We start from the raw sequence: 72,089 nt of genomic DNA on the forward strand, positions 1-72,089 counted from the left end.
TTTTTTGAGAGAAATTTCTCGAAGGCGTACTACAGGTCAACTTTGTACCTTCAGCAAAACAAGTGGTTGATGTTCTCACAAAACCATTTGCACCAAAATAGTTTGCTTCATTTCACATGCACTTCGAGTCTTGTCTTTATCTGAAGTTTGTAAAGTTTCAACACAAGACAGAAAATAAGGAGAATGTTAGAGTATTAGATCAGTAGAGCTATTGAGTTTGTTCAAGTTTTGTTAAGATTGTTAAGGTTTAGTTAAAACGGTTACTACCATCAGTTGGTTTTCTTTGCATAAAAATCCTTGTTGAATTCATCTGAGATAAGCTTTGTTTTCAACAATATTGCTTTCAATGTACATACTATTCTTGGTTCTTTTATTTTTATGATTCTTTGTTATAGCTTAACAATCTTGTCATTGGAAAAAAAATCCAAAATATAAAAAGTAAAAGTTAGATTTGCAAAAGGATAAGATACATTAGAAATTGAAAATTTAATTGATATTCATTTATTCCTCCATCATTTCTTTTCCTTCTCTATAATTCAAGTTTGGTGACAAAAATCCTCTTTCGCAATTTGTGATTTTTTTTATTTAGCATTTTCCCATTTTATATCAATGATTGAGATAATGAACGTCTATATATATATTTACAACAATAATATTAAACACATAAAATAAATTGCACAGAAATATTATATATGGTAGTTTTATTGATTTTATTTAATGTAATTAATATCAATATTATTTAAATAAAAATAAAGAAACATGTATTTACTAATCACAGTGATATAATCTAGCATTGTTAATATAATGGGAGGAATCTAAGAAATTCTTGTTCAACCAACATATTTTTGGGACACAAATGAAATTCAGAAATAGCATATAATAAATGCTTATTAAAAAAATTTATGAAATTCATATAAACATGGAACATGTCAACCAATAATTGAACTATAAAATTTAATAATTCTAGTATCTTTTATAAAACAAAACTTAAATAAATGAGATAGAATTACAAAATAATTGGAAAATTTCGGTTTAGAAAAATGGTTTTCAATCACAGTAGAAAATTAAAATTTTGAAAATCGAGTTGGTTTGTTATATTTATAGTAATAAACATTTTTCCGAAAAGTACAAGTGTATTGAGTGAGACAAATCTTAGACAGTCTTGACTTTTAACTAAACGACCTTCTCCACTATTCCCGTATCACGAACTGCTTCAAGTGCGGGCTTGAACAATCATGAACCAAACACAGCACAAAAAACAATTTATTACTTTCAATAAGAAAATAATTCTCTCTTAATAGAAACTAATAGAATTATAATTCTTAGAAAATATAATTTATTATAAATTATCACTTCTTTTTGACATAATAACAAAATATTCTAAACTTCTTGTTGTGAATAGCTCTACTAATTTCATATTTTAATAAAGAGAGATTAGAGAATCTTAGTTAAATTAGTAAAACATAAAAAATATTTACTTAATAGAAAACAATATTCTACTGTAAGTAGAATAGGGTGAGCGACACACCCTAGTAAATAATACTTGGGATGCCATATCTCTCTCTTATGATGAGAGGATTTGGGCTTCTTTTGTATTGGGTCCAAGTATATGTGATTCCTAAACTTTTAATCCATCACTTTTAATTTAATCCAACCCAATACATGCTTTCTATTTTAAAAAATAAATATTAATTAATTAATTAATTTTCTAATTAAATAATTTTTTCAACAAACTCTAATTTCATTAAAGTCATGACAACTTTATAGTAAAAAATCTATGAGAAAATATATTTAATTTACATATTCAACAGATACAATGACTAATTAATTTAATTCCATTTTCGAAATTTAATTATTTAATTAAATAATAAGTCAAAAAAATTAAATTAATTCTCAAGTCTTTTCTATACTTAGTGAGAACAAACATTTATTTGTGAATGCGACCCATTTCTCTAACTTAATCATTTCGTTCCATTTATATTCATTTTGTTCTACATACAATTCATTTATGGTTTCAACGAGCTAGAGGAGGGATAGATTGGATATATGTAATTAGGTTTCAAATAATATATAATTAATTTCCATCTTTTCTTCTATTAATTAAAAACTTATTTGTTCACTAGTTATTCCACTATAGTATCATGACTGAGCTCTCCCCAATTACATACCATTAAGAAAGCTACTTAATCAATGCTCGTCCAATGACCTTGTCATCAATATGTTACCCTTATAGGATATCCTTAATCTCTTTGGGATGAATTCACTTTCTTGATATGATCTTATTTTATCTTATGTTAACCATTACATCTTCCTTCATGAAAAGTTAATTAATATAAAATAGTAATTAAGTTATTTATCACAAACACAAAAGACTAGTGACTACGTTGACTTTTCATCTATAATGTAACACTAATGAGAGGATATCATTTACGCATTAGTTGGGTTATGAATTCCACTATTTAAAATCATGCTACATATTACAGAAGTCAAATACAGAATGCACCAACTTTCAGTTCCTCATATATTTGAACTCAAGTTTTTACTTACATAAAAGTATCATGCATACATAGTTCATCCTCCACTCAAGATAAAGGTATGACACACAGTGAATGTCCCAAGTGAATAAATCCATAAATGGATCTAGGATCTACTGTTAGTTTAATCTGTCATATCTGTGTCTCTATCTTCTGAGAGTTATCCACTCCGATGCTGACCGCCTCCGAACGTACCAATGTCAAGAGTAGAAATCCTGCACAATATATGTCAAATAGGTGGTATCTGTAAGTATACAGATCAGGTTGTAGTATAGTTACAACGAAGTAGGTAAGTACTCTGAGGATCGTATCCAAGGGAGGCTAGCACTAAATTAACCTTAACCTAAGCACAAATAGAGCTAATTAGTACTTTAAATAAATTATATTACGACTAAACATAAAGAAATATTTTTGGTATTTTTCTAAATAAAGAATAAAATAATATAAATGGAAAAACTTTGGGAAATTTTCTATGAAAATTGAATCAGATCTGAGCATGAGTGACTAACTCACTTCAGTAATCATAACTAACTCTTGCTTCGGGTTCTCTGTTCAATCAACTAGTTATTGCCCCAGCAGGATGTCTCGATCTTCCACTAGAATAACGAATCGGCAAGAACTATTAATCTCTTAACCTCACAGTCCAGATCAGTTTGGGGTTAAGGTGTTCACAGATAGGCCATACCAATTTTGGGTTAATTCCCACCTAGATGACTTCCTAGGGTCGTCAAGCCTAGGGTTTAAGTTCTTTCTCTCCTAAACAATTGATCCACTAAGAAAACCCTGCACAACAATCAATTAATCATACATCCACTCGCTAATCCCCCATAAGAGGATTAGCTCCTCATGAATCTAAAAAACATAATAAACTTGGTATAAAAGATTAACATTAAGAGTAAATCAAGAGACTAAAGTTTAAGAGAATCATAAATTGTAATTAATTGAAGCACGAAATCCATAAAAAATTGATTAAGTTCCACAAATCAAATCTCCAAAAAAATACAAAACTAAAAATAATCTAAAGCTTAAGAAAAGGGAAAAACTAAAAACTGAAACTATAAAGAAAATTGTACTGTATGAGAAGTTGTCCCTCACGAGTGTTAAATAAGCCTCTTTACAGATTTAAGGTTGTTGTCATCGTCAACCCTAGGTCAGCTGATGATCTCGTGTTTAATATTTGATTGTGTAGACCAAAATGGCCCTAACTCATAAGTATTTCTCATATAGGACCACTGTCGAGACACCTTAGTGCCTATGTCGCGACATCAAAGGCAGTATGCTCGTACTCAGGGTAGCTTCAGGGGTGTGTCGCGACATCCGTTGGTTGTGTCGTGACACTGAAGGCAGTCTTGGAATTCTTGCTCTCTACTCTATATGTTGCGATATCAAACTCCTCATGTTGCAACACAGAGACCAATATTGAGTTGCTACGCCTTTTAATAGTCTCTTGCACACTCATAAAATATATTAGCTCACCCTTAGGCCTCATTTGGCCCTTAAGGTCAATAAAGTACTCAAATTACACTTTTTATTAAATGTAAAAAAAACTAGGAAAACATAATTAAAACATAGTAAAAGTGCTTGTATTCAACTCCTCAAGTGCGAAAACTAGTTTAATCTACTACATCGATTTACGACAGATCAGATGCCCAAGACAAAGAGTCTCCCCAATCAGACTTAATAGATGACATATTAGTCTTTCAATCAATTTTTTCATTTCCAATTAGACTAAGGACATGATTGGGTTCATCTACTAATACAAGTTGTCTTTCCGTATTACGATTTGACCATGTAATACCACTTAGTAATAGCTAAACATTAGATAACCAGTGAGCCAATATTTGCTTTCATTTTGCTTTATGTGCAAAAACAACGAAGACAATATAAAAAAGGTATTATTGTAATTAATGAAATTATAAACCAATTTATTCAAAAAATAAAAATAGACAAAATGAATATACTACACGTAGGACACTAAATCTAACATTTACACCATAAGAGGAGCAAAATTTTATAGTGCTTAATAAATCAACTAATGATTTATCATTACCCATATTAATCTAAATAATAGGATCGCCAATCACATAGGTTGGGTTACCATCATTCTTGACATCTAAACTTGACATTAGTTCCATTTCCCTTGAAGTTTCATTTATTTTTTCCTAAAGGTTTAGTTCTTTTGGCATCATGTAATCGATTGATATAACTCCATATTTTTGCAGTTGCTTTATCACAAAATGTTTTAGATAATTATCTCTATTTTTACCATTGAAAGTTTTGTTCTTTGCAATGGGTATTGCTTATTGGTAATCACAACACATGAAAATAGAATATGTTATATTTGTAGCTAATAGAATACTTGTTAAAAAGTTTTTCAACCACTTAGCCTCATTGCCAATCAACTCTAAAGCAATACATTTTAATTCCATAATAAATTTTGGTATAATAGATTGTTTGGTTGATTTCCAAGAAATTGCACAACCACAAAAGTGAGTAAATAACCACTAGTGGCTTTTGTCTCGTATGAATCTAAAATCCAATTAACATAATTATATATTTCTATTACAATGGGAAATCCAATAAATAGAATATCATAATTCATGGTACCCCTCAAATAATTTATAATTCTAATTATAATATCCCAACGCTCTTGATTTGAGCTATGTGTGTATTTAGTCAATTAACATACAACATATGTTATATCAAGTCGAGTAAGACTCAAATTAAACAATAGAATCACATTTATTTTTCTTCAGTTGAGTACTAACATCATAAGAAGTACTCACTCATTTGACATCAAAGTATCCAAACTTCTTTAGAAATTTCTTTACATAATGTTCTTGTATATGCTATCACCTTTCCTTATGACTTTAACATCTAATATAATATTTGCTTCATCCATATCTTTCATGTCAAATTTAAAAGCAAGAAAACTTTTTGTCTCAGGTACTGACTTAGAACTAATACTAAAAATAAGAATATCATCAACATACAAACAAATGATCACACAATTAAAATCGATAAGTTTTGTATATACATATTTATCTACTTTAATATAAGAGAAATAACCATTTACCAATATTTAATAACACGCTTTACTGGACTTGAAACAACATAACCTTCAAGTTGTTCCATAAAAATTTTCTTCTAAATTGCCATTTAAAAAAGTTACTTTTAATCATTTGATGCGTAAAAAACTTGTGTGTAGAAGCCAAAGCAACTAAAATCTAAATTGAAGAAATTCTTTTTATAGGAGAAAAAGTATTAAAATAGTATGTGTTTTGTTTTTGAGTAAAACACATTGAAACTAGTCTAGTTTTATATTTTCCAATGGAACCATCATGTTTAAATTTCTTTTAAAAACCCATTTGCAATTGATAGTTTTTTATGTATAAGATAAACCAAATAATTTTGAAGTGTTATTATGTAAAATAGAATCAAGTTCTACTTTAATGACTTCTTTAAATGGTTATTTTGATTTAGCATAAGTTAATTTCCAAAATTTCACATGCTAATCAAATGGTTGTAACTTATATTTAGCAGAAGTTTGATATGGCTAAAATGGTTGTAAAAATAATGAGAGAATAAATTGATTGTCATGAATTTAAATTTAGCAGAAGGTATTGGTTTGATTGTTTTGTTGTAATTGTTTGACTGTAATTTGCATTTCTATAATTGTTTTATCTTGTTGCTTAGGTGTCAATTTGTTTTGTGTTCAATTGTTTCCAATGTTATAAACTGGAAATGAACTGATTGTCAAATATGTCATGTTGTTTAGTGTTCAATTTTCTGCAAATGGTCTATAAGACTAGCTTAATTACAACTGCAAATTGGTGTTCATTGAATGAAAATGGAAATGAATTAAATATGCTAAATTTAATATGATCGACATTACATGTTGGAAAATGAAAATGAAAATGCAGCTGGAGCCTGCATAGCTTGATTTCCAAAAATTTTAACATGCATATTGCAGAAGTAAAAAAAACAAATTGATTACTGTCAATTGAAACTTTGCTTGATAATTGAAATTTTCAGAATTGCTTAGGTCTGACTAACTTTATTTTGCATATTGTTTTTATATTTATAATTCCATAAAGTTTTCTTAACATTTCTATAACAGCCTGATTTTGGGACTAGTTGAAACAATGGTTTCAGAACCGTTAACCCGAGATCAGAGAAATTATTTTTAATATTTTTTTATGTGTGATGGCATGTTTATAAAGGTGCATAAAAATTTTGGTGGTTTAATTTTAGCGTTTGTGAGCTTAATTGCGAAAAAAGACTAAATCGCATAAATTGCAAAAGTCCAATTTTGATAGCTAAATGTGTCAAATAGATAGAGAACCTAAATTTGGGGTCTTTAAAGGGCAATTAAACCCTTTAAAGAGGCATGGCTGACCATAGGAGACAAAGGTGGTCAACAAGTCAAAGTTTGGTGGGTTTGGTGACTAGATTGACTAAAATAAAATAAAACAAAGAGAGAATTATATCATATTTTCTCTCATCTTCTTCACACCAAAAATATCAGCCATAAGAGGGGTTTTGAAGCTTGAAAAGTTTCAGCCACTTAGTCTCTCTACAAGTAAGTGATCTTGATGGTTTTTCTTGATGATTTTTGTACATTTAGAACCCTTGTAGCATGAGCTTTCAAATAAGGAGACTATTTTGCAAAATGATTAAAATTCTAGGGTTTTACCATGAGAGTGTTCATGTTGTTTTCTAAAATTTTATGGAAGCATATGAGTTATGGTTGTGTAATAAAAGACTTTTGTGAAGTATTTTTCATGGAAACCCTAACTAGGGACCATTTTGCATGAGTGGGATGTTACATTTAATGGTATCAAAGCTATGGTTTAGTTGGTTCTAAGACTAACCTAGTGTGAGTATGAGTCTAGCTGTACATGCCATAATTGTACATTGGTAGTATGACGACTCCTGACGAGATCAATTGTGTTTTTATTTATGTAGTAAATGTATTCTAACGTAGTTATGACGGATGATGCGGAGAGTAATGCGATGGCTCCCACTGAAGGGACCGCGCCAGTAGATAGTGGACCCGTGACACTGAGTCAGGGAAGAGGAGCTAGAGAATCTTACCTCCACATGATGGACGCATGGTATTCGAAGTTCATTCGTGCGAATCTGAATACTCCACCTCCCCCACCTCCTCCAATTCCTCAGTATGCCCTAGTAGCTCTGCAATGAATGGATATGGTTAGGATGGAGAAACCCCTAGTAGATAAAATACGAAAGCAAAGGGCTGAGGAATTCTGGGCGAATATTGATGATGACCCAGAGAGAGTAGAGTTTTGGCTAGAAAACACCATTAGAGTATTTGATGAGCTATCATACATGCCTGAGGAGTGTGTGAAGTGTGCAGTGTCACTCCTACGAGACTCGGCCTACCAATGGTGGAATACTCTCGTGTTCATTACACCAAGAGAGAGGATAACTTGGGAATTATTCCTGGAAGAGTTCCGGAAGAAGTACATTAGTTAGAGGTTTATAGACCAAAAAATGAAAGAATTTTTGGAGCTGAAGCAAGGCCGTAGGACAGTAACGTAGTACGAACGTGAGTTTGTGAGACTTAGTAAATACGCATGGGAGTGCGTATCTACAGAAGCTATCATGTGCAAGAGGTTTGAAGATGGTTTGAACGAAGATATCCGTCTATTAGTTGGTATCTTAGAATTGAGAGAATTTGTGGTGCTCGTGGAGAGAGCATGTAAGGCCAAAGAATTGGCCAAAGAGAAGAGAAAAGTTGACATCGAGTCCCAAGACTCAAGGAAAAGACAGATGGAGAAATCACAGCAGACCTCATTTAAGAGATCGAGAGAGTTTTCTACCCAATCAAATGCATCAATAGGTTTCTCAAGCAAGAGCAAGAACAAGCAACATATGACGTCTAAAGCTCAAACCACTTCTATCGCTAGTGTTGGTAGTACTTGGCCAAATAGGCTAGAGTGTTCACAATGTGGTAGGCGTCATTTCAGCGAGTGCCAAGGAAATGAGAGAGGTTTCTTTAAACGTGGATCACTAGACCACTTCATCCGAAATTGTCCCGAATTGGATGAGAAAGAGAAAAAGAAAGATGCGAGGGCATGTAGTATTCCTTCGAGGGGTTGACCACAGAAGAACTCGGATGGTGGGTCTAGCAGTAGAGGTACTCCTAGAGATTCAACTGTGAGGTCTAAGGGCCGAGCGCCTGCAAGGACTTATGCCATTTGCGCTCGCGAAGAGGTATCTGCACCAGATGTGATTACGGGTACTTTTTCTTTTTCATGATATTTCTGTTGTTTCTTTAACTAATCTAGGGTTTACCCATTCTTATTTCTGCATGAAATTGGTACCCAATATGAATATGTTAGTTGAACCTACTGAATTTGTAGTAAAAGTGTCTAACCCGTTAGGTAGGCATGTATTAGTTGACCAAGTACGTAGAAATTGTCTCTTGACAATTAAGGGTCATAGTTTTTCGGCTAACCTCATGTTGTTGATGTTTGATGAATTCTATGTAATCCTTGGACTGGACTGGTTAACTTCTCATAGTGTTGTCGTGGACTATGGAAGGAAATCTATTGAATTGAAATGTGAAGACGAGAATGTTCTTCGGGTTGAACCAGATGAATCAGATGACTCACCTGTAGTAATATCGTCCATGACTGCAGAAAGATATCTGAGAAAAGGGTATTAGTCCTACCTTGCATTTGTGTTGAATACCCATGTGTATCCGGAAGAGTTGCATGGATTGCCTCCAACTAGAGAAGTTCAGTTTGGTATAGAGTTGGTCCCTGGTACAACACTTATCTCGATCGCTCTGTATAGGATAGCTCTGACTGAATTAAAAGAGTTGAATGTACAATTGCAAGAACTAACTGATAAGGGTTTTGGAGGATTGATTTTTTCCCCGTGGGGTGCCCTAGTGCTATTTGTAAAGAAAAAAGATAGGTCGATGAGATTGTGCATAGATTACCGATAGCTCAACAAAGTGACTGTGAAGAACAAGTATCCCTTACGAATAATCAATGATCTGTTCGATCAGTTGAAGGGAGCCACCGTGTTTTCTAAGATAGATTTAAAGTCAGACTACTACCTGTTACGGGTTAAGGAGTAAGATGTATCGAAAACTACTTTTCAGACAAGGTACGACCATTATGAGTTCCTCGTCATGCCCTTTGGTTTAATGAATGCCCCTACAGTATTTATAGTTTTAATGAACCGCATTTTATGGCCTTATTTGGATAAGTTCATCATCGTTTTTATCGACAACATATTGATTTATTCGCGTGATGAGAGTGAACATGCGAAGCATCTGAGAACGGTTTTATAAACCTTGAGAGATAAGCAGTTATACGCCAAGTTTATTAAGAGTGAATTTTGGCTTAAAGAGGTGGGATTCCTAGGAAAAATTGTGCCAGGTGATGGGATTAGAGTTGACCAAAGCAAGATCTCTGCCATTGTTGAGTGGAAACCGCCAAGGAATGTGTTAGAGGCTTGAAGCTTTTTGTGTTTAGTTGGCTATTACAGAAGATTTGTGAATGGATTCTCCATGATAGCTATTCTGATAAAAAGGTTGTTACAAAAGGAAGTCAATTTCGAATAGAAGGAGAAGTGCCAACAGAGTTTTGAGAAACTAAAGGCTTTATTGACTGAAGCCCCAGTTTTAGTGCAACCAGAATTGGAAAAAGAGTTTGTGGTGTATAGTGATGCATCCTTGATTGGGTTAGGGTGCATGCTCATGCAAGAAGGCAAGTTAATAGTTTTTGCCTCGAGATAGCTAACGCCACACAAGAAGAATTACCCAACCCACGATTTGGAGCTAGCAGCCATCGTGTTCACATTAAAAATTTTGAGACACCATTTGTATGGCAAGAGATGTAGAATGTTTATCGACCATAAAAGTCTCAAGTATTTAATAACTCAGAAGGAGTTGAATCTACAGCAACTAAGGTGGCTAGAGTTGATAAATGATTACGAGTTAGTGATTGACTACCACCAGGGGAAGGCGAATGTAGTTGCGGACGCTCTGAGTAGAAAATCATTGTTCGCCTTAAAGGCTATGAATGCTCAGTTGAGCGTGACTATGATGGTTCGATTCTAGCCGAGATGAGAGCTAGACCTACGTTCTTTCAATTGATTTGTGAGGCTCAAAAAGGTGATAGGGACTTGCAAGCTAAAATGGCTTAGTATGAGACGGGAAATGAATCAGAGTTTAGTATTGGTACCAATGGTTGTATGATGTATCGAGACAGAGTTTGTGTACCCAACGATAATGAGCTTATTCATAGGATTTTGCGAGAGGCACATAGTGGTTGCTTGTTGATTCATCCAAGTAGTGTAAAAATGTATAACGATTTGAGAAAAATGTACTGGTGGTCGGGGATGAAAAGAGACATTTTCGATTTTGTTTCTAAGTGTCTAATTTGTCACAAGTGAAAGCCGAACACCAAGTACCTTCGGGTTTACTTCAACCTTTCATGGTCCCCGAACAAAAATGGGATCAGATTACTATAGACTTTGTGACGGGTTTGTCGGTAACCCCGAGGAAGAAAGATGCCGTGTGGATTGTGGTTGATCGACTAATGAAGTCGGCTCACTTTATCCCAATACATATAGACTTCTCACTCGATAAGCTAGCCGACTTGTACATTTTCGAGATCATGAGACTTCATGGAGTGCCATTATCGATTATTTCGGATAGACATCCGAGGTTTACCTCACGGTTTTGGAGAAAGTTGCAAGAGGCAATGAGAACAAAACTAAATTTTAACACGACTTTTCACCTGCAAACCGACTGTTAATCAGAAAGAGTGATTCAAATCATAGAAGACATGTTGCGGTGTTGTGTTCTCGAGTTTCAAGGCAGTTGGGAAAGTATTTACCGCTGGTCGAAGTCGCTTATAACAACAGTTATCAATCAAGTCTGAAAATGGCACCTTATGAGGCTTTGTATGGGCATAGGTGTCGAACACCCTTGTATTGGACTGATCTAAGAGAGAATCATATACATGGGGTTGACTTAGTTAAAGAGACCGAGGAGAAAGTTAAGGTGATTCGTAACTGTTTTAAGGCCGCTTCAGATAGACAGAAATCCTACGCGAATTTGAAACGGAAAGAGATCGAGTTTCAAGTCGGGGATAAAGTATTTGTGAAAGTATCCCCATGGAAGTAGAATCTCTAATTTAGAAGGAAAGGCAAATTATGTCCACGGTTTATTAGACCTTATAAGATTAAAGAGAGAGTAAGGCCTATTGCCTACCAATTGGCTTTGCCCTCAGAGTTGGAAAAGATTCATGACATGTTTCAAGTGTCCATGTTACGTCGATATAGATCGCATCATTCGCATGTGATCGCACCAAATGAGGTTGATTAGCTCAGACATGACTTATGGAAAAGAGCCAGTTAAAATTTTAGCTCGGGAGGTCAAACAACTGTGGAATAAAAGTAGAGCAATTGTTAAAGTATCATGGCATAGACATGGAGTCGAACAAGCCACATGTGAACCCGAGGAGACCATGATAGATCAATACTCGAATCTATTCATTGGTAAGATTTTCTTGGACGAAAATCCCTAAGGGGAGAATTATAACAGCTCGATTTTGAGCCTAGTTGGAACAGTAGTTTCAGAACCACTAACCCGAGGTCGGAGAAATTATTTTTAATATTTTTTTATGTGTGAAGGCATGTTTATAAAGGTGCATGAAAAATTTGGTGGTTTAATTTTAGCGTTTGTGAGCTTAATTGCGAAAAAATAACTAAATCGCATAAATTGTAATAGCTAAGGGTGTCAAATAGGTAGAGAACCTAAATTAGGGGTCTTTAAAGGACAATTAGACCCTTTAAAGAGGCATGACCGACCATAGGAGACAAAGATGGTCAATAAGTCAAAGTTTGGTGGGTTTGGTAACTAGATTGACTAAAATAAAATAAAACAGAGAGAGAATTATATCATATTTTCTCTCATCTTCTTCCCACCAAAAATATCAGCCATAAGAGGGGTTTTGAAGCTTGAAAAGTTTCAGCCATTTAGTCTCTCTACAAGTAAGTGATCTTGATGGTTTTTCTTGATGATTTTTGTACTTTTAGAAATCTTGTAGCATGAGCTTTCAAATAAGGGAACTATTTTGCAAAATGGTTAAAACTATAGAGTTTTACCATGAGAGTGTTCATGTTTTTTTCTGAAATTTTATGGAAGAATATGAGTTATGGTTGTGTAATAAAAGACTTTGGTGAAGTAGTTTTCATGGAAACTCTAACTAGGGACCATTTTACATAAGTTAAAAATTTGATGATAAATGTGAGAAATAATGGAATTTTTGGGTTGTTATAGGAGTAAAAAGGGTTCAGTTAGGCATAAGATAAGAAGAGGTTCGATAAAAAAATCGATTTTTGGACCTATGGGTAAAATGGTTATTTTGCAAAAGTAAAGGGAAAAATGGTCATTTTGCCCAATTTTTAAATGGTTGAGTACCTAAATTAATAAAATGATTAAATGTGTTAATTTTCATCATTATAGATCAAGAATTACAAAATCCGGGCCTAAACTAGGAAAAAGCAAAGCAAGTTGACTAAGCCGAACTAGTCATCTACACTTTGTAATTTGAGGTAAGTTGTATGTAAATGATACAACTACATTGTTATTATATATGTTTGAATTGAGATAGCATAATTTTCTATTGTGGAAATGATTATGTATGATGAATATTGAGATAGTAGAACTTTTGTTTGAACCTGAGGAAATAAATTGAATATTCATGCCATGACATTCGGGTTATTTGTGAGCTAGTGTAAGACACGTCTGGGACATGCATCGACCACATTATGAGAGTCAGTGTAAGACCATGTCTGGGACATGTCATCGACATTGAGATGAGAGCTAATGTAAGACATGTTTGGGACATGCATCAGCCTCGAGATGTAAGCCAGTGTAAGACATGTCTGGGACATGCATTGGCTACGAGATGTGTCAGTGTAGGACCATGTCTGGGACATGGCATCGGCACGGATATGTGAGAGCTAATGTAAGACCATGTCTGGGACATGGCATTGGCTTCGATTTCGATATTCAGTGTAAGACCATGTTTGGGACATGGAATCGACTTGATAGATGAGCCAGTGTAAGAACATGTCTGGGACATGGCATCGGCATTATACCCTATGTTTGAGGCTTAGTGAATATCCGATAGTATTCCAAATGGTTTAATGGTGAGAGTTACATTTTAAGTTAAATGAGAAAAGTATAACCATGTTGTGAGTGATACAGGTACCTATTTAAAATGTATGAGATGTGAGCTCAACATATGTTATGTGAATTGTATTGGATAGTGATGAGTAAGTTGTGCTTATGCCTACTTTTGTACTATAAGAATGATGATGAATGGTAAAGTTGTTGTTATATTTATTTGCATGCAACGTACTAAGCTTTATGCTTACTCCCTCTCCTTTCCATTTTCTTATAGTGCCGCTTAATTAGCTCGAGGATCATCGAACGTCAGAGGCATCAATCACACTATCAACCGAAGCACTTGGTATAGTTGGTTTTAATATTTTGAATATGGCATGTATAGGGATTAGACATTTGAGATTTGTGTCAATGTTATTTTGGCCGAATATGTTGGTTTGAGATGAATCCCCTCATTTTGTATAAAGCCTTGGATAATAGCTAATGTTCATTATTAATATATGCAAATGATGATATTTTCATGGATGAGTAAATTGCATGAATGAGATAATGCCTTGTGTGGATGATTGGACCTTGTATTGTTGTGTGGATTTTCCATGTTAGATGTTATGTAGTTTAGTGCAAGTAAGAGTCGCAAAAAGCTTGGCAAATAGCCTTATTTTGTCCACATGGGTAGACACACGAGTGTGTGTCTAAACCGTGTGTCACACACGGTCAGCCCCATGGGCCTGTTGCTTGGCCGTGTGTCCCCTGTACGTAAAATTTGCAAGTCAGTATGCATGGTAGTAAACACATGGGTAGAGACACGACCATATGTCTCAACCGTGTGGAGGACATGGCCTCTGGCCACGGGCATGTACCTTGGCTGTGTGCCCTAAATTGGATGCTGACGTCAGAAACAGAATGTCAAGGTTCTTAGACACGGTCTAGGACATGGGCGTGTCCTGGCTGTGTAAGGGACACAGGCCATAGACATGGGTGTGTGCCAGGCCATGTGAAAACCCTTGTAGGTTCGAATTGAAAAATAGATCTACATGGGCATGGGACACCGGCATAGGACACTGGCATGTCCCTAGATGCTTAGGTCGTGTGTGTCATACAAGCCACCAACACGGCCATGTTATAATGACCATAAGGGCGAGTTGCCCTTCCACACGGGCTTGTGCCCTGTTTCAAGAGTTATTTTTCTAAAGTTAGTTAAAGGACTCGGGTTGGTCCCGAATGGTTTCCAATGGATGTTTGGGGCCTCGTAAGCCCATATTAAGGGGTTATACAAAGTTTGAAAAGTTCTGAATTTGACCTAGCCTTAATGACATCGATATAATTGCATGCATGTGATTAAGTGTGGTAACGCCTCGTATCCTGTCCAGGCGTAGGGCTCGGGTGTGGGGTGTTACAGTTTCAAACTTATTTATTCACAATTAACATTTGGAAAATCAACTTATAATGGCGCATTTTACTTTAATAGTAAAAAGTAAGAGGTGAAAAAGAATTGATCTTGCATTACAATTATGGTTACAAATGTGCATAGTTGCGAGTTGGTTTTTAGTTATGTTGGGTGTCGTCTCTAGCCTAAATACTTATAGACCAATGATTAGATCATATATTTTAGATTTTTACGCATAACGAGATTATTTGAAATAACTAGTACATTTTAGTGATAATACCTGTATTGAACAAGTTAGGATGGATAGAGTTGCTTTTTTTAAACTATGTGAGGTGTTACAAACTTTAAGTGAATTGAATTCGTCAAGAAACATGCTTGTTGATGAGCAAGTGACAATGTTCTTACATATCATTTCTCAACACCTTCAAAATTGAGTTATCAAGCATCACTTTAATAGGTCTAGAGAAACTGTTAGCAAATCATTTAATAATGTTTTAAATGTTGTTGTCACATCCCAAAAATTAACAAATCCAAAAAGATGAATAAAGCATGTATGTAAACTATTTGGAGAGCAGTGGTAACATAACTTGTCACACTGTTGGCCTGATGACTAGGTACAATATTGGCACATATTGGAATTAAAGCATCCGCCTATTAGTGGTCTCTAAGAAATTAACCGCAGAGTGTTTCCAAGTGAAGAAAGATTACGACTAAGAAAGTGCATGCCTATGTAGGAGCACGCCCCAGAGTTTTGTTTAAGCACTAAGAGCCTATCAAATATATGAGAAAGTATTAGGAAGCTTAATTTCCTTTAAGACCATGCCGAACGTCAGTCATTACCAAGATATAGTATACCTGATTTGTATGGATACTGTTCAAGTAAATATTGTATCGGGTTTCGTTGGGAGTTGTTGGAATTTTGTAACAATAGAAGCAGAGATCAGAGTAAAGAATAGGGTAGAAAGATGTACAAAAGATGGCTTGTACACTAAAATAAGCAAACTAATCGAACCATCACAGCATGGTTGGTCACTTCTCAACAAGAGTCAACATCAGATTTTTTTTACCTACCTTGGATTTGGTGAGGAAATTAAGGGGACCGAGAGTATATTTGTAGGAAGGGAATATTTTAGATAGTTTTTCTTCTTTCTTAATGTTCAGGTTCTTAGTTCTAACCTCAACACTTTATTCTTCTTCGATTGAACTAAGATCTCGTTTAATTAGTAGATAATTCAACTGTCACATTCCAAAAATCAAGGGTTAGCATAATCGGGTTTGTGAATAGAAAAAGAGTGGTCTCGCCGTGATTTTTAAAATAAATATTGTAAGGTTACTGCAATGATGAGTAATTGGCTTAATGGTTAAGACAGAAGAAAGAGACAGACTAATTGGCTTAGATACTTGAGTTTGAATCCCTTTCCTTACAAATTAATTAATTTGTGCTCCCACCCCTTAAATGTGTCATCCAACCTAGCGAAAACCTTTAAGTATATAAGTTATTTTTTTATTTTTTATTTTTTTTATTTTTTTAGCTTTTCTCAGTTATTTCCATACCTTAGCCGTTTCTCTCTTCTCCTTTCCCATTCTTTCCCAATTTTTTTCCCTTTCTTCCTCTTTTTTGTCTTCCCAAATAGTGAGATTTTCACCATTGTTTTGCCGTCCCCTTTCCTAAAGCCTTTACTTTTGTTTAACCAGCCACCTTTTTGGTTGTTTAACCTCTTAAACCAACCGCATTTTCTTCCCTAAAATCACCTTTAAGTTGCCACAATTAGCCTTTTTTGTTGTTCATTGTCACCCTCCCCTATATTTGTAGTAATGCCAGTAAGTCCTATTTTCTTTCTCTGTTGTCCTTTATGTACTGACTTTTTGTTGCTAATTTTATAGCCAATAAATAATCTTTCCATCCCTAAAAAAAATCTTTTTGGTTGTCCAAAGATCTCTCCTTGTGCCTCCCAAATCAACCTCTTTTTGTCATCGCTTGTGGTGTTACCGCCTCTTTGGAACACCATTGTTTTTGGACTGTCATTTCTTTTCAATTGCTAGCCCCTATAGTAGGAAGTTTCTTGAATTTTCATCTTTTAGGTCTGATTTAAACGTTCCTAATTGATTTGATAACAAAAGAGTTTGTTCGACGACTCAGATATGGTTAACGGGTAGAGTAAAGTGCAGATCTATATGAGATCTTGCACAGTTCCAATTTTGTTAGAAGTTGCTGCTTTGGCCTAATGTTCTAAGGCATTAATGTGGATGTTGGTTACTGAATTTTAAGTGTTAATCATGACGTAGGTGCTAGTTTGAACATCACGGATCAACAGTGAAGTCAGATTTTGTTCGCGCCCTTATTTCGCATCAAATCAGTGTAAGTTGTTTAATCGAATTAAATCTAAAAAGTAATGGCATAAAATTTATTTGGCTGAACCTTTAGGGGTGTTTTAAGGCTGGTTTTAAAAATATTTAATGTGTTAGATCTAGCCATTTGGTATTAGGCACGTTTAAGGTGTTAGATTAGAAACACAGACTCTTACGAATTAGTGTTGCGAAGTGTGTAATAAGGTGTGAGTCTCTTCCTTTATTTTAAATGTTCTAAAATTTTCATAAAATGTGTTTAAATGGAAAATTTTCTTGTTGGTTAGCAAGGTACATATCCTAAAATATTGACCGAGTGTTTAAGCCCTTTATTGGGATTGCTTGTATGCAAAATTGTTGTTTATGATTGTCTGTTGGATGCCACGGTTATGGATTAATGAATGCTGGTTGTGACATGTTTTGAAATGATAATATATTGTGAATATTTGTTAATGGATGCTTGTGTAATGTTCGACATGCTAAGTCATTGTTCAATTGTATACTCATAAGACTTGATTGTGTTTTATGTCACATACTAGTGAGATTGTTAAATGTGTTGATTAACTATATGAAAATTTGATATTGAGTATGTTATTGAAAACATGTATGAATGCCAATGTTATCGTTAAATGAAATTTTGCAAGGTATACACTGACATTGAATATTGATATGCATGTTTAGCATGCCTTTGAAATGAATATGTTAACCGTAAGCTTGTAAAACGTGTCATTCTAGTGAAACTAAATTAAAAGTGTGATTTTCCTTAATGATTGTATGCATGAGGTGGGTTATTGTGGTTGATGGAGGAGTTTCATAAAGTATCAATGATAATTAAAGTCTGCAATGTTATTTTTAATGCATTACATTGGGAGTATCGAGGAGATTTTCAATTCTATCAAATTATCGGTAGCTTTTATCTACAACCAATTTGTGTATTCGCAACCTACTGATAGCATATTAACCTGCAATCTGTTATTGGCAGTTTATCATAATTATATTGGCATTTTATTTGCTTTGCCGTTACTGGTGGCTTGTCCACAATACGGGCAGCTTGTCTGCATATATTTGTAGTTTATCTACATTACTGTACTAGTGGTTTATCCACATCGAGCTTTGGATCATATTGTTTGTAGTTTAGTAGACAAGTTTTGGGGAACTCGTGGTGTGTAATGGATGGTTGGTATGAACTTTTGCATTGCATCATTTACATCACCCCATGCTCATACATCATTTGACATCGATTTGATAGTGGCTATGTAATGATATCAAATTCCAATGATGGCTCTATGTTCTTCTATTAATGTTAATATGCTTCATTGTATTTGATACTTAGTCTGTTAAATAATCGCTCGACTCATACTGAGCTTTAATAAGCTCACTCCATTAGTCTAAAACTTTTCAGGTAATTCACGACACTAGGATCGGACTCTACATACGGAGCACCACCTCGGACATCGGATTATTTTCAAATAAATTACTTTTAAAAAAATTTCTATTGGTTTGGTTATGTAATTTTTAATGTCTTCGGTCTATGGCTTAGTTATTTTTTATTTTGGGGTTTTGTGCATGCATGGATCATTGAAGCTTAATAATCTGTAATTGCATGTTATTTGACTTAAGTAAAATGGACATTGTTCATTAATTTTGTGTTGTGTTACAAATAAACCGTTTTTGAAAAATAAATAAATAAGGCAACTAAATTTCCAAAATGACATGAATAATGGTTTTCTGCTGCATTTTAAAGATTCAATTTTAGTAAATCAAAATGTCAAATCAATTAGTCTTCTAAAATATGGCAACGGTAATAAAATCGACTCTATGTAACGATGGCCTAATTAAATGAATGTTTTAATGTTATTTAATTTCAAAAGTGATGACTTTCTTAAGTTAAAAAATTTAGGATTTTTTGTGAGATAACCCAATAAATAGATGTTTCATCTAACTTGGATCACCAATAATGATTTTCTTCAAAATTAGGTGTGTTAAGCATTTTCAAAGGTTAAATGGTCTACTTCGCCTTTTCAATGGCTAATGTAACCTTCTCACTCTAGGCATAACGTGTAGGCCGGGTTAGGGAAGTTACATTAACCTTCTAATAAGTTTTACTAATTTGCACATTACGATTATAGAAGGGAAGGTTATTACAAGAAGACCCTGTATAGGGGTCGCATATAGTTGAAACTTAGTCAAATGTCTACAATAAGGATTCTAATGGAAATCTTATAGTCTTTTAAGCAGTTGCTGCTATTGGATAGGGAAAGACAATCGAAACAAAAGTCTAGATCGAAGTAAAGGTAGGTCTCTAGTAAGTCTCTAGACCTAACTTTTTCACACTATATTATAATGATTCTTTGTATGGTCAATTCGTATATCTTCTTGAGAAATTTTTGGGTGTATATATAGTTATATGTTCTTTATGAAGCATTCGCATGTATGATTTGAAGTGTATGATGTGCTGCTTGTATATGACAACGTGTAGTAAGCATGCATGGGAAGTCATGTGTTAGGAAGTATGATTTTGTTAAGATTATAAGTGAAATCTATGTAGATGTGTCCATTTTGTTATTTGAGTCATGCACGACAATGAATGATTGGCATTAAGGGAGTTTGGATGGAGTATGGGAAAAATATATGAAACGTTAATGGACCCTGCTGCAGTACTTGCTGACATTTGTCAGGACAGTAAACACGAAGGCCAGTGAGGAAATTATTTGGAAAAACCATGGCCATGGCACATTCTAGAAATGACGAATGAGCCACATTTGTATTATAAGGTTACTGCGTGTCCTTGGGGCAATGATGGTGATGATGATGAGTTTAGGCAAATCCATATCACCAAAGACTAACAAATTACTTAGGAAGTCTTTATGGCTAATCTTGTGAAAAGTGTTTGTGGCGTATTATATGGGAAGCTTTTGTGGCATTGTAATGCCCCGAATTTGGGCCTAGAAGGAATAAGCCTAGAGCATGGGAACAGCTAAGAGACTGCACGTAAATATTTAGTTGTGCAAGAAAATGGCATAAAGGCATGCTAGCTTTAGTGGTTAAATGTCCTGAGAAGTGTTGGAAAAGTCCTGGGTTCAAACCTGGGCTTTAGCAAAAATTTTAATTTTAAGTGAATAGGGTCCTTGGTTCTAAATAGTATGCTTCTTATATTAAATTAGGTGATATATGATACAAAGAGAGTTGTGGTGTTGTGGTAGTGGCGTGTTGTGTTTCTAAGGAGTTTGGAGGTTCAAGTTACTCTTTGCACAAAGGAGTATTTATTTTACTTGTTTGCTACATGAGAAGTGGAGTTTGACTAGAACTCTGCAGGTTGGAATTTGAATGGGTCACGGAGAAAATCAAAGAAGATTTCGTGGAGAAAATTGTGGAGGGATAAAGGGAGAGACATTTGGAGAAAATTAAGGAGTTAAGTGAGAAGGGGAGTGTGTGCCGAATTTGGTCTCTAGCTTTGAGGAAATTCGGCTTTGTGAAAACTATAGGGGCTGTGCACGTTTTGGGGTTCTAGGTTTTTCTCTTCATTTTCGATTTTGTTAATAGCCTTGGTTGTCTTCTGCTAATATACTGATTACTACTAGGGACTTTGGTTTTTGGCTTCTGCTTTGCTTTATTTTTCTTCTTTTGGTTTTTGGTTTTTCTCTTCATTTCTCTTTTCTCTTCTTGGTGAGGTAGCCGAACACCCTTATCTTTTCTTTCCTTTCCAGTCGCTCCTCTTATCATCTCCTCTCCCACCATATTATTTTTCTTCTAAATTTTTGCCCCTAGCCGATTGTTCTTTCCCCATTCTTCTTTTCCCTCTTTTCTTCCCTTTTTATTTGGAATACTGATGGTACTCAGCCTTCTTTTCTCTCCCTATTCTTGATTGATTGCTTCCATAAGTTGCTATTGGTTTATTAATTCGTTTTCGGCGAAAGTTCCTGTAATATCCTGATTTTGGGCCTAGTCGGAATAGCGGTTTCGTGACCACAAAATTCGAGATAGAAATAATTATTTTATAATTATTTTAAGGTCTGTGATATGATTGCATGATTGTGTGAAAATTTCGTGAAGAAATTTTATGCATAAAGTGCTTAAATTGAAATTAGGGACTAAATAGAATAATTTGCAAAACTTGCATTCTAGAAGTTTCTAGTATGAAATTGGTTTGAAATATTAATTAGGAGGTATTAAATAGAATTTTACCAATTTCTAAGTCTATGGACAAAAATTGGACATGGATGGAATTTTTGGAAAGTTTAGTAGTAAGGGCATTTTGGTCATTTAGGGGTAAAATGAATTAAAATACAAAATTAAAAGCCAATTTTGCTCATCTTCAACCCCATGGCCGAATATAGCAAGGAGAAACCATGGCTAGGGTTTTTCAAGCTTCCAAGCTCGATTGTAAGTCCGTTCTAGCCTCGTTTTTAATGATTTTTACGTTTTTGGAGTCCCGGTAGCTCGATTAAGCTTATGCTAGCAATAATTCAACCTAGGGTTCATATTTGGAAAAATACCCATAGGTGAAATTTTTGTATTTTGGTGTTTTATGATAGAATATGAGGTTTTAAATTATGTTAGACAACTTGTACTACTCGGTTTTAAGTGAAAACGAGCAAAAGGGCTTAATTGGTAAAAATACCTAATAGTCATAAGTACATGTTAGAGTGAGAATTTGATGTTACCATAGAAGGGAAAAATGATCAGCATGTCATAAAACATAAGAAAATACGCTGAAGATTAATTTACGAGCTTTGGGGCAAAAGTGTAAATATCTGAAAGTTTAGGGGCAAAACTATAATTTTTCTAAAATATGAGTTTGGGTCAATTTGAATAATGTGAGTCCTAATTAGACTATATTTTAAATGATAGAGCAAGGAAAACTAAAATTCAGGCTAAAATGGGGAAAATACCAAGTTGTGGACGAAATGGTAAAAGTAGCCATTTTCGCATACGAGGTAAGTTCATGTGTAAATAATATAGTATAATTGTTATTTTTAAGTTATTGATGTTAATTATATGATATGCTGATTTTTATCATGAAATATATGCTTTGTGATTATTTTCGAATAAAATGCAAATTATGTGAATTATTTGTTAAATATAAAATGCTACCGAGTATTGGTTTTGGTATTTTACGGAAGATGGCATGGAGATGTGTTCGAGGAAAATCCCGTTTGAACCTTAGGAATAGATTAGGATACAAGTGACATGTAACTAGGATATTTGGGCATCCGAACTCGTTGAGTTGAGTCCGAGTTCGAGAGATGTAACTAGGCATCCGAGCTCGTTGAGTTGAGTCCGAGTTCACTTATGGATGCGAACGCCCGAGCTCGTTGAGTTGAGGCCGAGTTCACTTATGGGCGGGTTACATGGTAGCTTGGCTACATATGTGGCACTTATGTGCAAACTTTCCATGTATCCGAATTATATTCCGATGTGTTCAACGGGTAAAATTCTACTCAAATGGAGGAATACTCGAGATGAAAGGGACGTATTGGTAAGTGTTGTGAAATGAATACTTTGAACAGGTATGTACTTAACCCTCGGGTTGAAAACTCGATATAACAACAATATGGTAAGATGATAAATGAAAATGTGATATGAATGTCTCGGTGATGATTATGCAAATGATGTTTTATGTTTGCGTATATAGTTGTGTTACTTGCTATTTGCATGTGAGCTTACTAAGCATTTATGCTTACTCCCTCCTTTTCATTCCTTGTAGTTTTGACAAGTCAGCTCGGAAATCGGGAACGGTCGGAGGCTCGCTCACACTATCCGTATACCATCTTGGCATAATGGCTTGTATATTTTGAGTATGGCATATATAGCATTATAATCATTTTGTATATATGGTCTTATGATATGGTTATTGAGTGGTATGGAAATGCTTGGTAATGATTAGCCATTGGAATGGCTAATCATGATCATATTTGGTGTTATGTATGTCAAATTACTAGCTAATCCATGGAAACCATGAAATAGGTAAAATTTACCATAAAATAGATTCAGACAGCAGTAGTGACGTGAATTTGAAAAATCACTAAAAATAGTAGAAATGGAATTAAATAATGAATAAGTTATGTAATCGAAGCTTGATGACTCTATTTTCATATGGAAGAAGTGAAACAGGTATATGAGCTATGTTTTATGAGATGTTTAAATTTTTGTGAAACAGGCCCATAGCAATTTCTGGATCCCCTATTCTGACTTTGGAAATTCACTATAAATTTTACAAATATAATTAGAAGTCATGATTTATGTGTACAGATTCATTATTGAGTCTAGTTTTATTAGAGACAAACGGCATAGTCATTGAAGCTCTGTACAGGGAGATATCTGATTCGTAATAACAGAGGTCAGAGTAGTCAAACCCTAAAATAGGGGAGATTTTAACTAATAAACTGTACTAATTGGCCCAACCAAAAATTATATAAAAAAATTACTAGATAGATATATGAGTCTAGTTTCAGGAAAAATTTACGGAATTGGATTTTGAGTTTCAGAACTCGAGATATGATTTTTAAAGCGACTATGATGCAGTTAGCCAACTTGTCTGGAAATTTTAAAATGAATTGTATGAGCTGTTTAAGTAATGAATTAAGTCCGTTAACACCTCGTGTTCGACTCCGGCAACGGTCTCGGGTACGGGGCGTTACAGTTCCTAACTAGAACGGTAAGTGTTCATATTGGCTCTTCTCAATCAATCTGTTCTTTCTCATCCTCTTCCTTTAAACCGAATGCCTCAATTCTATTCATGATTGCCGAATGATAATCTTTTCCCTATGATATGTGGCTCGTTGGGTTGTCAGGTCCCTCGAGGAGTGGAGTAGTGCATGTGGCCTTGAAGCAACTTACCCCTTCCTCTTATTAATCGAATAAGGTAAGAATGCTACCTTACTGTTGGGTTAGGTCGAATATCCCTGTAGATTGTAATTTGATGTTGTGGATCTAAGCCACATCTGTGATCAATCCTATCTAACAAGATCTGTTGTTATGCAAGTATTCGACAAGGAGCGTTCGTTTGGTTCTAGCCAACGATATTAGGGTAATAGGTTGTATTACTGTCAATCAAGGTTAGTAGTAATTGAAAGTCTGGGGATTTAATGTTGTGAACCGTAATGATTGGAAGGCTAACAGTATGTTTTATTGGAATATAGGCTTTGAGCTCATGAGCGGTTCACTCGATTTCACAAACAGGTGTGTATTCACACACTAAATAGACTGAAGAACGGCAAAAGTCGAAAAGCTAAAAAGACAAAAGAATGGCTCGTTTGGCCACATGGGTGTGCAAACGCACATGTGGTAAACCAAGCCCACGAAACACAGGTATTCGACTGTAGAGGCTGCCATGAGCATTCTCATGGGTTTGGGCCGTTCTAGGCTACGATGGGCCGAAATGGGCCGTGTGGCCCAATGGGCTTGTGGGCTCCACACGGATAAATTCCACAATATATGGTAATTACTGGACTGGGTTGTGTAGGTCGCATGGCCGTGGTGATTTTTAGGCTCGATAGGCCACACGAGCGTGTGGGCCTACTTGGGCCGCATAATTGGCCTTGGGCCAATTTACACTGTTAGGACCATTAGGGTTACACGAGTCGCTCGAGGCGACTGTAGACCTTTTGATGGGTCGATAAGGGTACCTATACCCCAAAACTGGTAAAATGAACAAAATACCCCTAAAGGGTAAAATGACTATTTTACCCCTCGAGGGTAAATGACTGATTTGTGCTATGATATGACTATTCTTTCTGAGCATGACATTCTACATACACGTATGATTTATGACATGAAATTCTGCATGGGGTTGGATTTCTGTTAAGAAGGAAATGTACCGTTAATGATGGCTCTACCATATATACTGATACTGACAGCTTTGCTGCATTACTGTTTCTGGCAGCTTTGCTGCGATATTATTATTGGCAGCTTTGCTGCGATATTATTATTGGCAGCTTTGCTGCGATATTATTATTGGCAGCTTTGCTACGATAATGGTGTGTTGGCTGGGTGGGTCGACTTTGTCCTCACATGGTGTGCTGGTGGTACGGAGTGGTGTGTTGGCTGGATTGAGATGGGTTGCATTACTATACTGTTTAGTTACTGTATTAGGCTAAGGCCCACGCTGTACTGTTTCTGAATAGGGCTCAGTCCCAAACTGCCATTGTACACTGTATGTTGATCGACTGATAGGGGATTACACACTGAGTTTTCGTAAACTCACCCTTTCTTTTGACTGCGCAGGTAATCCCCAACGTTAGGCTGATCGGAGCTGTGAGAGACTTGGAGATGGCCACACTACTGCTCCTGTTTTCTTTTATTTGCCGTTCATTTTCTATTAGATTTCGTTTTGGGTTTTGAATTATATAACAAGTCCTCTCTAATTTTCTAGCTTTTATTTGGGGATTTTTTCTTATAATGATTTATATCTGTTAAAAGTAGAACACGGTTTTCCAAAACGATAACTGTTTCCAAAACACTACGTTTTCATAACACTTTTGAAATGCTTCTGTAACAAACAGAGTTTTAAAAGTAATGTCAATTTAAAATGAACTACGAATAGTTGGAATAATTTGAGTTCTAACAAAGAGGCTTTAAAGTTCCAAATAGGTTTTCATCTGCAAGAGCTAGTTTTCGAAAAGCACTCCAATGTGACACCGCCAGATTCGGCCATAACGTCTAGGCCGGATTTGGGGTGTTTCAGGCATATTATCTTGGAAGCCTTTATGGCTAATCTTGTGAAAAGCCTTTGTAGCGAAGTACCAGAAAAGTCCTTGTGGTTTATTGTATGGAAAAATTGTATGACAAATTTTGTAACGCCTACATGGCTATTGGTTAGACCACTCTTATCATGTAACCTAGGTATGTCTCGGGATTAGATTATGAGAGAGTTCTCATCATTGTATCCAACTAAGGAATTCACCTTAGTAATCCATTAAGAAGGTGTATTTGTCATAACTGGTGGCACAGTGGTGTAAGAGTCCGCCAAACCTAGGAATCCTCACGCTATGTATTAAGCTATATGGAATTATTTTAGGTGATCAAAACCTTACACTCATCCGAGTAAGTATGTTTGTCTGGGTTAAATGAAAGATTTGGTGTGAACTATTTTTGTTGATCACTAGAGTCAGTAAGGGAGTCAGTCAAAAAGGAGTAGCCATAGGAATATTACCTTAGGAAATGTATTCAACTACTATCTTCAAAGGGATAGTGAAATAGGATTCAAACTATGGGTTGAAGTAGTAATTCGCCAATTAGATGGATCATTTATAGGGTGTTCAAGTGTAGAGGCAAGCATATTGGTATCCACCAAGAATCAGAAATGTATTCTCGAAAGTCTGAAAGAAGGTCCAGAACTTTTAAGTCGAGGAATCCAACATCATCTTTTAAAGGTACAAGTAGTTGAGACTTAGTAAGTTCTATTGAATTTATGGATGTTTATTTGTAATACAGGTTATTGAGTGAACCAGTTTGCCAGAGGGGACCAAGCCAAGAATGCACCAATGTGGATGATCGCAAAGTCATGTTATGCATACAAAGGAACACTTTGTCACTTATGTTTTCTAATGGCAAGTAGAATTATACGCGACAACTGAGACTATTTTAATGAAGCTTTAAGTGATATTGTCGTACACTTATTAAGAATCAGTTGTAACTAAACAAACGTTAATCTACAAAACCTTTAATTTAAAATAAAATTAAATAGGAAAGTAGTACGTTCAGTAAAGTCTTCGTCTGTTTTAAAATTTTTGTTAAGTGTTTAAGTCTGGAAACATCCTAAATTTGGATCTAGTAAATTAGGTCTAGTATAGGGTGTTAGAACTGTCATGCACTTACAATATTTGTTATTTAAAAGACAAAACCAATTACAATTAATTCTACAGACCCAAGGTGGAAATGGTTCAAGGTATTAAAGTGGGTTCCAAAGATAGGTTGTACATAATTCACTTGATTTAGATTTAAATATAGTATCTTAACCCAAGATTTTTAAACTATTTCTGTAAAATTGCTTAGTTGCTTTAGATGAAACCTAGATCAATATTAGAGTTCCAAAAGTTGATAAACCTAGATATCGAATAGGAAAAGGTGACGTAGAAACAAATATGTTAGGTGTTTGTACACCTAATATGCAACTTGTTTATCTTCTTCCTAGTTGGGAAGGTTTCGTTGTTGATGGATGAGTTCTTCGTAATGTCATTAATAGGAGATATGGACTAAAAGTTTCTCATGGTAAACTGCAAAATTAAAGGATTTTAAATTAATTTTTAAGATAATACTTTTTTGGGAAATTTATTCATGATAAATAATTTTTTTTCTCTTTTATAGGTTGTTATTATCTAGTTGATGTTGGCTACACAAATTGTGAGGGCTTTCTTTCACCATTTAGAAGACAAAGATATCATTTGAATGAATGGTGCTAGGGTCACCAACCAAGTACTGTAAAAGAATTTTTCAATATGAAACATGTTTCAACGCACAATGTTATTGAAAGATACTTTGGGTTATTAAAACTTAGATGGAGAATCCTTAAGAGTCCATCATTTTATCCTGTGAGGATGTACAATAGAATCATTTTTGCATGTTGTTTTTCTATAATTTTATTCGAAACTATATGAGTCTCGATCCTATTAAATTAGAGTTCGGAGAAGGATTAACTAGTAATGTGATAAAGGACGATGACTTGAATATCGTAAATAATCATCCATTAGATGCATGGGCTACTTAGAGGATGGAAATAACCAATCAAATGTTCTATGAATGACAAGCATTTAGAAATTAGTTAGGTTTATTAAAACATAGTAAAAAGTTAAATTTTTTTTTTATTTCATGTATCTAGTCTATGAAACTTTGGTGTTGTTTGTATTGTCTTAATGTATTGTACTAGACTTGTTAAAATTACAACTTTAATTTATCTTCTTTTGATTCATCATGTGTTATAATTTTATAAAGTTTCTACCCTCTGGTTCATAATATGAAACCTAATTTTAATTTGTATTTTTTCTTAAGATAATTATGTAAGGCTTTTCACAATAAACTACAACTTCTTCCCAAAATTCTCGAATAACCTAAAAAAAATTTGTTCTAGAAGAAGATGTTATTTTGGTTGCTTGCATGGTCGACTTGCACAATGTTGGAACTTTTAGCACAGATATGAGATTCAAGGTCAGTTATTTAAATAAACTAGAAAGAATGTTAGAAAAAGTTTTACCTCATACAATGCTGAAGGTTGGACATAAGCTTGAACTGAGGATTAGGACATTGAAAAAGGAATGGGTAGTTGTTTACGACATGCTCAGAAGAAAAGACAATAGCGACTCTAGTTGGGACAAGCATATGCAGAGGATGTTGCTGAAGATGCTGTGTGGAACTCATATATAAGTGTAAGAATTATTTCTTGCCTTTATTATCTTGTTTTGACCAAACTTATATCAAATGCAGGTTCCTTCCTTTTTATAAGGTCATAAAGAAGCTAGTCAATTTAGACATCGTAGTTTCCCTTATTATGACCAACTTACTTCCATATACGCAAAAGATCGAGCCACTAGGAAAGATGCTCAAACAACTGTTGATATTATTAAAGAAATAGATGTTGAGGATGAAGCTGATGTTTCCTTGGATGAGATGGATATCTTGGCTACACAATTGCATCCGTCGAAGCCAAACTAAGATGATTCCACATTTTCAAAGAAGAAAAAATTATGATGTAAGTGAACAAATTTATTCTACTTCACTTATTGATGTTGCCACGTTATTAGAGGAAAACATAAGGACTATTGGCCCTGAATTAAATATAGGTGTTGCCTCAGAAGTGCTAATTCAAAAGAACTCACAAATGCTCATTCAAGAAAATGCCCAAAAATTATATCTGGCCTTAGAGGAAGTAGAAGGATTAACTAAAGATGAACGCTTTCTTGCACCGAGCAAAATTCCAAACTAACTAACGCAAATGCTTATTTTCTTAAGTCTACCTTCTTTTGTATGATTGGAATGAGTGTGAAGATTTATTTCTATACATTAAAAGTCATGAATGTGTTGGTAATGTTTTGGTAACTTTTTGTATATGTAATATTTGGATGGTATAATGACATGATAGAATGACACAGACTGTTGTAACTTTTTGATGTTGTAAAATTTAACATATAGATTATGATATATAAGCTAATGACATCAAGTAACTTTTTGTTAATGTATGAACTTTATGTTTGGATGTAAAATATAATTCTTAAGCTATTCATTACTTCTAATCTTTTGCTGTTTAGTTTAGAGGATAATTAAATTATTTGTTTCGCTAATGATATTCTAGCACATTAAATATGCATTGTAGTTTAAAATTAATAAAGTAGGCTATATATTATTTTTCTAATATTAGATATTATTATTTTTATTAATTCATATTTTAATAATAATTATATTAAGAATGTTATTAAATTATATATTTTTATTTTATTAAATTATATTTAATAATAATCCTATTAAAATTTAATAATAATAACAATAATCATCTATCTAAAAAAATTTTGCTAAGGATACTCTAGTCATTTTAGATTTTTTTATTCTATTAGAACATTTATTTCATTCAACCAAACACATGAATACTATTACAGTTCTATTCCATTTCATTCAACCAAACAATTAAATTACTGATTATAACTCTATTCCATTACATGAACCAAACGTAATATAAGTTCACGTGGGCATTAATACTGAATTCGTAACATTTATATCACTGTAACATCATTATGTACATATTGTCTACTATAACACATTTCATATCCTTTCAGTACTTCATACAAGTTTATAATTATCACATTTGCAATACTTTACAAATTAGTTCATAACTCACGTTTCGTACTAAATCGTAAAGAATTTCCAAGTATAATTAAACATTCACACAAATAATTCAGTTATATAAAAATTTAAATATGATTGTACCATATGAACTTACGTGTCAAAATTGGCAAACAATATGAATTGCAGAGACTAATAAAAAAATTTCTCTTTTTCTCGGTTATCCTCAACTCGATTCAAATCTTAATCTATAAGATAATCAATTTCAATTTATCACTCTCAAATACCGTATATCAACTAATTATATGCACGTGACATTTAAATATTCATTTTACAAAATTTTCTTAAAGTTTCACATTTTATTCAATTTAGTCCCTAAAATCGAAATTGCTATAACTTTCAATTTCGAGCCTCTATTTCAAAATCGATATCAATTTCATCCTTTTACAACCTTCTAATAATTTTATTTATAAAATTTTCACACTAGATTCAAAATTATTGCATTTTAGTCTTTAAGTTAAAAACTAACAATTTTCACTTTACAAATTAGTTCTTTTTCGTATCTAAGCTTCAAATCTAACAATTTAACACCAAAACTTCAAGCATTCATCAATGGCATATTTTATGAACTTTAACAAGTACGAAAATTAATACATGGGTTAGTTAAATCAAGCTCCCAAGATTTTAAAACATAAAAATTACAAAAAAAAGGAAACTAAATTAAAGCTTACCATTTTGTCTAAAAGAATAAAGCCCTAAGTTGTTTCCTCTATGTTTCTTTTCTCCTATTTCGAGTATAGGGAAAAAGAAAGAAATGAATTCTTTCTTTCCATTATCATCTTTGTTTTAATCTATTTTACATATAATAATTTAAATATAATTTAATTTTTTTTTAATTAAAAAAATTCATACCAAACCATCCACCAAGTACTAAAATGGTTTATTTTCTATTTTAGATCTTGTTTAAATCACTACTTCAGTCCTTTAACAATTAAAAAGTGTCTATAGCGATTAACTTTTATAAATTTTATGATTTAGTTCTTGTACCTTAATTTGTCACTAGTTCGACGAAATTACTTTTCCAAAATTCAATTCACCTATTTAATAACTTCGTCAATATGTAATAAAAATATTTATGGGCTTAGTTTACAGAAACGAAGTCCCGATTCTTCATTTTCTGAAACACTTACTTTAGGGTCACTACACTTGTACTTTAGTTAACTATTTATTTAAAAAATCGTCATATCAAAATTTAATATAATATCAAAAATAACTTGTAAATATTAATGAATAATATTTATGGACAAGATTTTGAAAATCACCATTTCCAACACTTTTGAAAATCGGATTGTTACATGAATGTGTATTCAACCATGCTTGGAATACAGTTTGAGCTAATATTTCAATTTTATCCGTTACATTATTATTTGATTCCTTTTCTCCAGCTTTATTCTTCCATTCAAACTTTCTCTTCTAAATAATATGAAATTGAAAACTAAACAAAAAGTACAAAATTGAAAAAGAAAAAAAAATTTAAAAACAAGAACACAACCAAATCCTTGAAATAAACAAAACCCAATTTTTCAAAGTTCAATATTTTTTTTCCTTTTTCTTGTTTCATGTTCCATTTTCTCTAGATCTTTACATCTCTTTTTTATTGCTTGGGTCTTAGAAATTCAAGAATTTTAGATCGTTTTAAATTTCTTCCATCAATTTCATTTCTCATATAAGTTATTTCTAAAGTTCTTTTCGCTTTTTTTTTCTTCTATTTTTAGATTTTTTTTAAATAAATGAGATAGTTTCATTTCTTAAAAAAATCTAGAACCTATCTCCATCTTAATCATTCTCTTTTGTGTCGATGAGCTTGTGGATATTTCAATGCTATTCAAATTTCCATTTTAATTTCTTAGGTCTCATCATTTTTTGATCTATAATCACTATGATGGTGGGTTACTTTGTTTTTATTTTATTTTTTGTGTGCATGTTTTTGTTTTGGATACTTAGGAATTGACTTTTTATTTTTTATTTTACATGTTACTTGATCATTTAGAGAAACTATATGAGAAATGCTCATTTTCTAATGCAACACACCATGGTCATACTTTTTCTAGAAGTAGAAGCCATAATAGGGAGACTAAATTGTACCCTTGTTGATTTTACTTTTGAAAAGGTTATAGTGTTAACTCATACATTGCTATCTAATAAGATTAGGTGCCATGATTGAGCTTTTAGATGATTTTGAAGTTTAACTTATGTTATGTTTACATGCCCAAACTTTTGAAGAGTGTAATCCATTAAGTTAACATTGAATTTGATTCAAAGTTTCTATTGATTATATAAATGTTCCTTTTGCATTTTCCAAAATTGTATTAATGTGTGGTGGTTTAATTAGAAACAAGATAGTGAACAATTGTCGCTTTGGGTATGTACATTTGGTAGATTTAAGATACATTGGTTAATTATCTTGGTTTCTTTGGCAAGCATTTGTAACACCATTGTATTAACTTATATGTTTGGTTATGTTATAGAATTCTTATTCTTTCATATCAAGTAATTCAACCCAAATGAATATTCCTGCGAGTAGGAACTAGAGTTTTAGAATAATAAAGACTTTAACAACCTTACAGAGTTGGTAACCAAAAAGGAAGCCGTTGATTCTATGTTAAAACAATAGAGACTGATATATAAGTTATAGTTTTTATTATTGCCAATTTCACAAGTTGCTGCAATAGTAAAATATTCTAGGTTGCATAAGCTGGATTTTGCTTTGAATTTGTATTATTTCTTGGGGTCCATGTATTTGTTGAGAATTTAGTGTATGTTAAGTTCAATTTTTGTGATTCGGGATTGATGAGGCCATGTAATGTTGAGGTTTTTTTTTTCTTTGGCTTCATTAATTAGATTATGTTTTTACTTTCAAAAAAAAAGAAGAAGAAGAAGAAGTAACTCCTATAAAATTTTGTTCTATATTCTTTGTTTCTTTGGTATTGGCATATGAAAATTAGCAAATTATTTTTATCAAACTTACGTTTTTATTTATTTGCTTGTAGTTGAAGCGATTAAATGGAATAGGTAATAATATGATGTTGGGTTGGTTTGCAAGTCAACAATGGGAATGGTTTTATTGCTTTGGAGAGTTAATTTAACTATTAGTTACTATTATTAGTCAGTGTGTTTATAAATTTATAGATTTGTTGATAGGTGTATAAGCATGACAAGTGATTGATTTTAGGGTTTGGGTTTTTTGTAATGTTTATGGTCTCATAATATGTCTTTAAAAGATATTAACCATTTTTTTATTATAATGGTTACTTATGTAAACTTATGGTAGTGGATTTTGATAATTATGGAGGTGTGTTTTCTTTTTCTAGATTATTTTAGATTAATGGGTCAATAGGAAAATGATGATTAAAATAAAAACCAGTAAGAATTTGAGTTGATTTAGATTTATTATCGTTATATCGTTAAGGAGAAAAACAATACAACAGGAATCAATCATTTTATTTATTTATTTTTAGATATTTTTATATTTAAAAATATATCAAATAATATATTAGTTTTTAATAATCTTAACATTTCTTTTAAAAAATTTAAAAGAACAAATCTATCCAGTACAGGAAAATAGAGTTTTAGCGGCATTTTTTTTTTTTTTTGCCTTTAGCGGCGCTTTCCCAGGCATCGCAAAAAACATCGCTATATATAACGCCGTTAAACTTGGCGGCGTTTTTTTGAAAAAAGCGCCGCTAAAAGTCCTAGTCTTTAGCGGCACTTTCTTAAAAAACGCCTCTAAAGACCAGGACTTTTCGCGGATAAAACGCCACTAAAGACCAAGACTTTTAGCGGCGCTTTTATAAAAAATGCGGCTAATTTGCCCAGTTTTGCAATATCTATTTTTGCACCTATATCCAACCCTCCTGCAAGAAATTCAACCAAAAACAGTAAATATACCATGAAATCCAACCAAAACCCGCAAATTTAAATAATACAAAATTATACGAAAAATATATTATATAAATTGTAAATGAATATTCAAAATATTCTTACAATAATGTTAAAAGTTACAAGAAAATAAATGTCTAAGATGAGGGATTTTGAAATTGCTGGAACATAGTCATCATAGACTGAAGCTGTAGCTGGAGTTCATTGTATTTTCTGTTCTGCTCTGCCTCCCTCGCTGCTGCCTCCGCCTCCCGCCCTGCTGCCTCCGCTCTAAGTTGAGAAATTTACTCATCTGTGCTAGCTTGTATCTGAACTATCTGATCTTTTAGCCTCTGAACTTCAACTTGACTTTGACTCCCGGAAGGCATGTATTGGTGCGAGGTGGATCCAAAATATTGGGTCGGGTTAACACCAGATCCTTGAAATCTAACCCGACCATACCTTTCAGGACCCAAAACTTCATTAATAATTATGTTATCAATATCCTCAAAATTAACAGAACTATCAATCGAAGCAGTTGCTTCATACTCTGCCTTCTTATCTTTTAGTTTCTCCTAATAAATCAGTTAAAGAGTTAGAAACGAAATATACAATAAAAAGGAATACAACATAACATTATTTAAATTAAACTAATAAAAACGACGAATTAAAACATTATAATTAAATATTATAAATATTTATAATGAATCAAATTTTATTAAGTAAATATACCATAATTTCTGCAGCCTCAGATGTCATCGGAGTTCCATCTTTTTTCCTGTGCGTAATGTCAAAAAGCTGAAGGCGTCCAACTTTTTGACCAGACGAGGCTTCCTACAATATAGTAGTAAATATTATTTAATAGTAAAAAGTCATTAATACTTGATAGAATTAATAAATCCATAGTACCGCGGCCTGAGCTACACAAGCAAAACTTCTCGATCCTGCCGTGTGCGTAAATTTTTGTTTTTGCCTGCTGCTTGTTCTAACTCGCTCACGGTCCTACTTAATGAAATTATTATTACGTATATAGTAAACACTATAAACCAAAAAATTTATAAAAGTTTGCAAGTACATAATACCTCTCCTTTCTTCGAATTCCAAAATCGAACCGCATCTTCCCATTGGTACCTCAGCATTCCCGGTGGGACATTTTGCAATTTTTCTTCGAGGCTTATGGGTTTTTTAAAATATTATTTTTTCAAAATGCTTTTATGGTCTCTCCATTTTTTACCCAATGCCTTCTTGATATAGGCATCAGAGACCTCTAAAGCAAACCTCTCCTAAAAAACACAAGTTTAGGGAGTAAATATAAATGAAACTTAAACCAAAGTATTATAAATTACATTAACGTTTTGTTACCTTAATATTAGAGAGAGCTTAATTTTTATTGCTATCAGGCATGTTATGCCATGATTCGTAGTTGATGGGCAACATATTGGCATTTCGTGCTATAATGTCCAAATAGCCTGCTAAAAGTCGAGCTTCTTGTCCAACAGGCTGACCATGGCTGTTTCTAGTTACTTTGACACGCTCGATAGAATTTAAGTTATATAAATCTGTTAGGAGCGTACGTCCTCGACCTTTGCGCGTCCGACCATTTTCAGCTGAAAAATAATATATTATTACTATATTGAAATTTAAAAATAAATCAGTAATAAAATTTAATACAATTTGTAAAATAAACTTAACATTACTTTGAAATTCCACAGACTCGTCAAGTGTCTCCGGCACGCTTGAAGATCCAACAACTGTCTGCTGTTCAGTACTTACTTCTTCCGAATTTGTAGTATTCTGTACAATATTTAGATCTCTTAATCTTCTTCTAGGCATTTTTCCTGCAACACATAAAATAGTTAAAATTTTAGTAAGAAATAACAACAATAGTAAATATAAAATAGTTAAATTATATAACATGACCAATGTTAAAATTATAACATTACATACAAATAAAAACTCATAAAATCTTACTACATCATAAATCGTAAATATCTTCGTCCACATCCTGACGAACCCATTGAAATTGTGTACTAGTACTAGGGGTATTTTCATTTAAGTTTTGTTCTGGAAAAGGCAAAGTTTCTGATCTTTCAACAATGTCATCTCTACTTCCATTCCCCATGTCAAATAAGGCTCTAGGGGTGTTTCAGAGTACAACGTACCAACCCTCATCAATTGGATCTTTTGAGTAAAAAACTTGTTTAACTTGAGAAGAAAATACATACGGCTCGTCTATCAAATGTTCTCCAGTGTGAATTAATCGAGAGAAATTCACCATTGTAAAACCAAAATGATCATTTTTAATTCCGCGAGCAGTATTAGCATCATCCCAATCACATCGAAATAAGACAACTTTCCATTTTCCATAGTAATCCAACTCAATAATGTCGGTTAGAAGTCCGTAATACTCCATATTTCCCTGACATGATTACTGTCCCTAGCACTAGCATAACTTGTAATTAAAGAATTAACAACTACTCTACAATTTTGAGTTCTCCTCAATCTCTCGCGATATTTGGTATGAAATCTGAATCCATTCATGATGAAGCCACTATATCTTTTTACTACTCGATTCGGACCTTGGAAAAGCCATTTAACTTCGTCATTAACGATATTCCCACTCCAAACCTATTGAATCAAAAGTAAATTGAGTAATTGTAAATGTTATGAGAAAACATTATTATTTGTCAATAAAATGTTGAGTTGCATACCGTTTGGCTTAACCATTCATGAAAAGATTCTGCGAATAACCTATTACTCTCGCGATGTTGTAATCTTCGTGAGTGTGAATGAAATCTTAAGACTTGTTTGTACTCACTATGTTAAAAACATGTTTAATTTGTTAAAAAATAAACAAATCAAAAAAAGATGAATATTTATCATATTCTAGAACTTACTTGCGTAATTGTTCAAGTGCATCGTGGTGGAAAAGAACATATCTATGTGCTTGTATCCAAGATCGGTCATCTAATTCTGCAATTTCAACTTTGCCGATTGGTTTTCCATAACTTTGAAATAAATAAATTTCGGCCAAGCTAGGATCATTGAGTCCGGCATTCCTACTTGGTCTATTCAATCTTGTTTCAACATCTTCTAAATATCTAGAACATAATGTCATACACTCCTCTGCCAAGTAGCCTTCAGCAATCGATCCTTCCGGATAACGCTTGTTACAGCAATAAGACTTCAATTTACTTAGGAACCTAAACACCATATACAACATTATCAAAACTGGTAACTATAGGTATAAAGGTGGAATGCCTTTGAAATAAATTAGCACCTTTCAATTGGATACATCCAACGATAAAAAACTGGCCCACCAATTATTGCTTCATGAGGGAGATGAATGACAAGGTGTACCATAATTGTGAAGAAGGAATGTGGAAAGATCTTCTCCAAATTGCATAATGTCAAAGCGGCTCGATCTTGTACTTTTTCAAGTTCTTCAACATTCAGAACTTTGCCACAAATTGCTTTCATTATATTGGACAGTTTAATAATACTGGACGTTACCTTCTTTGACATTCAGCACCGTAAAGCAACTGGAAGTAGATCTTACATCAAGATGTGATAGTCATGTGATTTTAATGAATATAGTCTTCGATCTTTAAGACTTACACATCGAGATATATTTGATGCATACGTATCCGGAACCTTTATGTCCTTCAACACCGTGCAGAACATTTCTTTCTCTTCCTTTGACATTGAAAAAATTGTAGGCGGCAACCAATATTTTCCATTAGGACGTACTTGGGGATGAAGATCACGCCTAATTCCCATGTGAACTAAATCAAGTCGAATCTGAAGATTATCTTTTGATTTACCATCGACGTTTAAAATTGTCTGGATGATGTTCTCGCAGACATTCTTTTCAATATGCATCACATCAAGATTGTGGCGTAATATGTGATGCTCCCAATAAGGCAACTAAAAAAAATACTTCTTTTCTTCCACAAGTCCTCCTCATTAGGGTCATCCTCCTCGTCAGATTCATCATCAGATTCATCCATCGATCGTCTATTTGTTTGCCTGTTAGATGGTTGATTCAGCTTCCTGTAACTGAAATCCATATCTTTTAACATGAATAAGATTTCAGATCCAATGGTCTGCTCAGGAGCTTCTTTCAACTCTTCAGTACCGTCAAATAAAGCCCTCTGAAATCTATAGCTATGATTTTCATCTAACCACCGACGATGCCCCATATAGCAGAACTTCTTCCCATTATATAACCACTGTGAACACGTTTGAGCAGCACAACAAGGACAAGCATAACGTCCTCTGGTACTTCAACCAGATAAATTCGCATATACCGGGAAATCATTAATTGTCCGCAGCAAAGCAGCACGTAGGTAAAAGTTCTCCTTTCTTAATACATCATACGTCTCAACACCCACCCATAATTGTTTTAACTCTTCAATAAGTGGCTGCAGATATATGTCAATATCATTTCCGGGGCCTTTCTCTCTGGGGATAATCATAGATAATATCAAAGAAGATTGCTTCATGTAGAGCCATGGAGGCAAATTATAAGGAACAAGGACCACAGGACAAGTAATGTACGAGGTGCTCATGATTTTAAAAGGATTAAATCCGTCAGATGCTAACCCGAGCCATACACTCCGAGGATCACTTGCAAAGCTTGGAAATTTATTGTCAAATGATTTCCATGCTAAAGAATCTGCAGGATGCCTTAATAATCCATCATCTGTTCGTTGATCATGATGCCACGTCATAAACTCGACTATCTTTGACGACATGAATAGCCTTTGAAGCCTTGGGATTAGCGGGAAATATTGCAAAATCTTGTTTGGCTTCCTTATTGACTGTGGCCCATATTCATCCTCATTAGCATCTTCTGCATCTCTATTCATCCAACGAGATTTACCGCAAACATGACAAGACTGTTGATTTCTCCGATCACCCCAATACAACATGCAACCATTTGGGCAACTATGAATTTTGTTGTACCCAAGGCCCAAATCTTTTATCACTTTCTTCATGTCTTTACATGATTGAGGGATTTTTGCAAACGGGAACATTTCTCTCAAAAGCTCTAACAGCATTGTCAAAGAGTTTCCGGTCCACCCTCCCAAACATTTTAAGTGGAAAAGGCGAATACAGAATGACATTTTCGAAAATTTTGATCCCTCATAAAGTTCTTCATTCATTTCACCAAGTAACGTGTAGAACTTCGCCGCTTCTTCATTCGGTTGTTCATTCGGTACACTTCTTCTCATTTCCATAAAAGTATTCCCACCGATATTATAATCATCAGATGCAACATAGTTTGGTGGAAATGATTGGAAACCTTCACTCCGCATATTAAATGCATCCCGCACATACCTTCCATGTCATCTTCTCTAACATACTGACGGTAACCACTATAAGGATAACCTGGATTAATTGTCGAAGAGGCTCCACTAGGTGTACACTCTCCATGGAAAATCCATTTTTTATACCCCCGAATGAAGCCATCAACAATTAGATGTTCGTAGACAACTTCACGATAATGCCAATAGATATTGCCACACTTCTTACACGGGCAAAGAATCATATTCTCTTGGCTTGAATTGTGAAATGCAAAATCTAAAAAGATTGCACTCCATTTTGATACTCGTTGCTTGCCCTTGAGAAATTCATCCAAGTCCTATCCATTTCGTAGTTGTTGAAGTCTAAAGTTGGCAATAAGTTACACGGGTAAGTTGTTTATTATGTAAGTCTTGATATGATATATATTTATGTTTTATGTAAGTTATGTAGCTTATATAAGTTATGAAATTTGAACTTTAAACTATATGCTTTTAAGGAAATTATTAGATTAAACTACATGTATTAGTTAAGTTATGTAAGTTGTTATGTACGTTATGTGAGTTATGTAATTTATTTAAGTAATGTGAGTTATGTAAGTTGTTATGTAAATTATGTAAGTTATATGAGTTATTTAATTTATTTAAGTAATGATCAATATTAATTCTATTTTGATAAAAATTAGTTATAACTTTTAAAGACATTTAAAATTATTAAATATTAAAATCAAACATTATTTATATAAAACAATTGTAATTTGAATATAATAATATCAAAAAGAATCGTAGTTTAATTTTTATATTATAATATATTTAAACAATGATCAATATTATTGTATTGATAAAATTATTTATAAGTGGCCCTTCAGTCGTTGAAATTTTTAAATCTTTTTTAAGGTCGATAGAATTATTTATAAGCTCCATAGAACTTTTTTTGAAATCTTTTTTTTATACAAATACCTTTAAAAATATTAAATATTAAAATCAAACATTATTAATATAAAAATAGTAATTTGAATATAATAATATCAAAAAAGAATCGTAGTTTAATTTTTATAAGTAAATTGGAAATAAATTAAGGTTATATAAATATTCAATAGTAAATGAGCTCAATAGAACTTTTTTTAAGTCTTTTTGAATTTTTTAAGATTCATCATACGTGGCGTTGTTACACCTAGGAAGGATCCATTATATCTTACAGCTCGATATAAGGCAACCCGTCAGGTTTCCAGCCTATATACTTTGAATCTTTAAAATATTTAAAATAAGGTTGGAGAGAAGGTCAACTATTGTTGTAATTTTAATGGACAAGCAAGCTACATGGTAATAAAATTAATTCATACTTATTCATACTTAAGTTGAATCACATAATAATTAAGTTGAACCAAATATAAAAACTTATTCATACTTATTCATACTTCAAATAATAATTAAGCTACAAGAATCAGGTCTGGTCCAATGTCTAAGTCCACACTCAACCACTTATTGGTTATCACTAAATTTATTTTAATAACAAAATAAAAATTACAAAGATGCAAACTTAGTTATATTAACAATTAATATAAGGTGAACATTAAGACCTAAAAGATTAAGACCATTACAAACTCATGTACCGGCTTTTACAGAAAGAGCAAGGAATCACTACAATATTTGTTCACATTTACCAATATTAAATGAAACTGGTTAATTCGGTTTTTTATACATAATCAACCTATTGATCAACATTCAGTAGTAATTGATCCATCGGCTTTGGTTTTAACCAATTTAATCAAATCCACTTGATTTTGGTCAAATTAATAATTTTCTTGTTTAAAATAAATTAAAATTGATAAGTCATATGTTCATTTTATATTATAAATATTTAAAACAAATTGAAAATAATATATAATAAGCGAAATCCCCGCTTTGATTATAAATTTTAATAAATAATAAGTAACCAACTTACTCATTTCGATTGAGCTTTGAACTCAACATCAACAAAACTTAATAGATTTCAATTGAATTTTTGCTCACATTAATAATAGCAATTTATAAACATTAAGGTAGGATTATCGAGTTAGTTATAATTTTAACATTAAGTTTATGTCTGTTGTATAGTTTATAGAGATTAATTTTTTTAATCGATGCTCACGAATTTCTCTTAACAATAGGGATAGGGATAAAAGCTTTAATTCTTTCATAAAGTTTATGTCTATTGTATAGTTTATAGTTTATAGACATTAAGTAATGCATTACATAAAAGGAAAAACATGTTGAAAGAAACATAAATGTTAGGGAAGACAATGTTTACCTTGATTGAATTGGAAATGTTTTCTTGAGGGTTTATTTGGAGATGCTTGGGATTGATCTCTAATAATGTCGAGAGACTTCCCTACTCATTGCATTTGAAGAATAGAAGTTTGTTTTTGGTCGACAAAACAATCAAATGAGTTCTAAAAATAAACAACATTTAATGATTGGTATAATATTAATTATATTTGCTAATAACAGGTGGGAATTAAGAAATAAAATGATAAAAAAAAAATAGAAGCCCTTTGTGCACAAAATAAACAAATACAATGAAATCAAGTCACCCTAATAAAGACCATTGTGAGGAGAAATAGGACCAAGCTCAATACCATTAAAAGAAACAAAATATTTAACCAAGGAAACCGAGAGCACCATCCAATCAGCCTAACCTTTATGGAACGCCATACGTTCAACAATGAACATAAACTTATGTATTTGTATTTGTAAACAGAGACTTAGAAATTAAAAGAAACAGAGACTTAGAAATTAAAGTTACCTGACCTTCTGTTTGCCAGTGAAGGAAAAAAAAACCACCACTCCCTATGAAAATAAATGAAAGTAACAGGATTATGCTTATATTTCTAACATGTATTGCTTGGAAAGCTGTATCTAAATATTTGCACTAGCCATAAGCTACAGAGGAAGAAAGACACCAAATTTGAAGTAAATTAGCAGCCAAGCAATAAACTTCATTTCATGTGTGTGTATATATATCTCCATTTGATTTTCATTTCTTTGTGAAGTTTGGCACAACTAGGCATTACTGAGATAATAATGAAAGGTGGAAAATGAATTAATAATGAACTTGTATACTTATAAAAGCTCTATATGCTCATATTATAATCAAGACGATAGAATTTCCTTTAATTTACTACAATGCTATTTACTACACATTGAAATCGACTGGGATCCTTGCATTAGATACTAACATCCGGTAACATGACCGAAGGTGAACCACAGACAAATGACAATCCCCAATTCTGAACCTCCGGACAGGGTATATTATCTACTTTAGAATTCCCTAACATCATTTCTACAAATTCCAGGCAATAAATATCATAAATTGCATCCTACATGGTGCTTGATTCACCTATATGTCAAGTACCAGACAACTAACAAGTTCAGCAGAGCCGAAATCTCTGGCGGCAATAACCTTCCAGTTAACTGTTTCTGATTCGGTAAGTGAATCAGGAACTCGGCTTAAGGAACCATCTGAAAAATAAGTCGAGCTTGACAGCGGAGGATTGAACTTATGCTGTGGCTCAGCTTGGAGAACAGCAATGTCATGATTGGGATCTTTCGTGATGACATGAAAGTAGCAGGATTAAAAAAAACGTAAGAAAGGTTTGAATATTACCTGGGGAGATCTGGAGAGTGAAGTGGAATCGAGGATTTGAGAGAGAAAGAGAGTTAAAAAAAGAAAGGAAGATTGATTGAGAAGAAACACCAAGCTCAGGCCTTGAATTGGTGAAATATGGAGGAAAGCAACTTAGGGTTTGATTTGGGGAAACTAAGGGTATAGGGAAAACTTTGTTTTGGGAAAAAATACTAAGTATCGGGGCTTACTTGGGGATAAAGAGTATGAAAATAAAAACGACGCCGTTTAACCTATTAAAACTCAAATATTTGCGGCATTTTTATTTAAAACGCCGGTATAGGTCAACTTTTAGTGGCGTTTTTTTTTTATTACAAACGCCACTATAGCTCATTTTTAATATTTTTTTTCATTTTTAACAAATATTTTTCTATGCTTTTTTATTTCAAATTTTCCTGCTGAGATTATCATTTTTTTTAAAATTTTTTATTTACCTTTGTAACTAAAATATTAAATTTTAACTTTTTAAGTTTTTAATTCCAAAATTAAACCCTAAAGCCTAAACCCTAAAACCCTAAACCCTAAATCCTAAGCCTTAGACCCTAAACCTTAAAACACTAAAAATAAAATCTTATTGCTTATCGGCTAAAACCCTAACCTTAAACCCTGATAGCATAACCCCTAAATCCTTGAACAGTGCTAAGACCCTAACCATAAACCATAAACCCCAAACCCTAAACCCCAAACACTAGACCCTAAACCCTAATTAACCCCTAAAGTATAAATCATAAACCATAACCCCTAACCCCAGCCTCTATCCCTTAAACCCTAAACCACAAAACATAATTCATAAACCATTGACCCTTAACCCCTAAACTCTTAACCCATATCCACATAACCCTTAAACTCTAAAACCCTAAACACTAAGATCTTAAACTTTAAACACTAAACCCCAAATAATAAACTTTAAAACACTAAGCCTCTATCCTCTATCCTCTTAACCCATATAAACCCCTAACACCTAACCCATAAACCAGCTTAAACCCATGCATATATATCCCTTAATCCTAACCACTAACCACTAACCACTAACCCTTAAACCCTAAACCCCTAACCTTCTAAATTATAAACCTCAAACCCTAAATCATAAAACATAAATCATCAACCCTAAATCAAAACCCTTAAACCCATAACCCCTAAACCTATAAAAATATTAAATGTAAAAATCAGTTTAAATAGAAAATTTTAAATTCATTTAAAAAATAAGTTAGACTGAAACATTTAATACCTGAGTTTGGTCTAATCCGTTTTCAACTTCATAATATTTTATATATATACTATGTAATTTTATAATTTATAAAAAAATAAATTTATACTAAATGTATAATAGTAGTCTAATATAAACATTAAAATAATATTAAGATAACTATATAAAAAATTAAATAAATAAAAAATATTAAATTAAAATGACATAATTATTACAAAAATTAAAAATATAATATGATTGGACTTAAAATAGACTTAGGTTAATCATTTGCAAGTATTAGTGGGCTTTAACAAAATGTTAAACCTATAATTTAAACCCTACTAAAAATAAATTCAAACAAATATAAAATATATGATATTATATTTAGCAATTGCGGCGTTTTTAAAAAGCGCCGCTACTGCCAATGAAGCTCATATAAAATGACGTCGTTTTTCTTAACATTTTAGCGGTGTTTTTTCAAAAACGCCGCTAAAGTTTGATCTACTGAGGCGTTTTTGGGAAAACGCCGCTACTGCCAATGAAGCACATATAAAATGACGTCGTTTTTCTTAACATTTTAGTGGCGTTTTTGGGAAAACGCCGCTACTGCCAATGAAGCTCATATAAAATGACATCGTTTTTCTTAACATTTTAGTGGCGTTTTTGGGAAAACGCCGCTACTGCCAATGAAGCTCATGTAAAACGACGTCGTTTTGATTAACCTTTTAGCGGCGTTTTGGTAAAATGCCGCTAAAGGCTGACCTATAGCGGCGCTTTTTCAAAAAACGCCGCGAAAGCTCGACCTATTGCGACGTTTTTTGAAAAACGCCGCTAAAACTCCATCTATTCGATTTTTTCGGCGTTTTCTTTTAAAACGCCGCGAAAAGTTTGTTTTGGTATAGTGATCAAAGGGCATATTTATCTTTTGAACATCTTTTCTTGTACTATTACACTACCTATTCTATTAAACGAAAATACAAGAATACAATTAAAAATTCATTCCATTCCACCTGACCAAACTATTTTTATACTATTCACATTCCCTTACAACTTTACTCAATTCTTATGGAATAGTTATTCCGTTATAGTTCTATTACATTCCATTAAACCAATTGTACTGTTAATATTTTATTTAATGAATTTTTACTTCTTTATATATAAAAAATATATTGATAGCTTTATTTGTATTTCGAATCAAACATACTTTAGTATATATTGAAAAATCATTAATAAAAATTACATAATATCTTTTATCTCATCTTGTCATAGTTTGCTTTAAGTCACCTAAGCTTGTATGAATTAAACTTAAAAGTTCTAATATGTACAAGTTTTCTTATTCTATTTTGATTATGCACATATTTCACATTTTTGCATACAAGTATTATTAGTACTAGAATTCAAACCAAGTTTCTGCATTTTTTAATTTAAAAAATATTCACATGTATTAATCTAGAAAGCCATAAATTATATAAATCAATCAAGTAAGCAAAAGAACTAACTTTTCCATTAATTATTTCAAAAAAAATTAAAAGAAAAAATCTATTTTTATAATAACCCTTTCCTACAAAAATATTATTTTTGGTCATTATGACCTTATAAGACTCAAAGGAAACTTTTACCCCAACTTTTCCTAGTAACCTAACAAAAACCGAATTGGTTTGAATATTAGGAACATGGAGGACATCATTTAAAGCAATGATCTTTCTAAATGTAATTTTAAGCATAAATGTTGAGTCCAAAATTGATATTTGTAGGTAGAAAACAACCAGTGCTTAGAGCAGTACCAACTTCTTTAGGCACCAACAATGAAGAGCACAGAAAAACTATGAACACAATATGTTTACGCAGTTTAGTTTTCCTATATTTGTGATACCTAACCTAGAGAGAATTTTTATTATCATAACACCTTGTACAACTAGGGTTTCTATCTCTAATGCTCAGCAATTTAAACTTCTCACCGTAGCGCCGAAGATCTAAATATCTCCCCCTAAATTTTCCCTTTGAAAAATGAGAACACTAACCAAGTCACTTGATTATTTCACTCAATACAATCAAATAAATAGTTCCACAATGAATAAGATAAAGTGCTCTCAGTTTAGTAAAAAACCTATACAAGTCTCCACAATGTATAATAAATTGAAACTTGTTAAAATACTATATCTTTTACAATAAAACTTCCTTCGAAATAAGCATGATAATCTGCATAAAGAATATCTTCAAATGGCTCAAGTTAAGTGTTGAATATTCAAAATATACTTCCTAGTTTAGCCTGGTTCGATCTAATCCATCAAACTTGATATGTTGATTGCTTCAATCTAAATCCAAACAAATCTATAAGATAAGTTGCTAGTGTAGTTTGGATATTAAGGATGGATTGACAATTGTCCAAAGTAATAATAGGAATTATAGCCCAAAAATATTTGTTGCTAAAATTCTAAAATTTACACATGAAAAGTTTTCTGAGTAGACAATGCCACTACCAGATGGCATTAATTTGAGGACTACTAAAAAATTGCCTCAACATTAACCTTGCCTTTCCCAAACACATTTGTTGTAACGCCCTTTACCCGACCCGATCGTTAGGTCTGGGTACCAAGTGTCACAATTAACCCAAGTTACAATATCTGCCTTTCGAACTTATTTTAATTATAAATTTAGACAACAAGGAAATATGGACCCACATTTACCATACAATTTATTCCAAAAACCTAGTTATCAGCATTTTTCAAGAATTAACTTTAAATAAATTGTGTATTATTCAAGAAATTAATATTTTATAATCAATTTGTTGTACTAAGTCATAATCTTCACACATATTTCAACTTTAAACTTAATTTGAAACCATACGCTAGCCCAATCCTCGAGGTGTAGCCTCTAAGCGTTACCCTTTATACACATGAAACAGTTTCACTGCCAATCGCGTGAATTTTTGGGATCTGGCTTGATCCCTTCACACGACCCCTAAGTCAATCTTTAACATTACACACAAGGTAGAACCATTATAAGTTTAAAGAACTTAGTAATAACTTGTACAACACTACTCATAAAAGGCTTTATGTATTTTTAAGAATAAAATAAAAACATAAAATTGAGTATCTTAGGTAGTTCTGCCGATTTTTCTGGCATAGTCGTTGCCTTATGTTCTCTAGCAATAGTTGGCGAAAATATTGGTTGGTCATAAGTGTACTCTTCCAAATAACAAATTCTTCTGGAACTTGACATTGTCTCGTTTCATATCATATTCTCATATCATCTTTCCTAATTTGTTTTATTAAAGACATCCACATACGTGCCTGTCCAATTTGGTGACTACTACAGGCAAAATTGGAGATATCTCACTATTTCTATAGACGCTTACATTAACCTCTTCATTCCATATTGATCTAATATGAGCTTACTGTGTTACCTAAAAATTACCTTGTTAGGACTCAGACTATTGCATAGAACCTTTCTTTTTAAGGAAAATCTATTTAACCTTATTCTATTTCGCAACCTTAACTCTAAGATTTGGATGATGATTAAACACACCTACTTTTGCAGACTTGCACTTATAAGACAGTCCTATAGGACTTTTTCCACTTTAAACCGAACATTCAAAATTCCAAATATCAGATGGTTCCCTGATACTACCCCTTTCTTAGATTGTCACCAGTAGACTTTCACACTTGACAGTCCGAAATGGACTTTTCTATGCTATATAATCCTGATGGGCATCCCCTCTCTCTATAAATCCCCAGTGGACTCTCTACCTAAAATAGTCCTTTGCGAAAACCTCTCCTAAAAGGGTCCTTTGCGAACTTTCCTATTCCTGGCAACCTCTTTACCCATGAATTATTAAAATCTAAATATGTTTCATTGCCTCGCTTCGTCACACAGAATGCTGATGTACTCGCCTAATACCGACGGACTCATGTTGACGAACACTTATATACTTTGAAGGAAATACCCTTCCTTTCACATCTATCGTATTTACACATTTTTACCAATTTTCTCTTACCTTCGCATTTTGGAGGTTCATCTTATTAAGATACTTGTCAGTGTCCTTGGATGGCTAAGATCATCGTGTTAGACTGCTCATCACGCGAGTCATATAATAATTTCCCTTTTTACGCTATAACATGCTTCCCTCTTCACTATCCTGGCGGACTCCATTCCACCATAGGTTGTACCTATTCACTTTAAGATCATGTAATGGTTACTCATGGACTTTTGATTTTGAAGAATCATTAAACCCATTTCGAGGTGTCGTCTCATAGGATATATTTATTGTTTGCTCGAGGGACCTATATATAATTTATACGGTGTTGCCTTGAAGGACCTATATACCATTTACACAATGTCACCCTGAAGAACCAATCCATAATCGTCGTCATAATGTCATTCCATAGAATTGATAAACCATTATCATGGTGTTACTCTAATGAGTTAGTAGATAACCATTCCATAATACTGCCAAACTTATTCGAATCTCTTTTCATCCCGTCCATTCCTCCATTACGTCAATTTTTTTTCCTACTACAACTAACCAGTCAAGGTAACTCCCTTCGCACTTCGCTCATAATAAACATGCATTGCACGCATTTTATTGTACTTATTACTATAGTATACAATACGTCATTTATCAATACATCAATTCACAACCATTTGACATCTAGATAACATACTTGCAACATACATACACTTACACAGTATTACGAATACACAACTTACTCATTCACCATATTCATCCACAATCACGAATTAAGAAAAACTCAGAACAAACACAACACAGACCATTCAAGTAGCACAACATCATCAATCACCCAATGGTAAAGTACGAAAACTCACCTTAAATTATTTATCTTTGTCAGCTTAGTGTTTCTAAAAAAGGTAGAGTTTTGTGTCTTGGGCTTATAATCATGTTTTTTTATCATACCTCTTTTAGCCTTACTCTCGACTAAGTTCAAATTTCTAGCAACCGATTTTATTTTGGTGGCTTTGGCCTTTTTGTGGTTGGTGTATTTTACGACTATATGAGTGATTAAGACTACTAGTGAGAGCTACTTGTGCTTGTGTTTAAGTTATTTATTATAGTCATTCCATGGTGGTGGTAGCTTTTCAATAAGCAATCCAACAACAAATCCTTCTTGCAAGGTAATACTCTTGGACTTTTATTTTGACATGTCGTATTTATATACATCAAACTAAGTTCTTTAAACATTTAACGAGTTTATTCTCAAGTACTTTATACCATATTTTATCACTTTCATATGATTACTAGATTTTATGTTTAATTTTAGTTTTCATTGTGTTTTTATGCATTTTGGAATAAAATTTCAAGTTTATGCTAATAGGAACATAACCTTTGAGTTAAGCTTGTTTTAGACATTTGGTTAATGCGAAAATTAGAAGAAGAGCCTAAATTAGAGCTAGAGTCGTGATACCTTGATGTTGATATCACAACACCAATGCCTTTGCAGTCAACTAAGGAGTTAGACTTCACCATATTGCACATTTTAGGAGACTATCTTTAAAGTCGAGACACCAACCTTGATGTCTCAACATCAGGTCCTAATATCACAACTCTAGCCTAGCAAGGTCGTAACTCCAGCCATAAGCCCTATAGATGAAGAATTTATGATGCATTAGGATGATGTTGCGACACCAAGGGGTTGTTGTCACAAAACTAAAACCCAAAAGCATCCTAAGAGTAATCAACTGCTGATGTTGTGACACTAACTCTAACGAGGCCAAAATTTTGAAGGGTATTTTGTAGTTCAATAAGGCTTAAGTTAGATTTTAGTGAGGGCATAATTATCTTTTTTAGGTTAAATGGTAGTAGACTATAATTAGTACTTTATAAGCTTTGGGGATTAGATTTTTGAAGGTCAAACATTTTCTTTTCTTTTCATAATTTTAGATTAGGTTTCTTTTCTTTTCTTCTTATTTTTATATTAGGTTTTTCCTTTCTTTTTAGAATAGATTTTATTTTTTGTTTTATTTCTTCTTTCTTATTAGAGACTGTTGTAAATGGAGCTGAATCACGCTTTTGGGTGCCATTGATTCAATATCTAAATGAGTATTTCTTACCCTTACTTTTAAATTGTGCACATCAACTGTTCGATAAAATGTGTAATTTGGGTGTTAAGCTTTATTATGTGTTTATATTGCTTGCCGGTTAACTGATGAATTGTTTATTAGATTAAGTTAATGTCTAGGCTTGATTGTTTGGTTATTCTTTTATAAAAAAATCCTAGGTGCGCCAAAATTGACGCCTCTAGTGGAAAATCTAGATAAACGAGACTGAAAGGAGAGTTTATCATTAGATAGTTCGATATAATTGTGCCCAGTAGTGAGATTGAAATAAGATCTATACACCTAGATGAAACCGAGAGGAGAGATTAGGTGGTATCTTTTATTCTAGGATGAGATCGAGAGGAAATTCTTAGCTAAGAGTGATAAACAATATAATCAATATAGGTTTATTAGCTTAGTGATTAACGATTCAATCGGCCTTCATTTTAATCACTTACATTATCTAAAACAGTAGGAAAAAAGTTTAACTTAGTTTGTTTAATTGATAATTTAAATTTAGTTTATGAATAACTTATGTTTGAATTTGTGCTAATAATTCATTTAGATTAGTAATTGCTTACTTATAATTAACTTGATAAACGCATTTACTAATTTGGCAATCCTTTGGCTTTGACCTTTGGAATACTCCAAAGCGTTCTATTGTAACACTTATAAATATAACAACTTACCTGTCACACTTGCAGTAAAAGCTGCTAGGGGTGAGTATTTGATCGAGTTGAGTCGAATCAAGTTAAAAAAATTCGAGTTAGTCGAGTTGACGAATCATATTTTAGCAACTGAACTCAATTTGAATTTTTTTCGAATCGAGTGAAAAAATTTCGAGTTAAGTCGAGTCGAGTTAACGAATAATATTATTTATACTCAATATTGTGTTTACATGGACCGATTAATAGACAAAGTACAAGATTACTTAACTACATAAACAATATAATTGTTTTACCTTTTAACTTAATGAGTAAATATTTATCAAAACATCGAAATTTTATCTTTTAACTTAATAGTTTTGACTTTTATCTTTAGAAAAGATAAAAATTTATCAAAACGATGTAGTTTTTCCTTTTCTTATTCAGATTTTTGGATAACTCGAATTGTGTAATTCATATTTGAGTTAAACAAAAAAACTTACTTTTTTATTTGTGTTGATCCGAATAACTTAATCACTCAAATAACTCAAACTATTTAATTCAAAATTTGAATTTTTTATCGAGTTTTTTGAATCGAATCAGGTTTTGCTCACCCCTAAAAGTCACTTTTAAATCCTTCTATTTTATACTAATTCTCTGTTCGGCATTTGTCTGCCATGGTGCAGTCAAGGTCATCCAACAATTTGTGGCATTTGTTGATTTATACCTTTATGTCTTTATTACCAATTGTCTTCATTGTATGAATAATAAAGGTAAAAAAATTATTTGAAAGTGTCAAAATTATTTTGTGTCTACATGCCTTGTTTACATGAATCATTAGATCTAATTGCTTATCTATAGGATCAAGTGATTGCTTTTCCGTAAGTGTGAATGCAACTCCATGCATGTCAAGGAAAGAGAATATATGCTTTTGCCATATTTTGAAGTTGTTTTCATCAAAAGCTTCATTCTTGGAGATGTCAAGAAAATGTTACGCATAGAAATTGATAAACAACATTGAGATTAAGGCAATAACGAAAACAACATTAACATTATTGGCATAGTTGGTTGCAGCACTAGAAACGACTAGAACATCAACGTTGTTGGATATAACATTAATAGTGGCAGAGACATTAGCGGTAGAGTTGGAAACGATATTCATAATCGTCCTTAAGATTGTTGTCAATAAAGAGGAAGAATTGAATATGGAAAAATAAATTCGCTTCTTGAGGCGTGTTTGACACTGTCTTTAAGGATAATTCACTAGAAGCGTATCCTTCAAGATTCAACAAGTACTTTATTTAATGAACGAATAGAGAGTGGGAAAAACAAGATAGTACTCAGTTGAAAGACGGATGAATGTCGATTGAGAAATGAGAATGATAAATAAGCTTTTCATATAAGCCTCTTTGACCAAAAATAAAATACATGAAAATTAAATGAAACATCAAGAAGCAAAATGCATTGGGCTTCATGTTATATCGCGCAAGGGGAATCGAGCTATTTGCACTAAACTAAGCTTACAGGTTTGGTTTTCATGAACGTGAAGCCATCCTCCCATTTGAATCTTAGAAGATTAATAGCATGTTATGGTTTATAAACAAAACTTAGTAACATAATATTCTTTTGAAATGCATTATCTTTCAAATATTTATTTTTCTCCAATTAACAATTCTCATATTTTTTTCTTAATTTTTTCCCTTTCTCCTATTGTTTTCTTTTCTTTCTTTTCCTTTCTTCTTTCCTTACTAAAGAAAATAATTAACATTTTTTATAGTGCGGTCAACCTATAGGACGACCATTATAGTATCACTCTTGACTCCTATTTGGAAAGTCCAGGTTTCTACTCTCCCATGTGGAGGAGTTTTCTCTCTTGTTTTGTTGAGGCTTAACACTTATCTAAGGGTTTAATGAATTCGCTGAGAGACCACAACTCTTGTACAGGAATCAACACACTAGCTTTCTAATTTGGTTGTTGATGTCAAAAAATTAGGTTTGATTTCCTTAGTTGCATATGTTATTGCCAGAAGGCTTTAACCATTGTCTTTGTGGATCCAAATCAAATGCTTTCTTCATCCAACTTTCATCGCCTTCGTACTTTATTGGGATTTTTTCTCATTGTGCAAGTGGGATTATCTCACAACTCTTTACTTTTTTTGTTGTTGTTGAATGAAACATAGTTTTTTATTAATGGAAATGAAGCTTGATTTATTTGATAAAAAAATTTGAAGGTTGAAATATTCCATATGTCCTTGTACTCTCCACAATTTTGGAATTTAGTCTATGTATCTTTATTTTCAGGATTTAATCCCTTTACTTTTTAAGTTTTAAAATTCAAACCCAATTGTTAACACAATTAAATTTTTTGTGTGACATTTTGAAATAAAAAGAATACTCACTCAGTAGCAATATAAATAAAAAAATGTTAACAAAATAACTTTAATAGTGTTAACAGTTGAACTTAATTTTAAAACCTGAAGAGCAAATAAACTAAATTCTTAGAAATAAAATTATAAGGACTAAATTTAAATTCTTTAAAAATACAAGAATTGATGAAATATTTAAACCAAAAATAAAATATACATTGAATCTTATGGAGGCTAAATCTCGGATGAAATTTTTGAATAACAAAAATTAATTATTAAGTAATAAGATGAATTCTTATTAAATCACAAAAATCATGGAAGATTCTAAATAATATATATAATGGTGATATTTGAAAATGAAGATTAATGGTATATATTTTTACTGCAATAAAGATAATTTTTTAAATAAAATAATAATTAAATCATATAAGCGTCGAATAAAAAAACCAGTGAATTTTAGAGTGAGAATCAATTGTATCCTAAGTTACGAAGAAACGACTTTTCAGAGGCGCCAGGTTTTTGTTTTTTCTTCTAATTGCCTTAATTTTGTCTATTTTATGCTGATACCACTAATTAATTATATTTCGAAAATATATCTTTTAGTGTTTTACTATAAACTAAGCGGATGCCCAATTGCAAATCCTTCCTTTTCCACAAATGATCAAGCCCAACTTGCCATTTTCTTTTATTTATAAAATGAGGAAATTATTATTATTTATTTATAATCTACAATCACTGCTAAAATGATCAAACAAATTTCTATTCAAAATTTTAATTATTAACAAATACTGTTTTTATAATTTTTAAATTTTTAATAATTTTAAAAAATAATTAATTATTGATATAATGTTTATGTGCATACTATATCAACAAAATTAACAAATATTAATTTTTTATTTATTTTAAGTGATTTGATAATTATCATAAGTTTAAAATTTAAAAAAAAAAAGAAAAAACAAAAACTTAAGTGAATGAATAAAATAATTTTTAATTAGAAGTTAAAACCCCTATAAATAATTATAGAGAAACCATTTAAGCAGGAGACATATCGTTTCAACCAATGGAACTTAATTATAACATTCACCTAAACATTTTAAATGAAATTTTACGTCGACATAAAAGGGAGACGATACGTATTGAAAGAAGAAAAAAAAGAAGTTGGTAAAGTGGTAATTTGAGTAGTTGCAAAAATTAAGTTAGGAAGGACAAAATGATGAAAGCTTGCGGCCATACTCTAACAATATGATTGTTGCCGTAAATAAAGACACATCACACCCTTTGCTTATTAATTCCGAGCACCAAAGCTGCTATTAACATTTACGATATTGCAAAAGTATATAAATAATAAACACCATTAAATTTCTAGCATCTACCATTCTGACTTTTATTTTAAATTTATTCATTTTTAATAATAATATCACTTTCAATAGTATATATTAGAAACGGCAAAGTATATGGTCAAAAAAAAAATTAGTCCACCCATGTTTTAATTGAAAACTTACAAATCAGTTCTTTCGATTAGGTGATTAAGTATTTGCGTTTTTATTTTTAAGTTTTGAGTTCCGAGTTCCGAGTTCAATTTCTCCCTTACTCATATTAATATTTTTTATTTCATGTTGTTTAAAGTTTTTTTTTAATTAATATTTTTAATATATTAGCTCTTTTGGTTAAGTGGCTAGATAATAGTAATCTTATCCTTGAAACTTAAGTTTAATTCCTCTTATAAGCATTTTAATATGTATTTTCTATTTCATATTGTTTCAAGTTTTTTTAATTAATATTTATAATTAATAAATATATTGTTTTTGTTATGAATATCTTATTAAGTGGATATCCATCACGATCAAGATAAAGTTTTAATATACTTTAAATTCTAATAACTAATTAGATCTCTACTTCTTTTATATTTCTTATGCCTATAAATAGAGACTCTGATGAAGCATTATAATCATTCCTTTAATCAATAAAGTACATTCTTTATTGCTTTCATATTTTCTTTGTTCTTTATTCTTTTCATCTCTCTTTATTTTATAACACGTTATCAGCATGATCTTGCTCAAAATAATAGTTCATTTTATCAACTATCAAATTTATCCTTCATAATTTTCAATATCTTTGACGACAAGATGCAAAGTTTTTACAGGAAGTTTCTTTTATTTAATGTTTCATATATGATTATTTTTTTCATTTCTTTTAGTTAATGTTTCATATATGATTATCATTTTCATTCTTCTTTCATTATACATTATCATTGTTTTGATTAATTTATTTTACTTTTTGTTCTTAAGGATGGTGAACGATTTGATATCGTTATTTATATGAAATTAAGAAATAAGATTCACTCTCAAAGTTTGATTTTTGATATTTGCTTAGGGATGATCTCTTTTTCTTCATTACAAAGGATGTTTATAATTACTACTTCTCATCCATGGTAACATAAGTCAATCTAATCAACTTCTTTTGAAATTTGATTTGATTTCTATTAAAAAATTTAATTTATATAATTCACTATCCGTATCTCTATGAATTTATAAAACCCTTCACGCATTTAGTTATTAGGATTTTTATGTGGAGATAAATACTTTTTCATTTTTAATAGAATTGATTGGTTTGATTTTGATTTTGATTAAGATATATGATTATTGTAGAATGTGAGTAAAAATACTTACTTGTCATGAACTTTGGGATATTCACTCTGTCTGTGATAATTTCATATCATTGTAAAATTTGAGATGAAATTATGTCAAAGAGGTGGAAGTTAGAAAATGTTTATGTTTAAACTTTTATAGCTGTAAAGTTATTTTAATTTGACATCAAAACTGTATATTATTTAAAATAAATTAAGCATTCATTAAGGTTATACAATAAAATGATTATATGCTCTTAAAGAGCGAATATTGCATCAAACTGTAAAAAGCCCTTTAAGAGCTTATATTTTAGCTCCTTGTGATGCAAAATTTTATAAAATATAATTTTGTTTTTCAAATTAAAAAGATATATATTGAATAAAACATTCATATGTTTTACATTAAAACCATATATATAAATAACATGAGATACTTATGTATTTGTATTATATATATTCCTCGAATGAATACATTACACTATATGATTGAAATATCTAATGTGCTCCTGCAGTAGCAATATTGTGAAAATGACACTAAGAGTATTTTCGAACGATCTCATACATTCTAGTAGCTAAGCAAAATAATAAGTTACTAATGAAAAACTACGAAATTTTTCCCACTAGTTTTGCTTCATTCGCTAAAGTGAATGTAGCAGTATATAACAATTATGAAAAATGAAAATATAGAGATCATGATTGTTGTTGTAATTGATGATGTGATTGGAGACTAATCATGACGATATGAATAGATAGATTTTAATTTAAAATCCACTCATGTTTTGCGATGGTGATTATGAAATAAAGACTCAATGGAGGCGTTTAGAAGTCTGTCCTATCAGATTTATTATATTTCTTGAAGTGAATGCAAACATAAAGAAAATAAAATATATAATCATGGACAACTAAAAGTGAGAACATAGTAATAAATAAGAGAATAATAAGAGTTCTCAAGATAACTCTTCAAAGGGTAAAGATAACTTATGTTATCAATGTGATATGAAAGATTATTGGCCACATATGTCGCATATGTCAAATATTTTGTTTCTATTAATATTTTTTGAGGAAGGATATGAGAATGTAGTAATAAATTATATCATTATAGATAGAAAATATTTATCGTATTTGGTACTAAAACAAACAAATATTATTCTAATATTTGATAGTACAAAATTAGTCAAAAGCTCTAGAAGAGCTAATATATTAATATCTTGTGATAGTTAATCCACTGGCTTTAAAAGATATTTATAATGGATCTTATATTGAGATTGTGAATGAGGAAAATATTATATTTCATATGAATCACTATTTCTATAGATATCTATTTTTGAAAGGATGAAAAAGAGAGGATTAAGTTATTAACTTGTATTTATTTTATAATCGTTGTGATCTTTTTTTGTCATCATCCTCATTAAAGGGTTGGAAGAAAAATATTTGACCATGAAAGATCTATTTATGAGTAATAAAATATTATAATTCTATTTGATGCATATGAAGTTGCAAAATTTTTTTAGATATTTGAAGATTTTGGCATATTCCCTGAAGCGAATATTGCATATAATTGTTTGGAAATTATATTTATTTTGTTGACTTAGTGACATTATAATATTTACATTGATTTAGACATTTTCAATAGTAAATGTCACAATAGCACTTATATGTGGATACAAAGTAAAAGGAATGATAGTAAAATTATTAATTTGTTACAATTTAGTACAATTTAAACACATATTAAATTAAACCAGAAGTTTACTATACAAATGCATTTACTACTTGTTGTGACCAGCTAGACCATCCTGGAACATATCTAATGCGAAAATTAATTAAGAATTCATATGGACATTCATTAAAGAACCAGAAGATTCTTTAATTTAAAAGAATTCTCATATGTTGCTTGTTCTCAATGAAAATTGATTATTAGAAACTTACTAGCTAAAGTTGAGATTTATTGTCTTGTATTTCTGAAACGAATATGGGTCCATTCATCTACCATGTGGATGGTTTTAATATTATATGATTTAGTAGATGTATCTACAAAATAATCACATATATATTATCAATTTGCAACCTGTCGTTTACAAGATTGCTTGTTTAAATAATTAATTTTCAAATATTACAATTAAGATAATTCATCTTGCTAATACTGATGAGTTTATATCTCAGTCTTTTATTCATTAAGTTTGAAAAACTTGTGTAAAAGTTTGCGCATAACGATTTAGAGAAATTATTGATTAAACATCTTTGATTAATGTCTAACCCATTACTTATGAGAACTAAACTTCCTATTTTAACATTAGATTATGTTGATTTACGTGTTGTATTTATCAAGCCAATAAGTTATAAATGCTCCCCATTACAACTGGTTTTTTATCAAGAGCTAAATATTTCTCATCTTTAAATTTTTGTATGTGCGTATATGTTCTAACTGCGCCATCACAATGCACAAAGATGAGTGAATCATCAAAGAATGTTGGGAATATATATTAATTGCAAGTTTCTTTGTATTATTAGATGTTTTGAATGCATTGGAGATTCAATTATAACATTATTTGTTATTATAATTTTGATTAAACAGTTTTCTCGACATTAGGAGGAGAGAAATAATAACTTGTAATAAGTTAGGGGGAGAGTAATTTAAACCAGAAGTTCAATAATGATAACTCATTACAAGTTAACTATTAGATGTAAGTTAATATTTTAATTTGAACCAAAAGTCACAGTAAGACAATCAGTTAGAATAAATAATAGATTGGTCGATTCTAAAGATGAAAATTCTTCTAGATGGTCATATAGTGAAGGCGGGTGTTCTAGAAGAGACTCAAGACATAACTAATAAGTAAAACTCCAGAATAGATTCAAGTACCTGAAACTGAATTTTAAAATAATAAAAATAAGAGATCTCGATAAGTTATGTCAATTTGAAAAAATGTGGAACCGAATAAGAAAAATGATCGACAATGATTTTTTATACAATATTATTATTCAAATAATGAAATAAAAGGAGAATCTTGAATAAATCTATTGAGAAATATAGATATGGAATAAATTGATCAAAATAGAAAGACACAACTCAAGTACAATTAAATTCGTGGAGTTTTTGGACCATTAGTCCAAATATCTAAAGGTATAAAGCCAGTGAGAGTGCAAATGAATTAGTTTTGCAAAAGCGGAATAAAAATATGAAGTTTTTCGCTAAGTATTGGTATTGATTATGAAAAGATATAATATTCTTTTGTGGTGGGTGCAATAACCTTAAGGCATATTATTTTGACAATTCATAAAAGATTTAACGTGCGTCTAATGGTTGTTGTTACAACCTTTATAAATCACTATACAGTAAAGTTTATATTAAAATCCTCAAAGGATTTAGAATGCTAGAAGCATATTGAAATTCTTAGGACATTATTCATTTATATGAATTGAAATAATTGAACATATGTGGTAAATTTGACTTAGTCAACAGTAGTTGAAAGAAGATTATAAAATGATCCAAAATACCTATTTGTATTTTTATAGAAGGATCGTGATTAAAATTTTCCATGATTATTGTTGAAACTCTTGAAGAGATCATGTAACACCCCCTAACCCTTTTCCGACATCAGAATAGGATTACGGAGTATTACCGATCACTACAGTTTGTAACACGAATCAAATACAATTAAACATTGTATAGTTCAGTAATATACCTTAATAACTCTTAGACGGACATTCGGGGCCCAATGAAGATGTTAGAAATAAATCGGAATCTATTCGGATGCTTAAAAAAATTTTCATAAAAATTTCAAAATTTCCCTTAATGAACAGTACCACACGCCCGTGTGGTTTCAGGACACGCCCGTGTTGTCTCCCCGTGTGACTCATACGATTAAGACACTCCCATGTCCATTACCCGTGTACTTCTCTGACTGATTACTTATGAACAAACTAGTTTTACATGGCCAAGTCACACGCCCGTGTGCTCAGCCCGTGTGGAATTATTTTCAATTCGAACCTAGTGCAGTTTTCACACGGCCAAGCACATACCCGTGTACTGTGACCGTGTACCCCACACGGCTGAGACACACGCCCGTGTCTTTGCCTGTGTGGTAAAACCTGAGCATTCTGTTTTACAAAATTTAGATGCAAGGGACATACGACCTAACAACATGCCCGTGTGCAAGCCGTGTGTCTCACACGGTCTGATCACACGCTCATGTGCCAGGCTGTGTGGACTCAAAATGAACCTTATAGTCTAAGTTTACCAACCCTGCAAACTTCAGTAACAAGCAAAATTTAAAACCAATCTTTCAACCAATCCAAAACATGATTAAATTCATCCAATTCACATTATAATCATCAAAATGTTACGATTCAAGTTGAGTGTATTAGTAAGTGTTTAACATAAAATTTCCAGACAGTGTACTTTGGTACTAATTAAATCACTTCAAATTAGACTATATAAATGACCATATTGTAAACATAAACTTTGCATTCATGGGTTAACCATTATCATTCATACACTATTAACATTCACATTCAAAATGATTTCTAAAAGATAACCTAGGTACATGTCATTTCTCAAAATAAGATACACCATCAAGTATTTGAGTTTGGGCTTGGCTTGGATGCTGAGTTGTTAGTCGCTTTCGTATCTAACCTGCGCACGGAAACAAACCATACGCTGAGTATACACTCAGTGGTATTTCTATAAACCAATACTTAAATTTAAATCTATATTTAAACCATAGATTTTAATAAATAAACATATCAAGAATATTCAATCAATTCTCTTTATTTTATAAAACATATATCATTAGAATCAAAACCAGTAAGATTTTCAGTTCAGTCGGTACCATTCAATCTTCAGTACAGTAGTTTACCCCTATTAACATAACTCAGACCTGGACGGACACACGTATTCAACCCACACACCAGTATAGCACATAGTGCTTCATCGGCCAAAGCCGGAAAATAACAGTAACAGTAACAGTAACAGTAACAATACAGTACAGAATACCTCATCGAAATTTAATCCGAAACAGTAACAGTACGACACACGAGGTGCCTTATCGACTCAAGGTTGAATATCCCTGAACACTTCCAATCCTATGTCATGCCAATTATATCCGAATAGCCCGACACTGTTAATAGGGTTTTTCAATTACTTTTCAATTTAAAATTTCACATTTCAAATCGATACAGTAACTTAACAATACTTACCTCATTTTCATTTTTCATGTAATTTAAATAATAAATAATACAGTAAATAACTATTAAGTTCGGTTTATAGAAATACAAACCGTAGTTTTCGAATTACTCTTCGTCAACCTTCTCTTTTCTTTTCTTCGTCGATGTCTCCGGTACTACATTAGCTACGGAAATTAAACAATTTATACTATTAATACATTAACAATTTACAATAACTAATTGAATTTTCTATTCAATTCAAACCTCAATTTCAATTTGATCCAAACTAATTCATTGATTTTTATTTTTACTACTCAATTTACACTTCAAATCTATTCAATCTTCCTATCACATTCACCTTATCCATCAATGTTCATAGTAAAACCCTAATCTCAATTTCTTTCAATTTAAACCCTTAAACATAAAACTTATAGCTTCCTTTACAATTTAATCCCTTAATCAATTCTAACTTGAAATTCATTCAATTAAATCCCTATTTCAATGATTTGTTCAACATAACCCATGTCTAAAAATCATCTAACTTTCAAAATTTCCACTTACATCAAGTAATATTTGTCTTTAGGACTCCAAAAACATCAAAATTGCAAGAAAAGGACTAAATTGACTTACCAAATTAAACTTTAAGCTTCAAAACCCTAATTTTCCCTTTTTCTTTTTCTCCTTTCTTTTTCTTCCGTATTTCATTCCACCTTCTCTGTTCTCTTTCTTTTGTTTCTTTATTTTATTCTTTTATTTCTTTTATGTTTTAATTAATTAATAGTTAATATAATATATTATAATTAATAAATATCTTATACTTAAAGTATAAGTTAATATATATAAATACAATTATTACAAATGTATAAATTTTATACTACACATTTGTCCCCATATGGTTTATTTACTAATTTAGTCCTTTGACTTTTCTCTATTCCACAATTCAACTTTTACCATTTATTTAATCTAGTCTTTTCACTAAATTAGTCTTAATTCAAGCTAATTTACTTAGCCAAAATCTAATTAACTATACTCCTAACTTCGTAAATATTTCTAATAAATATTTATGAATTCATTTTACGGAAATTAATAACCCAAAAGTACATTTTTCTGATACTCTTAAACTTTGGGTTGTTACAAATCAAAATATATTTTCTCAAAATTTTCCCTCACTCATGATTTTCAAAAGAATGGTAATATAAATGCTTAGCAAATATATTCAAATAGTCATTTGAAAAACTAGTATTCAAGATTGAATACGTAGAATATGAGAAATATGTGATGTTTTCATGAGGGGGAGTAAATACGCGTTGCTCTCTTTTTCCCTTAACCAAGGTTTTATCCCATTGAGTTTTTCTTGGTAAGATTTTTAATGAGATAACATATTATGTGTATTATAGATTGTGTACTATTTTTCCTTTATTAGGGTTTTATCCCACAGGGTTTTTCTTAATAAGGTTTTAATGAGACACATTATTTACCAATGGACATCCAATGGGGAGTGTTATGAATATCTTATTAAGTGGATGTCCATGTCCATCATGATCAAGATAAAGTTTTAATATACTTTAAATTCTAATAGTTATTAGAATTAGATATCTACTTCTTTTATACTTCTTATACCTATAAATAGAGACTTTAATGAAGCATTGTAATCATCCCTTTGATCAATAAAATATATTCGTTATTGCTTTCATATTTTCTTTATTCTCTTCATCTCTATTTTATAACAGTTTTCAAGTTTTTTATTTTTAATTAATAACTATTTTATTTATAAAATCAAATAATAAATATTTAATTATTTTTTAAAAACATCAACTAATTCTTTAGATATATTCTTCTTTATATATAATATTTATATGTAAAATATTTCTTTTCTCCACCTATATTGTGAGGGTATAGTGATTTCTAATATTATAATATCAAATAATATTTCAAATATCATTGTTTTTCATCTACATTGTGAGTATGATATTTCAAATTTTTTTATATGTGCAATATTTCAAATACACATACAAAAATATATAATATGTCAATTTACTACTCTCATTATGTGGATTGAAAAATAAATATTACACATATAAAAAATATATTTACTAAAAACTAATTATATTTGCAATAAATTTTTTTGATGATTTACAATAACAGAGCAAAGCCTGAATAACCAATGCAACAAATATGACTTGAACTCAAACCACACTTGAGGTGATAAACATCCTTGATCATCAGGCCATCAAATGGGATTCAATATTTGCAATAATTATTTTATTTTATAAATAAAATAATTATTAATTAAAAATATGAATTAAAAATAAAAACTTAAAAACAATATATTTATTAATTATAAACACTAATTAAAAAAAAGCTTGAAACAACATTAAAAAATACATATTAAAATGTTTATAAGAAGAATTGAACTTAGGCCTCAAAGATAAGATTAAAATTATCTAGCCATCTAATTAAAGGAGTTAATGTGTTAAAAATATTAATTAAAAAAACTTTAAACAACATGAAATAAAAACTACAAAGTGTTAGCAGGAGAGGAATTGAACCCAAGACTTAAGTTAAAAATACTAACACTTAACCACTTAACAAAAAACTTAATTTGTCAATTTTTGGTGAAAGAATGTTTTGTAAAACGCGTTTTTATTGACACGACAATGAAAACACACTTTATAAAACACGCTTTTCCTTTTTTTTTTTTTAAAATAGCGTAGATCGATAAATTTCGAAAGTTTCAGCATACTTTCTCAAATTATTTTCTTTTCGGCATATATATATTAGCGTATAGAAACTCATCTAAATTTCTCATTCAAATAAAGAGAAAAGAACACGAGAAAACAACGTTCAAATAAGTAACTGTCCCTAACAAATTGAGAAACTCAGTAAATTCCTGTCTTTATTTACCTTAAATTCTCCTAACCGATAAAAAGAAGAAAAAGGAAAATGTGATTCATCATCGCGTGATCTAATTAAAAAGTTGTACGTTAAATCTATACCGTAAAAACACCAAATATTGTTGTTATTTTTTAGGGTTTAATTATATCTAAGACTATTAAATTATTTGTAAGTTTACTTTTGATCACTCAATTTTAAAAAGTTACAAAATAGTCATTAAACTATTCAAAAAAATTCATTTATGTCACTTAACTATTCAAAAAATTTTATTTAAGTTATTGAGCTTTAATCCTTTTTAAAGTCCGGCTAGCAAGCTACAAGTGGCGATTTGACAATCGGTATGATAAATTAGTACCCATCAAAGAGTAGAAAAATATATGCTAGATCTAAGTAGATTTGACAGTTAGGGTCATAGATCAAGGAATAATATTGTTTGGATTTTATTCACAGATTCGTAATGTTTAAAATTGTTCCATAAAAAAAATAAACTGTGAAAGAGAAGGAAAATGAGAGATTTCGATTGATGCAGGTAATGCAAACATAAAATGCTATATGGCAACGATTTTAATAGTCCAATTACTTAAATGAAAACTTTTACATAGTTCAATAACCATTTTATAATTTTTTAAAATTGAGTAACCAAAACATAAACTTATTAATAGTTTAATTAGCTTAGTCAAATTTATCCTATTAAATGATACGTTGCTAATTAGATAAATTGACCCTATGTTTCATCTGACGGCTAATATTTACTGTCGGCAGAACAAGTTGTTGGAGCCAATCAAAACTCGGGGCTACTCAAAGAAATAATAATAAATACTAGACACGTTTCAACCTCACACTGTGCTTGAATACATTCGAAAAAATACCCTCCCTACACACCACAGCGTGGTCATTAAATAAAAAGGTTAAAAAAATAGCACCACGTTAGTCTCAGTTGTAGTAAAATTTACCAGCTGTATAACTGCTTGGTCTGCAGCAGCTGTAATCTAACCAACTCTGGCAGTCATAAAATGACGAAAATGCCTATACAAGGTAAAAAAACGGAAGATTAACTAAGGAATTATGGAGGCAATTAAAGGTAGGAGTGGGTGTTAATCATTAACTACCGGTTCTAATTTTAGTCAAAGGGAGAGGAGTGGACTGACCCGAGTGTCTGGTGTCACGTGACCTGAATCTCTGATTTCAAGATTAAATCTTTTTTGGACAACACCTAGACACCTAGTCAGCATTCCCCCCGGTTCACCCTCCCGTTGGATCTTTCTGTTTTCAGCCGGAATCTCATTATCGCCGATATGTCCCCGCCCTTTCTCTAACAACTTTTTTAAAAAAATGAATAAATAAATAAAAATATATGGCATTTTAACCTTGAGCAAATTACGGCTGGTCCTATAAAATAGCTCAACTTTCGGTATATGCCTCAAATCTCTGCTTCATTTTTTCTGTCTTTTTACTCTCTTATCTATCAAAAGAGCTATTCTTCACTCCTCTTTGCGTTCTTTTCCCTTTTCCTTTTTCTTTTCCGTTTCCCTTTCTTTCTTTTAAGAATTTTCTTTTTCTTTATGTTTCCTGGAGAAAGTACTGTATATCATCAGAAAGCAATTTGTGTTCTTAGTTTCTTTTAGGGTTTGGTTTTGAAAGTTACCCAAAATAGCAAGTCTGTGCTCTGTCAAGTGACTAAGAAAAGGCACTGTCTAGTGGTTTTTTTTTGCTCGCGGCATCTTCCCTTTTTCTTTTATCCTCTGCAACTTTTACCTACAGTTTTCTTTCTTTTCTTCTTTTTCTTCGCTCCGTTCTCCCACTACTGGTTTTTGCCATCGGGGTGCTTTCCGTACTGCTTGTTTAAGCGCACTATCGTTTTTTTGGGGATAACTTTCCTTGAAATTTCTCGTGCTCTTAAGTACTTTTTGAGTAAAACTTTTAACAGATTAATGGTGGGCTTCTCTTCATTTCCAGCTTCTCATTAACGTGTTCATTGTTCAGCTTTCCTTTTTAGCCCTTTATTCTCCTGGTGTCAAGTCTCAAAGGAATCCCTTCTTTTCCCTCCGCTTTTATTTGACTCCCCTTCCCACTCTCTCTCAATGAGACCAAGTAATAGAAGTTGAAAACCTGCATATACAAAGGCAAAATCGAAAAAAAAAGAATGGATCATTGTTCTGTTTCTTCAATCAAATACACAGAACATCGCAATCAAACCAAGCTCCTTTCACCACTGTTAAATGTCAAAGTCGAAAACCAACCAGAAATGAAGCCTCGAATTGTTCGGATATCAGTTACTGATGCTGACGCTACTGATTCCTCCAGCGACGAAGACGAAGAACAAACAACCCGAAGAGTCAAGAAATTCGTGAACGAGATAACTATCGGTTCATCATCATGTCCTGCCCAGAACGACGCTGCTTTCAGAAGTAAATCGTCGACTTTGTCCAGGAATTCTAGAAAAAGGCCGGCGGCTGTTGCTGTAGCAAAAGCGTCCTCGGCTAAGGTATTACCAGCCGGGAAGAAATTCAGAGGAGTAAGGCAACGGCCTTGGGGAAAATGGGCGGCTGAGATCAGGGACCCGCTAAGGCGTGTACGTTTATGGTTGGGTACCTATGACACCGCCGAAGAAGCAGCAATGGTGTACGACAACGCGGCTATTCAGCTGCGTGGTCCCGACGCGCTCACTAACTTTACCACTCCCCAGCAAAAATCACTGCAAGACAAAAACAGCCAAAAGCCGTTATCCAGCTCAGAGTACAACTCCATGGAAGAATCCCACACCACCACCACCAATCTTTGCTCCCCAACCTCCATTCTTCGTTGTCCTTCGCTTTCGACCGACGAAGTCGATTCGTCGCAAAGCGTCAAAGAATCTCGAGAAATCGAGAGCGAACCTCGGGAGGATTCTTGCTGCATATCCAGAGAACACGTGTCGGATTTCTCCAGCAACCCATTCTCTATTCCAAGTGACATATTTAGTTCAGTACCGGATTTGTTCGACGACGATACGAGTTTTTTGAAAGATGATTTAGATAATGGATTTTTTAGTTCGTGTGAGGATTTCGAGTTCGAATTTGGTGGAGGTTTCTCCAGTTGGCAACATGTCGATGATCACTTCCAAGATATCGGGGATTTGTTCGGGGCAGATCCTCTTTTAGCCATTTGAGGGAGTGGTCCTTCCTTTTTCTCGTGTAATGCCAGTTTTACGGCAAGTTTTGCATCGGCGGGAACTGAAAATATCGGCAATTTTTTTCTTCTTTTTGTTTAATTAATATTGTTAATGAGTGAAGTTAAGAATATTAAACATCTCCGTCACAGTAACGGTGACGGACGAGTTTGGGTACGTGTTTTATGCTGGATCATGCTTATATGTTTGTTTTCGTGAAGGCACGTGATAAGAACATTTCAAAAGGCTAAGTTGTTTTATTTTATATTTTTTTCTTAATAACATGGTAAAAGGTTTTTTACCCTACTTTAGATTCTTATTATCTGCAGTGCACACGTGGTGTCAAACTACATAAATATATTAGATTGTACAAATTTTGATAGTGTGTTAAAAAATAAAAACGATTAGAAACATATTAGATTTCTTTTGATAATTTAATTATTACATTATAACTTGTCCTATAATAATAATTTATTCTAAATCTGATTTAAATATGTGCATGGAATGTGGTGGATTCATGAATTACAAAGTAAGTTCCATATATACATATATAATTTTGTCCTACTGAATTGTTGACCTTGGTGTACCACTAGGTAGACAGTACAAGCACCTTTCAAAGATGTTCAAGTAATGGGCTATGAGCTAACCATGTTTTTTTTTTTATATTCATTGTCTAAACATTTTTTCTTTTCCTAATTCTAGTGTTCCCTGTTGGTTTAGGGTCTGAACCTTAAAACTCTATCATTCACCAAGTCGAATGCATCGGACCCAATGGGCTTCAAATTTTTTTGAGTTGTAGTATGTCTCAATATCGGACTACATAGTTTTACTTGTAAGCAAGTATACAAAATGTTACTTAATTATTATTTTTCATTCCATTTTATAGCTATAGCGATATAAATCATATAGTGTGACTTCAATTTCATCTCCTACACTAGAATTTGACCGCTTTGAGACATGAAGGTGGAACAAATAGGGGACGAATTTACACACAGTAGAGGCGGAAAGAAAGATGGGCGGTTTAAGTATTACAGTTTGAGACTTTGATAGAAAATGATGAGAGAGACCCCCTTCGCCATATGGCATTTCAAGATCTGGGTCCCTTTCTCCTAGTGTTTTGTCTGTGGGTGAAATTTAGCAAATCAAAGTTGATCATCATTTTTTGGGCAAAAACTGGGCATCATTACTCAACACTTGATCATCATGTGGGCTTTTAATCAAACACACACACTCACCCCATAATCCAACACATTGAGCCTTGAAACAGTTTTCAATGCTTTGACTGATGAAATGTATCATCAAATTGTGGTCCAACCATAAAATGGAGCAGTACAAACAAATGTCATAAGATTTTGGCATTGTTAGCTCTCATGAAAAGAGCTGAATTTTTTTATTAAATAAAAATTGTCATTATTCTAAAATAGTTACACTACACTCCCTAACATGACAAAATATGCTCTTCTATAAACCCCAGGCCACAATGTCTGTTTCTTTGTTGATGTAATGTTTTGTTTCTGGGTTTTCTAGTCTCATTGCCTCCCAATGTCTAGAACTTGGAACAGGTTTTTTTTTTTTTAACTCAAGCAAGCAGTTGGGATTCTGAAAAAGTGAGAAAAGAGATGTCATTATCTGGTAGATTTTGGGCGATTAGGGTGATAGATTTGCAGGCCTTTATGATGGAATTTTTTTTTCCTGGGTGGCAGAAAGAGAGAGAGAGAGAGAGCCCTACAACTAAGATTTTGTTTGCCTCTTGAGCTTTCATCTATTGATGAATAGAGACAGTAAAAGTCTCAAGTTCATGGGTCTTTTTTCTTGTGGGTATGTGATTTACTTGAGGGCCCCGGGGGGGGGGGACGGGACCCTAATGATCATTAAATTAAACACAGCAAAAGGAAAACCAAATTTTCTCCAAATCTTTTCTTTTCTAGTTTATCAATTTATTGACCACTGCGGTCTCTTAAAGGAAGCATTGGTCTTTGAAGCAGTAAGAGGTCATGTTAGGGAGCGGAAGGGCACAAAATTCCACATCTCCGGAGGCATTCAAGAAAAAAAGAAAAACAATCCAGAAGATTTTTGTTGTGAAATAATGAAACTCAATCATGGCCGTACACGTAAGGTCAGGCTAACGGTGTTCCATCTCCTCGTTCAGTGCAAGTAGGCTGGGCTAAGGCAAGGGTCCTGGTCCCTGGTCCCCAGACCCTTTACATCCAGCTCACCTATTTCTTTTCCACTGTTTTTTCTTTGAAGCTTCGACTGTCACGAGCCATCGCCCTGTGGTCCCACTTATCATTCCCCTATATCAGTAGCTTCATTTGGACCCTTCATTTTGGATAACTATGGCTCATTGGGGAGATCCACATAAGCATCCTGGCCCATTATTGACTGGGCCTTAACGTATTTCACAAAGAGAAACACCCAAGGGCTTAATAATAAATTTATTGCGATTTGAGTTTGGGCAGAAGATGGTTACCTCAGAATGAATATATCATGGACTGGGGTTACAAGTTGCATGAGAGTGCATCAAAGCTTAAAGCTTGATCGTTCCTTTCTCCTGATTGGTCAAAAAATGAATGAAGACTTTCAAGCACAGTGAATTAAGTTATTTGCTTCGAGACAACCTAGTGTACACCAAATCTTTTACGGATTCTGCAGTTAGCAATATTGAAGAATTCTCTAATCTTTCATTATTTATAGATCACCAAGAAATACAACAAAGAAATGTGACTGACAATTCTCACTAAAAAAAAATTATATTATTTGGCTTTCCAATAGTTACAATTGCATATTTCTCCAAGTTATGCGTCTTTTCATCCAAATTATAAATTGTTTTATGTATTTTTTTTGTTGTTGTTAATGAATCGATTATTAAAAATTTAAGCTATTTACAATAGGATGTTGGTGTCATTCGTTTCGTAGGGGTTGTTTATACAATCCATTTGCTGATCATTTCCTTGATTCTTCGCAAATCACCAGGGGCAAAAATAGAAAAATATTTTAGGGGCCAAAATTAAATTGTTATTTTTACAATAGGAAAAACACAATTTTACTATTTTAATAGACTATATCTTTATAATTTTTAAAAGATTAAATCAAAATTTTATATTTTTAGGGGGCTAAAGTACAATTTTATCTTTACTAATTTAAACTTTTAAAAATTTTAAAGGGACCATATATAAAAAGTTAGGAGGGTCGGGACCCTACTACCCCCTAGTTTCGCCATTGTAAATCACCATTGGTGGCATGTAAGAAAAAACAACATCAAAGTCTCACAATTCAAAGTTCCTAATTAGCATGTACACTAGAATTTCTATCTACACTAACTCGGTTTAGACCTAGAACTGAATAAACTTGACTCTGACACTAAAATTGTAACACCTCAAACTTGACTTGAAAATTCAATCGGATTTAGAGTGTTACAGTGGTTGACGAAGCAACCCGCTCAATTAATCATTCATTTTTTTACAGTAGTCTGTAGCTCAATTTAGCAATTTGTACAATAGTTGAATTAATAAACAACTTAACATGCCTTGACAACACCTCAATAATACTATGGTGGATTAATGATAAATAGTGAAAGAATGACTACAACAATTTACTCAATACCATAGACAAATTAGCATAAGAAAAATAATACCAAATGAAGCTACAATTCATATAATTAAAATGTATAAATAATATGAGCAAAATCAAAACTGTAGAAATCATTTTAGAGTTTGAAAAAAGGGGGGTCGACTTGTTATTTTGAAAATGAAAACGAATAGAGGAGTCGCCACCAATCCTTTTTGATGAGGTGTGATTGGGTCACCTCGTAAAAGTGGTTGTTTTTAATAAATGTTTTAATTTATTTAAACAACGATTTTGGTCCGCGAAATTCTGAAAAACGGGTTCGGGAGTCGGTTACACACGAGGAAGGATTAGCACCCTTGTCACGCTCAAAAATTGGTACCTAGTTGATTAATTAGTGTCTTAATGTCGAAAATTAAAAACTTGAAAGACTTTGAAATATAATCCCTCTTTTGTAAAAACACTCAAACGTTAAAGACCTTCTCGTCTCAATGTGATAAAATGTCACATCCAGTAAGTTAGGACACAACATCTCGAACTTTTGAGAATGAGCTTACCTTTTATTTAAAATTCGTGTATTTTAACTTTTTAAAAGGGTATTCGATTATTTAGAGTAAACGAGAAAAATCGAAACCTAGTAAGTTAGGGCACGATATCTCGAACTGCCAAATACCGAATATTGCCTTTGTTTGCAAAAATCTCATTTTCAAGGTAACAAGATATCATATCCAGTAAGTTGGGACACAACACCTCGTATCTCCGAGAGTAAGCATTTATTCAAAACTAGTATTACAATTCAAAAGAATATTCCGTTATTTAGGTTAAATGAGAAAAATCGAAACTCAGTATGTTAGGGCACGATTTTCTCGAATTTCCAAATACGGAACATCGCCTTTATCAAAGAATTAATTTTGGGTTGGGTAAAAGTTAGTATAACATAAGTTCGTAATAAAATGAGATAATAAAGAATGCATAAACGAATACAAATCTCGGTGTCAACAAGCATAGCAGAATGAACGTAAGCGCGAATGTGAACGATAACGATGAAAGTAAAAATAAAATAAATGAATAAAACAGATAAGCTAAAATAAGAGAGAAATAATAAATAAGCTAAGAAATATTTGAAATTAAAAAGAACTAGTAGTAGATAAATAAACATTATGTAAAACTATTTAAAAAATGATAGTACAATAATGATAATAATAATATTAATAGTAATAATAAAAGTAAAAAATATTTTAAAGTTTGGAATGATGTATAAAAAATGTATATATATATAAATAAATAATATATAATTTGAGTGAGGAGTAAAAATAAATTAGTGTATTTAAAGAG

The 72,089-nt window shown here is 32.2% G+C and overlaps 4 protein-coding genes across 4 annotated transcripts; 1 reads left to right on the plus strand and 3 right to left on the minus strand.

Annotated features, from left to right (window-relative positions):
* Positions 1-34,215: 34,215 nt before the first annotated feature.
* LOC121204548 (uncharacterized) lies at positions 34,216-35,277 on the minus strand. The gene is made up of 3 exons (XM_041074557.1): positions 35,221-35,277; positions 34,871-34,972; positions 34,216-34,713 (listed from the first exon to the last, which is right to left on the minus strand). The coding sequence occupies exons 1-3, from the start codon at positions 35,275-35,277 to the stop codon at positions 34,444-34,446; spliced, it is 429 nt and encodes a 142-aa protein (XP_040930491.1). The 3' UTR covers positions 34,216-34,443.
* A 222-nt stretch (positions 35,278-35,499) lies between these two features.
* Positions 35,500-43,288, minus strand: LOC107920335 (uncharacterized). The gene is made up of 5 exons (XM_041074559.1): positions 43,091-43,288; positions 42,235-42,273; positions 41,735-41,815; positions 35,836-35,976; positions 35,500-35,745 (listed from the first exon to the last, which is right to left on the minus strand). The coding sequence occupies exons 4-5, from the start codon at positions 35,969-35,971 to the stop codon at positions 35,519-35,521; spliced, it is 363 nt and encodes a 120-aa protein (XP_040930493.1). The 5' UTR covers positions 35,972-35,976; positions 41,735-41,815; positions 42,235-42,273; positions 43,091-43,288; the 3' UTR covers positions 35,500-35,518.
* LOC121204549 (uncharacterized) lies at positions 36,816-37,790 on the minus strand. Its single transcript, XM_041074558.1, has 2 exons — positions 37,419-37,790; positions 36,816-37,341 (listed from the first exon to the last, which is right to left on the minus strand). Exons 1-2 carry the CDS (start codon positions 37,661-37,663, stop codon positions 37,032-37,034), a joined length of 555 nt encoding a protein of 184 aa, XP_040930492.1. The 5' UTR covers positions 37,664-37,790; the 3' UTR covers positions 36,816-37,031.
* Positions 43,289-65,270: 21,982 nt separating the features above from the next.
* LOC107920268 (ethylene-responsive transcription factor CRF2) lies at positions 65,271-67,496 on the plus strand. Its single transcript, XM_016849921.2, has one exon. It carries the CDS (start codon positions 66,186-66,188, stop codon positions 67,188-67,190), a length of 1,005 nt encoding a protein of 334 aa, XP_016705410.1. The 5' UTR covers positions 65,271-66,185; the 3' UTR covers positions 67,191-67,496.
* Positions 67,497-72,089: the final 4,593 nt, after the last annotated feature.

The sequence above is a fragment of the Gossypium hirsutum genome, chromosome A08 (assembly GCF_007990345.1).
Source record: "Gossypium hirsutum isolate 1008001.06 chromosome A08, Gossypium_hirsutum_v2.1, whole genome shotgun sequence".
NCBI lineage: Eukaryota > Viridiplantae > Streptophyta > Magnoliopsida > Malvales > Malvaceae > Gossypium > Gossypium hirsutum.

Bases quoted from the DNA above. Each gene is read 5' to 3' on its own strand.
- LOC121204548 (XM_041074557.1), bottom strand. From the start codon at position 35,277: ATGCTGAGGTACCAATGGGAAGATGCGGTTCGATTTTGGAATTCGAAG. The intron at 34,973-35,220 runs GTATTATGTACT...ACTATATTGTAG, and splicing joins GGAATTCGAAGAAAGGAGAG to GAAGCCTCGTCTGGTCAAAA. The intron at 34,714-34,870 runs GTATATTTACTT...CTGATTTATTAG, and splicing joins CTGAGGCTGCAGAAATTATG to GAGAAACTAAAAGATAAGAA.
- LOC107920335 (XM_041074559.1), bottom strand. From the start codon at position 35,971: ATGCCTAGAAGAAGATTAAGAGATCTAAATATTGTACAGAATACTACA. The intron at 35,746-35,835 runs GTAATGTTAAGT...ATTATTTTTCAG, and splicing joins CGAGTCTGTGGAATTTCAAA to CTGAAAATGGTCGGACGCGC.
- LOC121204549 (XM_041074558.1), bottom strand. From the start codon at position 37,663: ATGTCAAAGAAGGTAACGTCCAGTATTATTAAACTGTCCAATATAATG. The intron at 37,342-37,418 runs GTGCTAATTTAT...TATGGTGTTTAG, and splicing joins TGGATGTATCCAATTGAAAG to GTTCCTAAGTAAATTGAAGT.
- LOC107920268 (XM_016849921.2), top strand. From the start codon at position 66,186: ATGGATCATTGTTCTGTTTCTTCAATCAAATACACAGAACATCGCAAT.